The sequence below is a fragment of the Camellia sinensis genome, chromosome 1, assembly GCF_055761805.1.
Source record: "Camellia sinensis isolate YWXY chromosome 1, ASM5576180v1, whole genome shotgun sequence".
Classification (NCBI taxonomy): Eukaryota; Viridiplantae; Streptophyta; class Magnoliopsida; order Ericales; family Theaceae; genus Camellia; species Camellia sinensis.
In genome coordinates, this window is record NC_138961.1 from 145,070,003 (window position 1) to 145,142,091 (window position 72,089).

General features: G+C 34.6%; 3 protein-coding genes across 3 annotated transcripts; 1 reads left to right on the top strand and 2 right to left on the bottom strand.

The window, feature by feature from the left end:
* Positions 1–30,140: 30,140 nt before the first annotated feature.
* On the bottom strand, positions 30,141–32,122 carry LOC114262557 (cytochrome P450 89A2). The gene has a single exon (XM_082886070.1). The coding sequence runs from the start codon at positions 31,941–31,943 to the stop codon at positions 30,258–30,260; it is 1,686 nt and encodes a 561-aa protein (XP_082742196.1). The 5' UTR covers positions 31,944–32,122; the 3' UTR covers positions 30,141–30,257.
* Positions 32,123–35,331: 3,209 nt separating this feature from the next.
* POLD4 (polymerase delta 4) lies at positions 35,332–36,389 on the top strand. The gene is made up of 2 exons (XM_082886082.1): positions 35,332–35,623; positions 35,961–36,389. Exons 1-2 carry the CDS (start codon positions 35,464–35,466, stop codon positions 36,155–36,157), a joined length of 357 nt encoding a protein of 118 aa, XP_082742208.1. The 5' UTR covers positions 35,332–35,463; the 3' UTR covers positions 36,158–36,389.
* Positions 36,390–39,298: 2,909 nt separating this feature from the next.
* Positions 39,299–48,019, bottom strand: LOC114262558 (maltose excess protein 1-like, chloroplastic). The gene is made up of 9 exons (XM_028202922.2): positions 47,210–48,019; positions 46,766–46,933; positions 46,345–46,635; positions 46,130–46,219; positions 43,793–43,894; positions 43,580–43,698; positions 40,037–40,099; positions 39,868–39,929; positions 39,299–39,761 (listed from the first exon to the last, which is right to left on the bottom strand). The coding sequence occupies exons 1-9, from the start codon at positions 47,474–47,476 to the stop codon at positions 39,679–39,681; spliced, it is 1,245 nt and encodes a 414-aa protein (XP_028058723.2). The 5' UTR covers positions 47,477–48,019; the 3' UTR covers positions 39,299–39,678.
* Between the last annotated feature and the right edge of the window lie 24,070 nt (positions 48,020–72,089).

Sequence of the window (72,089 nt, forward strand, 5' to 3'; positions counted from 1 at the left end):
CTATAACTTTCACACACACATCTCTATTCAATTTATTCCAATCAAATTCAATTATTTTCTCATCTATCCATCTTTTATTTCTCAAAATAACTCATCTTCTCTATTGTTACATTTTGCAAGTTTGATGATTTGGAAAAATTATTACAAGGTCAGTGTAATATTATTTCTTATTTTATATGTATTTTTTTAGTGTTTGTTACTTTGTGTGTATATATTTCTATTTCTTAATATTTTTCAATTCATCTACACATCTTTTCATATTCTCCATTTTTATGCTCCTAATATTATTTCTTATTTTATATGCATTTTTTTAGTATTTATTACTTTTGTATGTATGTGTATATATATATATATATATATATATAATATTGCCAATATTTTTCAGTTTATCTACATATCTTTTCATCTTTTCCATTATTACATTCAATCATTCTCTCATCTACCTATTTTTTCTCAAAATAACTAATCTTCTCGATTGTTATATTTGTTGGAAATGGTAGAAAAATTTTGGGTAAAACCAAAATTTTTTCTCAAGTTTGGTCTATTTTTTAGGTGGGCCCCGAGCGTCGATTTACTCGGGTCAAAGTGGTAACGCGTTCTATGCCGCGTTGTGATTCACGTGGTATATTTGGTTGCTCAAAACCATTACTGAGTGAATGGAAAATTGAAGCCAAAGTGTGCTCCATGGAAATGGAGTTTTGGTGAAAATTCCTTAAGGTTGTAAAATGGCTTGTCCCACATTGATTTGGTAGGAGGTTTTGAAAGGGTTTATAAGGCTTGGGTTTGGTACTTGGGGTGTGCCCCAAGGGGTACCTAAGTGTTTTAGAGGGAGAGGTTATGAGCAAAATGGGCTAGACCCATTGGACCTAAAAATCACCACACACGCGCACGCGCCGCCGCCGGTCAAAAACATTTGAATTTTATTTTATTTTTGGTAAAATAAAATCCAAAATTCAAATTAAACTGGTTTGATTTTTCTGTACATCCAAACAGGGCCCTTCCCGTATTAAACCGGAAATAATCTGATCCGGATTTACTGTACGCCCAAACAAGGCCCTTCCCGTTTTTGTTATATGTTTGAATTGTAACCCAACAGATTCAAATATGTTTGAATTCAAAACCAACAGGTATCATACCTGTTCAATTCAAAAACCTAGAGCCACCATTCCATCTATAAATAGGACAGCCCTCATTTGGATTTGTAGAACTCTAATTTTCGTCCTTCATAATTCTGCAAACATCCTCTTCATTTTGCTGCATTATTTTCTTGTCAGAGAGAGTATAAACACTTAGTGTGTTCGTTAGGCAAACAATTTGTAGTGCTGCTATTGTTTGTAGTAGATCATTTTATCCTGGGAGATAGGCGTCCAAATTCTGAAAGCACCGTGGAGAGGACGAATCTGTCTTAAGGACACAGTGTCAAACACTGGACTTGATCAGATAATTATTCAAAGAAATTAATCAAGTAAGTTGTTTAATTTATTATTCTGTTTTATTATTTATTTAAATCAGATTTTAATTTTGTTTTTGTAACAAAATAAAATATGTTATTCATTTATTTATTTTTATTTCGAGTTTAATTTTTGTAATCAAACATATTCTCTCCTTTTCTTTATTTCTTAATATTCTAGTTGTTGTTTTGTACACAATAGAATTTAATCTTTTTAAATACAGTGAAGATTGTCCAACAATCTTAAGACAGACTCCTTTTTGATATCTTCATTGTATTTAATTTTCTGTGTTTTCAAACTAATATTCTGGTTGGAAAAACAAATAGAGATTTATGTTATTTGACAGATAGTAGTAATATACTGTCTCTTTTCTTTGACAACTAGTAGTAATATACTGGTGTCATTAACAATTGCAGAATATTATTTGGTGTTACAGAAAATTATTTTGGTATTTTATTTTTCTAGTTTTAGTAACAAGGAAAATAAAATTGTATTATTTTCTAGTTTTAATAACAAAGAAAATAAAATTATTTTGTGTTTTAATTTATTTTCTGATTTTGGTAACTAGAAAATTATTTTGTGTTTGTTCTGATTTTTGTAATCAGATAGTTTTGTGGTATTTTATTTTCTAGTTTCAATAATAAGGAAAATAAAATTACAGTATTTTCTAGTTTTAGTAACAAGAAAAATATAAAATGATTTTATGTTATAATTTATTTTCTGGTTTAAGTAACTAGAAAATTAATTTGTGGTTTGGTTTTCTGATTTTTGTAATCATATATTATTTCGGTATTTTATTTTACTAGTTTTAGTAACAAGGAAAATAAAATTATTTTGTATTGTAATTTATTTTCTGGTTTTAGTAACTAGAAAATTAATTTTGTTAATCAATCATGTAACTTTGTAACTCGGTCACAATCTGTTAATTTTGTAAGTAACTTATGGTTTCGTTTGGTAAACCACTTATTTTTGAACCCTTTGTGAAAAGATGTTAATTATTTTGACTTTATCATTGTTCATCGTGAGTATACATGGAAGAATTTGTTTCTAGAGTAAAATATTAGTTTTACAAACTAATTTTATTTTTATTACAATGTGGATTCATAGTCTTGAATTATTTCTGCACTTGAATCGGAATATATATATATATATTCACAAGAACATTTTAATGCATATTTAATTTGTTTATTTATGTACAAATCAAACTTATTAAATAAAGGTATGTTTTTTCATTTTGAAGTTTAAAGTTTAAATGCGTTGGATTTTATTTATGAGTTGAAAATCCTTTTATTTCATGATGCAAGTGATGGGATCATGCATGATTAATTTATTTTGTTAATTCATTATTTTTAGTTGATGCGTTTGATATGCATGTATGATATCAACTCAAATTATTTCTTAACAATAATTTCAAGTGATTTGGAATGATAAATTGTTATGTCGACTTTAGACATAAGCAGGTTAATTTGAATATTTCAAATCAATTTTAAATCGGTGTTTAAACACCAGAGAAATTTAAACATGAAGATGTATGTAATTATATCGGTCCGTTTACTTGGGAAGTAATTTAAGAAATCTTTTATGTTGATTATTGAATTATGTGACATGAGATGTCATTAATAATTATTTTACTTGCGTAGTAGAATTTGTTAAACCATGAACCATTTTATTAATATAGGGGTTTATCTCTTGCATTAGTTGAGATAATTTAATTTTCTTCTATCACAAATATTTTTATGACAGTTATTTGTTATTGAGTTGCAAGAATGTATACAATCAAATGGGTTTTTGAATTGTTTGATTCTTAGGCAAAATTTTTTATAAGGATATGATTTTGTCAAAACATTAATTCTGACTTGAGTAGTCATAATTATTTTGATTTTTTCTTGAATTTGTTTTAAAATTCATTGATTTATATTAGAAGTGATAGGGGTGGTGAATATGATGCACCATTAAATGTATTTTGTGCACAACATGGCATTATTCACCAAACTACAGCACCCATGTTACTAAGTTCAGGCTTACCACAGAACTTGTGGGGGGAAGCAATTTTTGTCTGCTAATTATGTTCTTAATAGAATACCCCACAAGAAAACCAACAGCACTCTTTATGAATTGTGGAAAGGTCGACCACCTTCCTACAAATACTTAAGAGTGTAGGGGTGTTTGGCAAAAGTTGAAGTTCCTGTTCTTAAAAAGACTAAGATTGGACCAAAAATAGTAGACTGTGTGTTTATTGGTTATGCTCAGAATAGTAGTGCATATCGGTTTCTGACTTATAAATCAGAAATACCTGATATAAATGTGAACACTATTATAGAGTCAAGGAATGCTGTGGTTTTTGAACATGTCTTTCCTTACAAGAAAAGACAGAAATTAAGTTCACAGAAAAGAACTTATGATTGTACACAAAGTCAAGAGACTAATGACAATCAAACACAAGAGACTAGTAATAGTCTCGACCAACAGGATTTAACTGATGATGAACCAAGACGAAGTAAGAGAGCGAGAACTTCAAAATCATTTGGTCCAGATTTTCTAACATACTTGTTAGAAAATGAACCTCAAAGCTTTAAGGCAGCTAGGAGTGTGCGCGGTGTGGGTCGGTGCGGTTTGAGAGAAAAATAGAAACCGTATGGCGGGTGGCGGATTGATAAAAGTGTCACTAGAATTTGTCATTTTCCTTATCAAAAACCGGCGGTTCGGTTGGCAAATAATGGCGGATTTGCCTTGGCGGTTCGGGCGGATTGGCGGTTTATAAAAAATATAATTCAAATTACAAAACTTAAATCAAAGAGTAAAAAAAAGACGAGAGATACCGTGATTTTAAGCATCTTGCGAAGCTTTCTTCTGATGCAACAAGTGTAGCAACAACATGATAATATTAACGACTATGCCATCAGTTCATTACAAGCATCTGTGGAAGCTACAATGATCAAATACAATGCATAAAATTAATATCATTCAGGGTTACAATATATTGAAAATGTTTACTGTTGAAAAGTATTTAGGTTGAAAAGTGAGCTGATGCAAGTTTGCAACATGGCCAGAAAAAAAAAAGAAGATTGAAAAGTGAATTGGAATCCAACTTTATTTTAGATTACTGACATCTTGAATTCCCCTCTAGTAGTAATGTAATACTATATTCTAAGGTATAGAACAACAAACAAACTTAAGTAAAAAAGAATTTTTAGAATCTTATAAAACATGATTTAATAGCGGTGCGGGTCGGTGCGGTTTGGAAGAAAAATAGAAACCGGCGGATTGATAAAAGTGTCACTAGAATTTGCCATTTTTCTTACTAAAAACCGGCGGTTCGATTGGCAAATAATAACGAATTTGCCTTGGCGGTGCGGCTCGGTGCGGTTTTGGCGGTTTCGGCGGTTTCGACGGTATTATGCACACCCCTAAAGGCAGCAATGACAGGTCCTGAAGCACCTTTGTGGAAAGAGGCTGTTAATAATGAAATTGAATCCATTATGCAAAATCATACATAGGAATTGGTGGATCTTCCACCAGGTTCTAAACCTCTTGGATATAAATGGATATTCAAGAGAAAAATGAAAGCAGATGGTTCAATTGACAAGTATAAAGCACGACTTGTAGTTAAAGGTTACAGACAAAAGAAAGGTCTGGATTTTTTTTTTTTGACACATATTCCCTTGTGACAAGAATAACATCCATTCACATGCTTATTTCTATAGCAGCGTTGTTTAATTTAGAAATACATCAAATGGATGTTAAGACACCTTTCTTAAACGGAGATCTAAATGCAGTGATCTATATGGAGCAACGCGAAGGCTTTGTAGTGTCGGGGCAAGAAAAGAAAGTTTGTCGACTTGTAAAATCCCTTTATGGATTAAAACAAGCACCTAAGCAATGGCATGAAAAATTTGATCATGCAATGCTTACTAATGGGTTTAAGATAAACGAATGTGACAAATGCGTCTATGTTAAAAACACTGACCAAGGATATGTCATAGTTTGTCTTTATGTGGATGACATGCTTATCATTGGAAGCAGTCAAAATATGATCAAATCAACTAAGCAGATGCTTAACAAAAGATTTGATATGAAAGATATGGGGGTCGCAGATGTTATATTAGGAATGAAAATTATTAAAACATCTGACGGATATGCATTATCTCAATCTCATTATATTGAGAAAATTCTTGATAAATTTATCAAGGATAATTTGAATTTAGGTAGAACACCTGTAGGTATCAGTCTTTATTTATCGAAAAATAAAGGTGATGCAGCATCTCAGTTAAAATACTCCCAAATCATTGGAAGCCTAATGTACCTAATGAATATTACTCGTCCTGATATAGCTTATGCTATCAGTAAGTTGAGTAGGTACACTAGTAACCCCGAAGAAAACCATTAGAAAGTGATCATTCGGGTTCTTAAATATCTAAGATTCACCCGTGATCATGGTTTGAACTTTACTCGATATCCAGCAGTACTTGAAGGTTATTGTGATGCAAATTGGTTATCGGATACTAAAGATTCAAAATCCACAAGTGGATATGTCTTTACTCTAGGAGGCGCTGCTGTTTCTTGGAAATCCACGAAACAAACATGCATCGCACGATCCACAATGGAATCCAAGTTCATTGCTTTGGACAAAGCAGGAGAAGAAGCAGAATGGCTTCGTCACTTCTTAGAAGACATACCAATGTGGCTAAAATCTGTGCCAGCTATTTGCATTCATTGTGATAGTCAATCTGCAATAGGCAGGGCACAGAATCATATGTATAACGGTAAGTCACGACATATTCGTCGTCGACATAATACCATAAGGCAATTGTTGTCAAACGGAATAATCTCAATAGATCATATAAAATCTAAAGAGAATATTACGGATCCGTTAACAAAAGGTTTGACAAAAGAGCTAGTGTATAGTTCATCGAAGGGGATGGGATTAAAGCCTATTAGATAAGAGTCGTCATAATGGTAACCCTACTTATATGACTGGAGATCCCAAGAACTAAGTTCAAAGGGACAACTAAGTTATGTATGGCTCGCCAGAAATCACCAAAGGATTAAGCTCCTACACATTCCTATGGTGAGAGTGATATTTGCAACATATGTTGTATGCAGGGGTATAAGGATAAGCTTTGCTTTAATGATTACTTATATCTTGATTGAGGCAAAAATCAAGACAAGTATAAAGAGATACTCACAATAAGAATCACCTATATGAGTGTTGAACTGGGGCCGGTTCTATGAGAATGAAAAGGCTAAATTCTCTAGAAACACTTATGAAAACCAGGCGCGTTCAAGGCCAAAATGAACACAACAGTGAGAACCACGATGTATTAGAAGATATTTTGTGTGAAATCTATTGTCTTGGCTTACACAAACGGCTGAACAATTCAAGACATCACGTCCATTGGTTAGCCAGTAAGTCCGATAGGTTCTCACTAGGGAAGGTTCAAGGCCGAAAACTACCTATCCTGATACAAGATATTTTCGACTTATACTTTTTCGTTAAAGTCTGCATATTGTTGCATTTCCGTTGTCATCAAATTCTATTCATGTGGGGGATTGTTGGAAATGGTAGAAAAATTCTGGATAAAATCAGAATTTTTTCTCAAGTTTGGTCTATTTTTTAGGTGGGCCCCGAGCGTTGATTTACTCGGGTTAAAGTGGTAACGCGTTCTATGCCGCGTTGTGATTCACGTGGTATATTTGGTTGCTCAAAACCATTACCGAGTGAATGGGAAATTGAAGCCAAAGTGTGCTCCATGGAAATAGAGTTTTGGTGGAAATTCCTTAAGGTTGTAAAATGGCTTGTCCCACATTGATTTGGTGGGAGCTTTTGAAAGGGTTTATAAGGCTTGGGTTTGGTACTTGGGGTGTGCCCCAAGGGGTACCCAAGTGTTTTAGAGGGAGAGGTTATGGGCAAAATGGGCTAGACCCATTGGACCAAAAAATCACTACACACGCGCGCGCCGCCACCACCGCCGCAGTCCGTCCGGTCGGGCGGGCTGGGCGAGGCTTGGGCGCGGGTGCGTGGTGTGTGGTTGGGTTAGGCTTGTCCGGCCCAATACTAATCTTTTTGGGTCAAAAATATTTGAATTTAATTTAATTTTGGTAAAATAAAATCCAGAATTCAAATTAAACTGGTTTGGTTTTTCTGTACATCCAAACAGGGCCATTCCCGTATTAAACCGAAAATAATCTGATCCGGATTTACTGTACACCCAAACAAGGCCCTTCCCGTTTTTGTTATCTGTTTGAATTGTAACCCAACAGATTCAAATCTGTTTGAATTCAAAATCAACAGGTATCATACCTGTTCAATTCAAAAACCTAGAGCCACTATTCCATCTATAAATAGGACAACCCTCATTTGGATTTGTAGAACTCTAATTTTCGTCCTTCATAATTCTGCAAACATCCTCTTCATTTTGCTGCATTATTTTCTTGTCAGAGAGAGTATAAACACTTAGTGTGTTCGTTAGGCAAACAATTTGTAGTGCTGCTATTGTTTGTAGTAGATCATTTTATCCTGGGAGATAGACGTCTAAATTCTGAAAGCACCGTGGAGAGAACGAATTTGTCTTAAGGACACAGTGTCAAACACTGGACTTGATCAGATAATTATTCAAAGAAATTAATCAAGTAAGTTGTTTAATTTATTATTCTGTTTTATTATTTATTTAAATTAGATTTTAATTTTGTTTTTATAACAAAATAAAATCTGTTTTTTATTTATTTATTTTTATTTCGAGTTTGATTTTTGTAATCAAACATATTCTCTCATTTTCTTTATTTCTTAATATTCTAGTTGTTGTTTTGTACACAATAAAATTTAATCTTTTTAAATACAGTGAAGATTGTCCAACAATATTTTGCAAGTTTGATGATCTGTGAAAATCATTACAAGGTCAGTGTAATATTATTTTTTACTTTATATGTATTTTTTTAGTGTTTGTTACTTTGTGTGCATATATATTTTTTCTAATATTTTTCAATTCAACTACACATCTTTTCATTTTCTCCATTTTTATGATCCTAATATTATTTCCTACTTTGTATGTATTTTTCCAATGTCTATTACTTTTATGTGTGTATATTTTTTTCCTAATATTTTTCAATTCATTTACGCATTTTTTCATCATCTTCATTGTTACATTTTGCATGATTTGGCCTTGCTTTTTTAAAAAAAAAAAAAAAATTGTGAATTGCGTTTGTTCTTCAATTTAATCAGATTTGACACTCATCAAATCTCGAATTTAACTTATTTTTTTTATTTTATCTCATATCTATCACACCATCACACCCATTAATAGTTTCAGGTAAACTCTCGAAATCAAAAAGATCAGCTATGCTTTAATCTCACATTTGCCCCCTTCAAGCTCTCTCAATCATCTACAACCAATATACATCCAGTTAAATACACACACAAAAAACAACTTCAAAACCTTAAACACAATTTCTCAGTTTTAAAATTTTTAAAAATAAAAAATATATTTGGCTTAAAATGATAGGTACATCTAACAATATTTAATTTTAAAATTTTAAAATGTTTAAATTCTATCTAAACATACCTAATTTAAATTTTTGAATTTTTTTTAATAATATTAAAAAAAATGGTTCAAATCTATTAGTGTATTATCTAAATTTTGAATTAACCCACATGGCATAATCTTACTGGATTTAACATTTAAATTTTAAAATTAACTAAAATGTCTAATTATATGATTAGAGGAATTCTAATACTTTATTTTTCATTTTTCATTTTTTTTTAATTTTTGCAAAATTTAATGCTAAGTGTTGATTTTCATTGACTATCCATGATTTTATCCAAAAAAATTTTTGTAGGCTATAATGATAACAATTGACTACCATCAATTTTAAAATTTTCTATCAATGTTTTTTTTTTTTTTTTTTTTTTGAAAAAATCATCATCAAGCATGCAATTTAAAAATTAAATATATTTTATTCTATTACAACTTTATTAAAAAAGTAAATTTATTTTGCTACTATTCAATAAAATATATATGCCTTTATTTTGATATAACAAACAAAATTAAATTATCTTTTACTCATACATAATCTCTCATAAATATTTTATCTTTTTAAAATTTTGATTATCAACAACCGAATTCCTACATTTCTCTCTTCTTTTTTTTGTAGGATGTTTATTTTACTTTATCTTTACTTTTCAAATTAGATTTGATATCTATCTTTTTACCTATGTATACATCTATACTATATATATAAGCAAATATAGTGTGTTCTCTAAAATTTTTTAAGTCTTTATACTCAATTCTTAAGCAGAGTTAAGATTCTATTTCCTACATATTGCTCTTTCAAAGTTATGTTTTTAATTTTTCATCTTTATTTTTCTCCAATAAGAAATATTTTTTTTCTCTTACTATTGTTTTTATTTTAAATTTTTAACTTTTAAAATCTTTTTATTATCGAAAACTCCTTTTCTCTTTTTATTGATTTTTTATTTATCTTATTCTTCTCCAATATTTTCATTTTTCTTTATTTCTTATTTCTTCCTTTTTAATTTTTTTTTTTGGTATCCCCAATCCTATCATTATCTTCAACTTTATTTTTATTATATTTTTCGTATGATCCTTTTTTTTTAATTTATTTTAATCTCTAATCTAATAATTATCTTCAAATTCATTTCTATCTTATTTTTCAAATGCTTCACACTTTAGCTACATATTTTAACATGCCATCGAGTTTTTTTAGTGTTTGCATATTGGGTATAAAGTTTTGTTCAAACTCTACGTTTAAGATTCGAGTTACATTCAACCATCGACAACGTTATAATTGGTTAGACAATTGTAGGATTTTAGGATTTTGATGAATTTTATTCTCTTTGTATACCTATATGTATATGTAGTGGGGGCATTTTTTTTTTTGTTTTCTTTAAAGGGGCCTTTGAACATTTTTACATTATTTGTAGTAGTATTCATTTTTACATATTTATATTAGTTGTAATGGTATCCACTTTTACATTATTTGTTTTTAAAGCTAGAATAATGTTCAATAGAAATATAGTTCATGCTGCTAAATGACGTACTTGGACTAAGATAATTTTATAATCAATGTTTCAAATGACAAATTGATGAAAAAAATGAATGTATAAACTTAGGTATTAGATAGTTATCATATTCAAAATATTTTAAATTTATAAGAATTTCATATTTTATAATACAAAAATGAGTATAATAAATTATTTAATTTATACATTCTCGATTTTCGTGCATAGCACAGGTTACCGTTAGTATTAATAATATAAATGTAATTTTTCATTTAAAAAAAAAATTAGAAAGATTAGCAATACTTTGTGTTGTTTTGAAAATTGACTACTTTGATTAATTTTTTTAATTTTTTACAAAATGACATAAAAAATAATAATTTATAATAATTTTGTTTTAAAATTTTTTTAACTATTTTAATGAGTTGACAAACCAAGGTTTTCTCTAGCACGAGTCCATAGTAAATTGAATTATGATTAAAGAAAGTTCATAGTTGACGTCTCTTATTTATTAAAATTAGAGAGATACAAGATTCACTTTATTTATTATTTTTTTGGGGAGACTATTTTTGCCCGGAGCAACTTCCTTCAAGATTCCATCATTTTCATACTTTTTAAAACTTCACTTCGTGAGTCCCTCACGATGGTAATTTGAATTGTTATAGGCTTCGAAGGAAAGAATATATCTATCTACTACTATTATATAAATGTGAAAAGATTGTCAAGTTTTTTTTGTTTTTTTTTTTTAATTTTAATTTTACCTTATCAAATCTACTATATTTTTTAAAAGTCATGAAATGTCCTATATAAACTAATTATTTTTTTTTTTAGTTTTATTTTGGAACGATATATCTACTTTTAAGAGTCCTATATAAATATAAACAAACAGTCTCCCTTTTTATTTAAAAAAAAAAAGCCGTCTCCCTATTTTTTGCATTGATGATTGAAGGACAAAAAATAATTACTCTTTCTTATTTCTTGTGTTTGCTTCTATACTGAAATACATAATATTTACAATTGTCTATCATGAATCAAATTACTGTGAATAATTTTGGTTGAATCTTAAAATTATATGCTTTCATTTGAATCTAGACAGAGGAAAGTGCATGTGTTTTTACAACAGAGATTTGTGTTTTATCTCAAAAATTTGGTGGTTATCTTCATGCACTTTCTTTTGCTTTTTTTTTTATATATATATTTTATCAGTTTTCTGATTAAAGATACTAAAATTTCTTTATATTTTATATTTAAATTACTTTTACGTAAAAATCTAATATCTAATAATCTAAATAGAATTAAAAATTAAAATATTGGTAAAACAATTTATAAATTCAAACATGTACTGTTTTTTTATTATTATATATTTTGTTGTTGTTGTTGTTATTATTATTATTGTTTAAGATTAATAATTTTTTCCAAAAATAATACACAACAAATTATTTTAGTGTATTTAAATTAAGTGAATCTAAATCAAAAAATAAAATTTAAAAATTAAAAGTATTAAATTAAGTGAATCTAAAAAGAAAACAAAAGGGTTATTAAAAAAAATAGTGTCAAAAATAAAATATATGAAAACCAAAAAATTCAAAATAAAAGTTTGAATAAACAAACCAAACCAAACTCTATAAACTTCTATTTTAAAAAAAAAAATCTTTCTTTACTAATCTCTAATTTTACACAAATTATTTACAAATTCCTTTTAATTTTTATGTAAATTTAATAATCTAGTTAAAAAATGGTGCATACACACAAAAATATAACACTAAACATCTACACTATGACCAACTATTTAATTATGAATAATTAACTTCTCATTGTTACCTATATTATATTATTACAAAAGATTTCACATATTACTTTTATGATATCTTATATATATCAATATCTACATATACAAATATATGTAAAAAAAAATATAAATGCAAATTTATATATGTTGCCGTATTCATATTGTGTGAGTGATTTTGTAACCACACTACCCGCTTAGTAACCAGCTGGAGAACACTGGCAGAATAGATGACACCTGGCTGACCTGCAACAGAAAGAGAAGATTCCGGCGGTGGTTCGTCCACCCGGGGGCACTCCGACGATCAAGTCAGTATATCTCTCAAAGATAAATCAAGTGTTAAACTCACAAGCTTGGGTATCAAAAGCATACCTTAGACCCATGGGGGTGCCTCTCTTTTATAGCCAACATAAACCTAGTCCCAATAGAAGCCTAACTTATATGGACTCAGGATTACTGCTAATCTTGGACTCCCAGTATGATTAGGATAAACTCTCTAAGAGTCTTATCTTAATACAAACTGAAGTCTTCTCTCATTCTAACTACCAAGAAAATGTTGAATAAACATTTTGACATGAAGGACATGGGCATTGCTGATGTAATTCTTGGTATGAAAATTACCAAAACATCAGAAGGATATGCTTTGTCACAATCTCATTACATTGAGAAAATACTTGACAAATTCAGCAAAAATGATGATCATCTTGCTAGAACTCCTGTAGATGTTAATTTGTATCTTTCTAAAAATGTACAGGAAAGTATTTCTCAATTAGAGTATGTCCAAATTATTGGAAGCTTAATGTACTTGATGAACTGCACCCGCCCAGATATAGTTTATGCAGTAAGTAAATTAAGTAAATATACGAGTAATCCGGGAGTAGAACATTGGAAAGCAATGATAAGGGTTCTAAGATATCTCCGATTTACTCGTAACATTGGGCTTAACTATACTAGATATCCAGCAGTACTTGAAGGATACTGTGATGCAAATTGGATATCGGATACTAGAGACTCGAAGTCCACCAGTGGGTATGTCTTTACTCTTGGTGGGGCGGCTGTATCTTGGAAATCTTCCAAACAGACTTGTATTGCTAGGTCTACTATGGAATCTGAATTCATAGCTTTAGACAAAGCAGGGGAAGAGGCAGAATGGCTTCGCCACTTCCTTGAAGATATTCCAATATGGCCAAAACCGGTGCCTGCTATATGCATACATTGTGATAGTCAATCAGCAATTGGTAGAGCACAGAGTCATATGTATAACGGTAAGTCACGACACATTCGTCGTCGATATAACACCGTACTACAACTACTCTCTAATGGAATTATTTCCATAGAATATGTTAAGTCTAAAGACAACATAGCGGATCCACTAACCAAAGGGTTAGCAAGAGAGTTAGTTGAGAATTCATCGAGGGGAATGAGACTAAAGCCTATTAAATAAGAGTTACCACAACGGCAACCCAACCTAGTTGACTGGAGATCCTAAGATCTAGGTTCAAAGGGACAACCGAGTTGTGATTGACTCAGAAGGATCACTGTGGTGTCCAACTCCTACCCATTTTTATGATAAAATAAGTGATGTCTGTAGCGTTTGAGGTTAAGTAAAATTTTAATGATTCTTATATCTAGGTAAACTTAGTGGAGTATGGCAGGATACTTTTCATAAGAATCACCTATGTGAGTGTGAACTGGGCCGGTTCTATAAGATTTGTGAAGGGCTACAAGTCTTTAGAGCACTCATGAAGACCAGGTTGTTCAGGGCCAAAATGAACACAATAGTGAGAACTAAACTGTGTCTTGGGATAATCTGTGTGAGTTCTATTGTCTTGGTTTACACAAACGGCTGAACAGTTCAAGGCATCATGTTCACTGGTTAGCTAGTAAATCCGATAGTGTCTCACAAGGGAAGGTTTAAAGCCAAAAGCTACCTATCCTTTGCAGAATATTTCCAATTTCTGTACTCTCTGTATTTACATCATGTTGTTGCATTTTCTCTCTATCAATTTCATTCATGTAGGGGATTGTTAGAAAATTTATAAAGAGATAGTTGTGAATTGAAATAGACTCCATTTTGAATGAAAGGGTGTAACCTTTCATGGTGTCTTTTTGTTTTAAATGAATGGTCTCTATTTTGAATGAAATGGTGCAAACCTTTCATGGTGTCTCTTTATTTAAAGGAAGGGGTATGTCCCTTCTTCATACCTTTTCTATTCAATTTGAATAGGTGCCAACAAAACCTATATAAAGGCAGCCCCATTCTAATTTTGAGGATCCCGAAAAATTCATTTTCCTTGCCTTCATTTTGCTCTCTTGCGTCATTTATTCTTCATATTATTTTAGGGTAATCAAAGAGAGTATAGATCGCAGGTTTGGTTCGCTGAACAAATTTATTTGAAGTGCTTCTATAAATTTGTGAAGATCATTGTATCCTGGGAGATAGATGCCATTCAACCGTAAGCACCGTAGCGGGGTGAATCTGTCTTAAGGACAGAGTGTCACACACTCGACTTGGTCTTAATTTTAATTCGGTTCGATAAATAAATCTGGTATGTTATTTATTTATTTTGTTTGAATTTATTTCTAGTTATTTTATTTTACACAGAAGATTGTTCCAACAGGACTCTTGCCCCTCATCCGCTTATCTCGGATTCCGATATCTTCGGAGGTAATCTCGGCCTATCCGAGATGACCTCGGCATAACAACCAGAACACGTGGCACCTCGGTTGACACATCGGCGTCACCTTGGCCACGTGTTGGTACTCAGAAAATATATCCCCACACATATATTGTTAATCTGTAATGCTATATTACTATCGGATACTTTAATTTTCCAACATGTATTGCTTTAGCAATATAGTTCTATCTATTGGGAAAAAATTGAGGAATTGTATATTGTTCTCTTATCAATTTGTGTTCAATACATATATACATACATCTCATACAAACAAGTGTTCACAACAAACACTTTCAATAACAAACCAAGATTTTACAAAACACCTCCATCACGATAATAATTGTATTTTTTTTCTCTCACAGAAAAAATCGCATTATTAACAAAAAATGGATTTTGAAATTTATAACAATATGACATCGCCACAAACTCTTACTCATCAAAATATTTTTATTACAATGTGTTATAATGGTGAGTAATAAGAAAAACAAGAACATGGTGAAACAAAAACTACAGAAGATTTATTGCACCATGCTCTCTAAGCAAAGTTAGATAGGAATTGTTCTATTTGTTGTAAAGTTGAAGAAAAAATCTTATGTACACATTTTAGTGAAATTATAAGAAAAAAATCAAATGATACCCAAATATTATCGTAGCAGCTCAATAATACAGAAAGTAAATACATCAAATAAAAAGTTTGGATCAACTTTTGTTATATGCTAATTACTTACAGATGCAATAATAAATTATGTAACTTGGTAATTTCATGAAAATGACTCTGTAAATACTTATAAGTATGGATCTATAAATATCGTGAAAATAATTATTGAAATTCTTATATCGATCGAAATATTAAGTTACAATATTATTCTATTTTCTTAAAAAAATTATTCCACATTTTATACATAAATAAAAATATACTAATGATTAATGTTATATTTTTTTATCATGCAAGATATTCATTGCATAGGAAACCAGACTCAACAACTCTTGATCTATAGAAATATATTACATATTAATATTAATGCATTCTTATACCAATAGTATAGAAATAATATGCAATAATGTGTTCAATAAATTTGTATTGTGAGATGAACTATTAAACAAAAGTATGTACTTGTGTACTTAATTTCATATTTTCAATTGTATTATAGGTACAAATTATGAAAAACTGAAGTGAAAAGTTGATAGAAAAAAATTGTATAATACTATATATGTCACGACCCGCTCCCCGTATCAAAGGGTTAAGTATCGTGATGGCCAGTAACTGAGGTTACCTACGGCCAATTCATAAACAAATCAAATAATGCAAGCGGAAGTAATATTTAAATAAGGGTACCAAAATAATCATTGGAGCTTCTATTTTTATTACAAAATATATTGACCAAAAAGGCCAAGATTTACATAGAAAAATATCATAAAAGTGTTGTGTGTGTCTATTCCCCAGCCCCGCATCTAAGACTTTCCAAAAGGTATTTCTGAATTACATTATTTTCTAAAAATTGGTAAACAACTATAAGCACATGACAGAGTGAGAAATATTATACCAAGAGTATAAGGGATACGAAATAACCATGGATAATTAGTTAGGCCAAAACATTTACATAACCCAATTTGGTAAGTAAATCATTAGTAAGCAAATCATTTAAGTAGCAGAAACTGAAATACAGATATTATGTAAGTAAATGACAATAACCACGGTACAAAACAAAATAGAATAGAGGTCACTGAAGTGACAGTCAGAACAGAGGTACGAATTCAAGAGGTGGCTCGTACGGATTCTAGAGGTGGCTCTCACAATAATGTAGCACTTAACTTCGCACAGCACTTTGGTCCGCACAGAACAGAGGTACGGATTCAAGAGGTGGCTCCCACGATAGTGTAGCACTTAGCTCCGCACAGCACTTTGGTCCGCACAGAACAGTGTGAGACTTTTGTGGTGGTACTTACAAACCATAATTTTTAAGGTCATAGCCAAATATTCTTTAAAATATAAACAAACATATCCATGAGTTTCCTTTTAAGCAAATATGGCTCAGAAATAAAACCATGTAACTGAAACCTTTGTAAAACATAACTTTTATTAATATACTAATTAAACATAATTTGTGTAAAACAGATTTTGGTAAGTCAAAATATACGTAAAATACATTTTGGTGACTCAAGGTATAATATAACTCACCTTAACTTTTATTAATAAACTAATAAAACATAATTTCTATAAAATAGATTTTGGTAAGTCAAAACATAAGTAAGATACATTTTAATAACACAAGGTATAATATAACCCACCTTAACTTTAATACCTTATTCTTTCTTTTCACTACCAATGACCCTTTTAACTTCTATAATTTTTTTCCTTCTTCCTCTCTTTCTTTATTTCCTTTCTGTTTTTTTCTTTCCTTTCTTCTTTCTTTCTTTCACGCAGGATGATCAAGCCACTGCCGGTCAACACGTGGCAACTCCAAGATTCACTCATTAACTCACTAACATTTATACTTATCGTAATATATATTTAAGATAATTACATTTTGGCTTAATATTTTAATATAATTATATAAATAAATTAATTTCTAATTAAATTATATTTTATCATATATCAACAGTAAATTAATTATTTATTTATATTTTGACCCCTAAAATTATATTATTTTATAAAATTACGCATAATAATATATAATAAATTATATATTTTCCGAACTGAGATTAAATAATATTAGTATAAATTCCACAGAATAATTAAAAATCTCGGTTATTACAATTTTTCCTCCTTTTAAAATTTCATCTTCGAAATTTGTCATATGTAAACTATCCGTTGCGCACTTTGATAAATATATATTAGATGATTAGTCTAATAGAAAATAGTACCTCAAAAAAAACTTTACCAAAAATAACTAACTGTCTAGTTGTCAAAAATTGTTTTGGGCCAAAATGAGAAACAATCAATGGCTTTAAAAACTTTTCATTCTTTTTATCCGTGAACTTTCCACTGAGGAAAAATAGTTTCAAAATTAATATCTTTATAATTTGAACTCACTTTTAAAAAGTCAAAATAATTTTTTTTTTGAACACTGAACTGAAAATTATTTGTATTTAATTATATTATAATTTTTGGTGGGTGCTTGAGCCCGACAACCTTTGTTTATTTTCCTTCTTTTGCTATAACAAATATAAATTATTTCTAATATCTTTTACCAATTATGCACGAAAAAAAAATTAATATATATATATATATATATACTCATATAAAATTATAATATAATTAAATCGACTAACAAAATATAATATTTAGGTACTAATTACCCGCTATCCTCCTTAAATGTGTGTGTGTCCTATGCTCCAATGATGATTTATTTATTTTTTTTATAAACCATTGCTCTGATACCATTTGTCACGACCCGCTCCCCGTACCCAAGGGTTAAGCATCGTAATGGCCAGTAACTGAGGTTACCTACGACCAATTCATAAACAAATCAAATAACGCGAGCGGAAGTAATATTTAAATAAGGGTACCAAAATAATCATTGGAACTTCTATTTTTTTTACAATATATATTGACCAAAAAGGCCGAGATTTACATAGAAAAATATCATAAAAGTGTTGTGTGTGTCTATTCCGCAGCCCCACATCTAAGATTTTTCAAAAGCTATTTCTGAATTGCATTATTTTCTGAACATTAGTAAACAATTATAAGCATATGGCAGAGTGAGAAATATTATACCAAGAGTATAAGGGACACAAAATAACCATGGATAGTTAGTTAGGCCAAAACATTTACATAAACTAATTTGGTAAGTAAATCATTGGTAAGCAAATCATTTAAGTAGCAGAAACTAAAATACAGATATTATGTAAGTAAATGACCATAATCACGGTACAGAACAGAATAGAACAGAGGTCACTAAAGTGACAGTCAGAACAGAGTTACGGATTCAAGAGGTAGCTCGCACAGATTCTAGAGGTGACTCCCACGATAGTATAGCACTTAGCTCCGCACAACACTTTGGTCCGCACAGAACAGAGGTACGGATTTAAGAGGTGGCTCGTACGGATTCTAGAGATGGCTCCCACGATAGTATAGCACTTAGCTCCACACAACACTTTGGTCGGCACAGAACAGAGGTCAATGGATCAGAGGGCCACAAAGTAACCAAACAGAGGTCAATGGTTATTTAAGTCTCCCAAGGTGTGAGACTCCCGTGATGGTACTTACAAAACATAATTGTTTATAAGGTCATAGTCAAATATATACTAAAATCTAAATAAACATATCCATGAGTTTCATTTTAAACAAATAGAGTTCAGAAAATAACCCACGTAATTGAAATATTAATATAATTTATAAAACATAACTTGTATAAAATAAATTATGGTAAATCAAAACATACGTAAAATATATTATGATGACTCAAAGTATAATATAACTCACTTTAACTTTAATATCTTATTCTTTCTTTTCACTACCAAGACCCTTTTAGCTTCTACTATGTTTTTCCTTCTTTCTCTCTTTCTTTCTTTTCTTCTTTCTTTCTTTCACGCAGATTAAGCCACAACCGGTCAACACGTGGCAACTCCAAGATTCACTCATTAACTCACTAAGATTTACACTTATCATAATATATATCTAAGATAATTACGTTTTGACCTAATATTTTAATATAATTATATAAATTAATTAATTTCAAATTAAATTACACTTTAGCATATACCAACAGTAAATTACTTTTTATATATATTTTGACTCTTAAAATTATATTGTTTTACAAAATTACGCATTATAATATATAATAAATTATATATTTTCCGAACTGAGATTAAATAATATTAGTATAAATTCTACAGAATAATTAAAAATATGAGTTGTTACAATATATTTAAAGGACCTACTTATTGTTTATTATTTAAGATAAGATTGTAATCTCAACAATCTAACTATAAATTTATATTTATATTTATAAAATTTCTCATTTATCACTTAATTGTTCAACCGAGTATGTATTCATTTATTGCTTAGTTGTATTTTGGATAAAAATCAATTTACTCATACAAGTCTCCATATTTCGTATACATATCATATACAAATTTAAGAGATGCATAATTACAGTACTAACAGTTGATGAAAAATCATATGCCACGTGCAATGCACATGGCCAACCGCTAGTATGTAAAAATTAGTTTGATCGAATATCAATAAACACATTAACTAATCGTACTTTGTTTTATGAAATCATGGTAAATATGATTTTGAACTAAAATCGTCTATTTTATAAAACAAAATATAGTAAGTTAGTAACTGATCAAACTAATTTTTTTTGCATATATGTTCTTCTCTTTTGATCAAACAGCTTGGATCACTGTCATGGGTCCCATAGAAACCCTACAAAGTGAAATTTTGAGGGGTATGGAGAGGATAAAGTCTTGAGGGAAGTTACTCTCATTTTTTCCACCACCAACCTCTTCTCTGGTGGCTTTTCACTCCAAGTTACAATAGGGTGTTTCTATTTACACACCACTAATACTTTCAATAAACACCAATAATAGATTAAATTTATATTCTAATAATATCCTCCAATGACATGACCATTAAAAATAACACGAGGTGTACTCTATCCATTCAAAAAAATTATATTTATGCGTGGGAAATTTTCCGACCACACTGCCAACTCAGTAATTCAGCTGGAGAGTACTGGCAGAATAGATGACACCTGACTGACCTGCAACAGAAATATAAGAATCCCGCGGTGGTTCGTCCACCCTGGGGCACTCCGACGATCAAGTTAGTATATCTCTCAAAGATAATCAATTATTCAACTCACAAGCTTGAGCCTAAAAAGCATACCTTAGACCCATGGGGGTGCCTCTCTTTTATAGCCAACATAAACCTAGTCCCAATAGAAGCCTAACTTCTATGGACTCAGGATTACTGTTAATCTTGGACTCCTAGTAAGATTAGGATAAACTCTCTAAGAGTCTTATCTTAATACAAACTGAAGTCTTCTCTCATTCTAGGACTTTTGTCCCTTATCCACTTATCTCGGATTCCGATATCTTCGGAGATAACCTCGGCCTTGCCGAGATCACCTTGGCGTCACGACCAGGACACGTAGCATCTCGGCTGACACGTCGGCGTCACCTTGCCACGTGTTGGTATTGAGAAAATATATCCCCACAACTGCCCCCTAGGTTTCTATTACCTCGGCATTCTGAGGTGATGGAACCTACACTGTTCGTTCATTTGTGCCCCTCTGTCCGAGATCAAACTCGCCGACCTCAAAGTTCCCTGGACCTTACTGTCCACTTGTGTCAAGTATCAAGATTCATGCCTTTCAGGCTACTTGAGATCGCACCTTCTAGCCGAGGTTTATGGTTCTATCAATTCGTAAACTCCAGAAGCTTTGCAACTGCGTATGAGCTACCATGCATACGCTCCTCAACCGTTTTGTTCATACATTCATCCCTTACTTGCTTGTACGCGCTTATCAGGTTTGCGTCGTTTCTGCGTACGCTGCCTGACAGGTACGTCACCCAAGGTACAATTCCTTTGTCGCCTTTTTTGAGTTTTCAACAAAGCTTTCTCTCGTTCCCTTTGTCTTCTCATTTTGCATTCATTCATGTGCTTTCTATGCTAAAACTTTCTCTTTTCAAAAAAATATCCCTAATCCTTTATTGATCTCTTTTCAAGCTTTCTGCAACTGCTCCGTTCACACTCTCCGGTGGGTTCTCGATTTCCAGTCATCTATTTGACTCCGGCGATTTTCATATCGGCGTTCATTTCACTTTGTAGGTTCATAAACTCTTTACTTGCTATTAAGCTCAATCTTTCATAACTCTTCTGAATCTGTTTACTTGCCATTTGTTGCCTTCTATTTTCGTCTGTCTTCAAGTTTTGAATTGTTTGAATGCCTGGCACTGTTCTTGTCATATCCGCTTTCTGTTGCTAGCATCGTGTCTGGGTCATTACTTTCTTGTTCTTCACATACTTACTTAGTGCCTGTGTACTTGGCTTTATTCTTGAACTTTGTCGTCTTCTTGACTATTTTTCTCTTATTTCATTCAATCCTCTGGTTTTTTCTCTTTTTAACTCTTTTGCTTAAATCCGTCATTGTTCCAAGCTTTCAAGCTTCTGCAACTGTCTTCGTTCCTCTCCTCCGGTGAAGCTTACGTCATTCTGTCATTGTCGTCAGATTTCGGCAATTCTCATTCCGACTTCCCTCTTTCTGGTAAGCCACTATTCCTACTGATTTTATTTTTTGTTGCTTTCCAAGAAGCTCTGCTTCATTGTTAATTACCATTGCTGTTTCACCCGTTGTTTCCAAATCATCTTCTTGAATACACACTGTTCATACATCTGTTGATTTCTGCCACTGTTCTTGGCTTGACACACTTGTGCAATCTTTTTGTCTTGATTTCCTGATAGCTTCATCACCATTCTTGATTTCGAATTACATTCTTGTTTCTGTTTTCTGTGTCTTTTTCAAGATTCTTGCTTTCAATCCTTGCCTTCAAACTCTGAGGTGCCAATCGCCGAGAAGAGCCTTGATCAAACTCTTCGGGAGATCGATGCTGAGCTCGAGGTCGAGAAGGCTGCTAAGAAGTCTTCCCAACTGTCTTCTATATCTTGCCATTGATGCCGAATAGTTTTGTTTCCTTCTTTTACTCATTGTACCTTGTACTTTGTCCGTCTTTGTATGCTTTTAATCCGGCTGACGTGCCATTTTTGTAGTCTGAATAATTTATTTTTCAATATTCAGGCCGAAGTGCCTTCTTTCTTCTTTAAATGCGTTTCTCTGATTTCTTCTTTGAATGTATGTCTTCTTTTTTCTGCTCTTGTATGATTCTATATTTAGAATAATTTGCATGCCTTCAAAGTACACATTGACTGTGTAATCTCTTCGGGTAAAATACCTCTGTCACAACTTCTAATCTTGCTCATATCGGCCTTGTCCTAACACTTGAAAATATTGTAACAAATATTTTCACAAGTGTTGCTTAGGACATATCACTTTCTCAATGTCTTCTATCAAAACTTCAGTTTTCCATATTTCAAGTTTTGGCAACCTGGTAGTCTCGGCAAGTACGCAGATATTACTTGAACTTGACTTTAATTTGTAAATTTTTCTCAAAAATTTCAACAAGTGTTTAACCATTATCCTTTATCATAACTTCGGCTTAACTTCAGCTTGTAAATTTTTCTCAAAATTTCAACAAGTGTTAAACCATCTTCCTTTATCATAGCCTCGGTTTAATTATAACTTGTAAATTCACACAGAATTTCAACAAGTATTTAAACCAATCTTCTTTCGATACGACCTCGGTTTAACTTCAACTTGTAAATTCACACAGAATTTCAACAATTGTTAAATATCACATCGGTTTAACTTCAACTTGTAAATTCACACAAAATTTCAACAAGTGTTAAGTATCACATCGGTTTAACTTCAACTTGTAAATTTACACAGAATTTCAACAAGTGTTTAAATATCACATCGGTTTAACTTCAACTTGTAAATTCACACAGAATTTCAACAAGCGTTAAATATCACATCGGTTTAACTTCAACTTGTAAATTCACACAGAATTTCAATAAGTGGTAAACATCATCTTGGTTTAACCAACTTGTAAATTGCTACAAATTTCAACAAGTGGTAAACATCATATCGGTTTAACCAACTTATAAATTGCTACAAATTTCAACAAGTGGTAAACATCATATTAGTTTGCTACAAATTTCAACAAGTGGTAAACATCATATCGGTTTAACCAACTTGTAAATTGCTACAAATTTCAACAAGCGGTAAACATTATCTCGGTTTAACCAACCTGTAAATTGCTACAAATTTCAACAAGTGGTAAACATCATATCGGTTTAACCAACTTGTAAATTGCTACAAATTTCAACAAGCGTTAAGCATTACTTCGGTTTAACTTCAACTTGTAAATTGCTACAAATTTCAACAAGTGAAGATAAACAATTATCTCGGCTTAACTTCAACTTGTAAATTGCTACAAATTTCAACAAGTGGTAAACATATTCTTCTTCTCTTTGCCCCCTGCATGGCTTCCACACACTCCTTTGCGAACCTTATAAAAGGTCTTCAACCTGGCTAACTGCAGTCCAACCTTGTGTGCTTTCTTTTTTATCTTCTGGGATTTGACATTTGCTCACTGATCTCTTCTCTTTTCGGACTTAAGTGCCGAGATCTTGTCTGCTAGAATCTTGGATCTGCTCACTCAAGTTGAGCTCTTCTCTTCTCGGACCTACTCATCTAGGTCGAGATCATGTCTTCTAGGATCTGGGATTTGCTCACTTAGGTTGAGCTCTCGTCTTCTCGGGCCTAATTGTCTAGGCTGAGATCATGTCTTCTCGGATCCGGGATCCAGGATCTGGAATCCGGGATCTGCTCACTCAGGATGAGTTCTTCTATACTTGAATGTTATCTCCTTGGGAGCGCTCATGCCCCCTGTCTTTACATCCCTTCTGGAAGGGTTTTCGTTCCTCCGCAGGTATCTATCCTTCCATACCTGGAGGTCATCTTCATTGTAGTATCCGCTTCGATCTGTTGTCTTTGGTGCGTCACTTTCCTGGCCGGCATCTTTCACTCCGTGACTCTGGTCACGAGTTTCTGTGTTGCTATTGTCCCCTTCAACGTCGAGGTTGATAGATCTCTCATTCCCAGCAGGAGCGTTGTTTCCAGTCTGATCTTTCTGTCCGTCATTGGCCATCTATTCTTCTTTCTTTCCCACATACGGCGCCAAATTGTGTGGGAAATTTTCTGACCATACTGCCAACTCAGTAATTCAGCTAGAGAGCACTGGCAGAATACTGGCAGAATAGATGGCACCTGACTGACTTGTAACAGAAATATAAGAATCCCGCGGTGGTTCGTCCACCCGGGGGCACTCCGACGATCAAGTCAGTATATCTCTCAAAGATAATCAATTATTCAACTCACAAGCTTGAGCCTAAAAAGCATACCTTAGACCCATGGGGGTGCCTCTCTTTTATAGCCAACATAAGCCTAGTCCCAATAGAAGCCTAACTTCTATGGACTCAGGATTACTGCTAATCTTGGACTCCCAATAAGATTAGGATAAACTCTCTAAGAGTCTTATCTTAATACAAACTGAAGTCTTCTCTCATTCTAGGACTCTTGTCCCTCATCCAGGTTGAGTTCCCTTTTCATTTTAGTACTCTTGTCCTTTATCCACTTATCTCGAATTCCGATATCTTCGGAGATAACCTCGGCCTTGCCGAGATCACCTCGGTGTCACGACCAGGACACGTGGCACCTCGGCTGACACGTCGTCATCACCTTGCTACGTGTTGGTACTCAGAAAATATATCCCCACAATTTAAAAACACAAAATACTCTTCACACACCGTCATTCCTATAGAGTTTCGGATTTTAACATATAAATATTGTATTTATTCATCATCTTCACCATTAACATATACTTATGATATCATTCATTATCAATTAACTCAATTTATTCTTTTCTCCATTATACTTATTTTTTTAACTCAAAACATTATTACCTTTGAAGATTTAGGGTTTAAGAATATTAAAATCAATTAGTTTTGGAGATTTGTACACCATGGATGACATTGAGATGGTTGGTTCCGATATGAACATTAAAAACATTGATTTTAATATTGAAAAGGTTAGTTTATGACTAGTTTTTTGGTTTTTTATTTATCTCATTCATATGTTAGGAAAATGAGTTTGTTTGTCGTGTTCGAATAACCAAAGTTAAACTTTTACATAATGATCGATTATTTATATTTGAACAAACCAATTTTGTTTAAATTATTAAGATTGACCAAATATTAAATGTTCATACATAAAAAAATGTTAGTTCGGTTAAAATAAATTAAACTTTTATTTAGTAGTTAGATCTAAATCTTTGAACACATTAAATTTGTTCAACTCTGTATTTACGATCATGACTAATTTGATGAATTTGAAATGACGATGAGAGATGAGAGTTCAAGACCGATAATGAAGATCAACATTGACGAAGATGGAGGCTGAATGAAACACTCCGCCAGTGATTTGAAACGATGAGACAACAAGATGAAACACGATGAGAGTTCAACACCAACTATGGAGATCAGCATTGACGAAGATGGAGGCCAAATGAAACCTCCGCGGGCGATGGAGATCAAGACCGACGTACATTATTTCTGTTATGAAGATTGTGGGGTTTTTGTAGTGTATAGTGGTAAAAATGAAGAGTTTTTGGTATGTGTAATGATGTGTATTCAAATAGTTAACGGTTAGTTAATATAGGATTAGTAATGGAAAATTAATGTGTAAATTAAGATATTTTTAAATCCTAAAAATTATTTTATGTGTATACTAAGTAATGATGTGTACTGAGAATATTAATGGTGTGTAAATAGAATCACCCATAACAATATGGGATAAAGGACATTTATAGTCTCTAAAATATGCAATTATTTTATTTTAGCTTCTTAAGTTTTAATTTTATCATTTTGATCCTTAAAATTTTTAATTTGAGTCAAATTAGTTCAATTCAAAATGACTGTTTAAATCTTTGATGGAATAATTATAAATTTCAACTATGGTCCCTAAAGTATATATTTTGTATCATTTTGGTTCCTAAAGTATCAATTTTGTCAATTTCATCCTCAATATTATGACATTATGTTTCATTTGATTGATTAATGTTTCAGGACCAAATTGATAAAATTAAAAATTTTGGGGACCAAAGTGACATGAAACACATACTTTAAGAATCATGCTGTATTTTATTACCATTCCGTTAACTATTTAGACGGTCTATTAAGAATTTGATCAAATTGAATCAAATTATTAAAAAAAAAAAAAAAAAAAGAGAGAGAGAGAAAAAGAAGAAGTTAAAATTGACAAAATTAAAACTTGAAAGACTAAAGTGACAGAAAACAATACTTTAAAGAGAGTTCAGGCGACAAATCTAAATTTAAATTTTCTTTGTCCAAAGATTCACGTACTAAACTATTTAGTCCATAAGATAAGGACATATTTGTGTGAAATGATCAACCTACCCATTCTTTAATTTTTTTGTTCTATCTGTCCAAATTAAATGTAACTAAATGAAGAACAGGCCTAATAACTTTCTCTTTTCCTCTTGTCTTTCTCTCTTTCTCTTTTTCTCTCTCTACAAATCCACTCTTTCTTTTCTCTCTCTATCTGTCTGTCTCTTTCTTCAATCTCTTTTTCTGTCTATATATGCCCTGATTTTTCTCTTTCAAAGCCACCACCACCACATGCCGATCAAAGCCACCCTCACTGACGAAGAAAACAACAATAATAACAACAAAATCTTTGAGCCCCAAATTGATAATACCAAATAGAGCCCCCTCAATAAGCCACAACCACAACCCACCAACACCTCAACTGGTGAGCTGTCGGATTTGGGTTCGAAGATCAAAAGGCTATGAAGGAAAGAGATGACGACGGAGGAGATTTGTTGAACGGAGTGGGGGAGATGAATCCAATTTAAGAAAGGTATAAAGTAATATGTCTAGTAGATATTTTATATTAGTAAGAGGTCCAACCATTGTAAACTAGTTTAGTAAGAAGTCCTTTTATTTGTTTTGAAAGACATTTTGTTTGCAATTTTACCCTTTAATTTATCTATTGACTTTTGTTCACTATCTGTTGACTTTTGAAAGATATTTATCTATTGACTTTTCCTATTTGTTCAAAATTTATCCATATCTGTTCAAAATTTTCCTTATTTGTTCAATTTGTTTCCTATATGTTCAAGTTCTTTACCTTATCTGCTTAATTTTTTAATATTTTTAATTCAAATTTCCCTTATCTGTTTAAATATTTATCCAAATAAAATTCTATCTATGCCAAATTTATGTTCATATGCAACAACAAACAAACAAAATTTATCAATACCAAAAAAATTCAAATTTAATACCTATTTGTTATCTATCCAAATTTAACACGGATATTACAACTTAGATTTTTTTGTTATCTGTCAAAATTAACAACTATATGTTAGATTTTTTATATATATAATCTATCTGTTTAAATATCTGTGTCATTTTTTTTTACAGATCTGGACATAAAAATTGTGTTATGTGTTGAATTTATCCACTGGACATAGTTATTGCAATTTGTTTCTTCGTCATTATCATCAACAACAATAACAACAACAAATACATTTAGAAAACAAGAGTAGTTGTCCCTATTCTGAAAATTGCAAGAGATTTGAGTCTGAGAAAAAAGAGATCTGAGGAGAGAGAGAGAGACAGAGAGAGAGATCTATTTGTGGTGGTAGTACCAACATCTATAACAGCGCAAAATGGGCGACAGAGGAGCACAATCGCCACGGCGACTGGAGTTTTGCCATCAAATCCACTGCCGTTGAAGATGGCAGTAGTTGTGGTAGATCGGGTGTATAGTACGACGGTGGATAAGTTTCATCAAGGATGATGTCAGAAAGGAGTAGAGGAAGCTAGGAATGAGAGAGTGGGGAGATTTGTCTGAGATCACCATTGTTAGAGAAAGGTATCCGTTGAGAGGGTTAGGGATTGAGATTGTTGATCTGTAGTAAAAGACTTAACAGTAGAAGAAGAAGAAGAGGACATGAAACTACTCTCTCTGTCTGTGTTTTCCGGTTGCTCTCATTTCCTCTACTTCGGTGCCGTCACGGTGGCTCGGCCATTGGCGATGCTGTCACTGAGATTGACGGCGACAGCGATCTTGTCGCTGTGAGAGAGAGAGAGAGAGAGAGAGGATTCGTAGGAGTGTAAAAATAGCTCACAGCCCAAAACCCGGCTGCGGCCCAGGATGGGCTCAGACTAATTAGGCCTAGTTAAGCTCGGGCCCGAGCCTAACCCGAGACATTGGGCCTAGGCTTGGGCTATCATTTTGAAGTCCAGCTCAACTTGTGGGCCTAATCCATTGGTTTGCTCAAGGCCCACTTAAAGCCCAGCCCGAGACCTAGTGTCATTTTGGCAGGGAAAAAAAATTTGATGAAAAAAATTAAAAAATATGTTCAAGCGTTGCCCAAGCTTGAGCCCAGACCCCCGCCCAAGGCTCGAATACCTCCTGGGCCTGGGCCTAATTTTTTGGCCCGTGGCCCTACCTAAATTTTGGCGGGAGCCCGTGAGGCCCGATATGGGCTAACCCAGGCCAAATTTACACCCCTATGGATTGGTAATAAGAAGAAGTGTGACTCTACCCAAGGTACTTTAGTCATTTTACAAAAGAATGTCCTTATGGACATCATGAAAAATGACGTAAATCTTTAGACCCAAAAAATTTAAATTTTGGCTTCGTCCGAGCACCCTTTATTTTATCTTTTTTTATTTTCACATCATCATCAGTAATACTTTTTCCTAGTTGTTGGGCCCGTGGGGGCCCACCACGGGTCCCGTTTTAATAATCTGAACTGTTCAATGTGTAGAAATCGTCAAGAACTATATGCCTGTAAAAAATCACGTTGATCGGATATCGATAGCTATGTGATCAAAACAGTTTTTTGTCAACCGTTAATTTGTTCACTGTCCAATTTTTTTAATACGAAATTGATTTGATCATATAGCTATCGATATCCGATCAACGTGATTTTTTACAGGCATATAGTACTCGACGAATTTTACACATTGAATGGTTCAGATTATCAAAACGAGACCCATGGTGTGCCCCCACAGGCCCAACAACACGGTCCAGTCCGATCCCAAACAGGATAGAAGCCATACCCTATGTTTCTTTTCTTATTGAGCAACAAAAAAAAGTTTTTTGGCAATAGTTTTTGGCAACTAAATTTATGTTGGTGGCTAATAATCTTCCCGTTGGTTACTAAAATTAACTTAGTCTCTAATTGACACATTTGACGACTAAAATTGTAATCATGAAAGTTTTCAAATAAAAATAAAGTTCTCTTTTATGGTTACAGTAAAATTGTTCAAACTACAAATTTATTTTAAAAACAAAAGATAATTTTTATAGTTTTACAATCAAATAAATTTAGTTATTTTCATGACAACTAGGCTTAATTTTTTTTAATTGTCATATTATTAATGGTGCACCCTAAATATTAAATAATAAAAACATATGTTATAACATAATTGATAAATATAACAATATACTCACAAGTATTTAATAATTTTTCCCACCCATATTTCATGATTGCTCTTCTTTTCACAACTTTATACAGCAAAATCATTCCCAAATTAAAAATCAAGGCAATTGAAGAAAAAAGGGCACATACCATAGCATCTTCAATCTTATTGTAAGGAAATGGTTCAAGATCATAATTGAGTAACAGAATATGGGAGAGTGAGTACATTGCATATCATCACAAAATCAGAGCATAACAGAGCATCTAGTGGAGATGTGGGCTCGCAGTGGATTCTTCATGACAATGGTGAATTCTTGTTTCTCTGATAGATCAACATCATCTTGATTTCCACCGGGAGCCGTCCATTCAAAATACCAGACCAAATTGGCAACGAAGTACTCCAAGTGAAGCAGTGCCAAACCACTTCCCGGACATATCCTCCTCCCTGCACCGAACGGCATCATCTTTATCTCCCTGCTCCCTGTTATATCGAACAAACCCCCCGATGCCTCCCCTCCTCCTCCACTACCATCATGTCGCTCAACTTCACTCTCCTCGCCACTATTATTTGTCAAGAACCTCTCTGGCTTGAATTCCATGGGTTCATCCCAAACATTTGGGTCCCAACCCATCTCTGCCACCATGAAGTTCACCATAGCATTCTTGGGCACCAGGTACCCCTCCAACTCCACATCCTCCTTCACCGAGTGGGGCAGCACGAAGTGCCCTGGCGGGTGCCGCCGAAGCCCTTCCAACACCACGGCTTTTAGGTACGGCATCCTCTGCAGATCCTCCTCCTTTATCACCGCAGTGGTTTCCTTTGCTTTGCTTTTTACTTGTGGGGGTGGACCCACAACACCAGTGATCTCTTCATACAATTTGGACTGGACCCGAGGGTACTTTACCAAGTTGGCCATGATCCACTGCAAAGCCGTGGAGGTGGTATCGGTGCCTGCGTTGAGAAACTCCCCGCATAGTGTCACTATCTCCTTGTTGTTCAGCTTCCTCTTCTCCTCCGGCAGCTCTAGGTCCAACAAAGTGTCCACATATCCCACCACGCTCTCTTCTTCTTCTTCTTCTTGATGGTTCCCCTGTTGTCTTTGTTTCACAAATTCCACTCGGGCGTTGATGAGAGGGATCAACACGTCCTCCTGATTCTGGCGCAGCCGTATGAGCTCCTTCCAGCGCTTGCGGAACACAATCTTCCCTAACCTAGGCCAAAAATTGAGTATATTGAATCGATTCAAATTGAGTAGAAACTCGCGCTGCACGGTCTCGATTTGTTTGATTTGGGTCTCGTCAAGCCTGTCCCCAAAACACATCAGGACCAAAAGGCAGAACATAGCGTATTGAAAATGATCAACCACCTTGACGGCTTCTTGGGTTTCAGAGGATTCGAGAAGGCGGTGGATGAGAATTTGGAGGACCCAATGGCGAGCACGGGAGTAAGATTTGACGCGGGAGGGGTGGAGGATCTCGGAGGTGAGGTTGCGGCGAAGGAGGCGCCAGGTGGGGCCGTAGGCGGCGGAGCTGATGTTGTGCTGGTTGCTGGTGACTAACTTGCTGGTGGCGACGGGCTTGGGACGGTCGGAGAAGACGGCGCCGTTCTGAACGAGGGCACGGTGGGCGACGGAGTGGCTGCCGACGAAGATGGCGGGACGAGACCCAATCTGGAGGGTGACGATGGGGCCGTACTTAGCCCGGAGGTCTCGGAGGATGGGTTCGAGCTCCGAGAATGACTTCCGCATCCATAGGAAGTTTCCGATCACTGGAACAGTGGTGGGTCCAGGGGGAAGAGGGAGATTCTTGTTGGATGAAGAAGAAGAAGAAGAAGAAGAAGAAGGAAAGAGGGGGATTATTATTAGGTCGAATAGGGATTTGAGAAGAGCGCAGATGCAGAGGGAGATGAGGATGATGAACCAGGCCTCCATCTTTTTTTCTTTTCTCTCTCAATCAATGATGAGATGAGGATGAGTGAATTGGATAATAAGCATACAAAAATGAAGAATTGAGAAGACAGTGACGAAGGCGGTCAGGTTTCGTGTGGTGCCAAATGAATAATGGAGGATTGTGTTTCGTATGATTTTTGCATGTAGACCGGGTATTTATGTTGTATGAAATATGGATTATATTATTGGGTATTTAAAGAATATTAAAAATATATATATATTTTTGGTAAAAAGATATTACCATTTAATATCACATTAATGTACAAAACTTTCTTCGATTGTGGGGTATTTTAAAAAGTTAGTAAAAAATTAATTTTTTTGATTTTTTTAGTTTATTTTGTCTTTTTGTAGGTAAGTAAGATGTGACGTGACAAAAAATAAGTAAAAAATTAGAAACTGACTTTTTATCAACTTTCTAAAAGACTCCTGTATATCTATACACAGGCCAAATTATATGGATTTATAATTGACAATAAAATATTATATGCAAAAAAGATAATAAGGTCTCGTTTGAGAATATATTTTTTTAGTAATTTTTTGGCTGTGTAACTAAAATACGATGTAAAAAAATTAATATGTTTGGGATAATTTTTTGATTTTTTACGAAAAGATATACAAAAAGTAAAAAGAAAAGGAAATCTTTGATTTTTTTATATAAGTTGTTGACTTTTTAGTTTTTTTAATAACTTTTTTGACTTTTTAATTAAAAAAGTCACTTGCCAAATGAGGCCTAAGTAAATTTTTTTTTAGAGGATGATCTCTTTCAATTTAGATTTTAAATTAATGGTGTTGTTTTAGTCTTGTCTTATTAATTTGAAACGTTTATTTTATCAAATATTTCGTATATTTCATTCACACAAAAAACTAAATCCTCTGATAGGTATAACATATTCAATTTTTGATTAAAAAGTAAACAACGATTGTGTTTTTAAAAATAAATTATAAATTTTTTTTAGTGATAAATATAATAAATTGAACAAGTAACAGTTATTAGATCGACTTAATTTTTTTTATGGATAAAATATACAAAGTACCTGACAAAATAGACGTTTAGATTTTACTTTACATATCATATACCCTTAGTTACGCCAAATTAAAATAAGATTTAAAGTGTAGAGATCAAATTGTTTCAATAAAAACAATAGAAACTAAAGTAAAATTTGACTCAAACTAGGTAAAAAATGTAATTTACCCAACGTATATATTTTTATTGAAGAATTCTATTATATACACTCCATACCATATACCTTTAATTATGTCACTTTTTTCTTTAGTTATGACTAATTTTTTTCTTTAATTATGACATTATTTTAATATTTTGATTATGATTTTTTTATGACTTGTTATAACTTTTTTATTTTTTAGGTAAATTACACTTACACCCCCAAGGTTTGAATATAATACATATTACTCCTGACGCTTGGGAAATTACGCTGATTCCTTGTCATTGTAATTATTTAGACGGAATTAACATTGGTATCAAAAAGATATTAAATTCATACACTCTCTCTTTTATTGTTTTGCATTACTTTTATTTTTTTTCTTTCCTTTGTTTTGCTTTGCTTTACTTTTTTTTAATATAATTTCCTCTGTTTTTTATCAGGCATTGTTGCCTTTTATATAAATAGGAGATTTGTGAGATGAGATTATTAATCACATGGGTAAAAATATATTTTCTATAACGTCAGAAGGATAAGATTGAATCGAATTAAATCTCAAAGGATGTTAGTATAATTTATCCTATTTTTAAAAATTATGGCTTAGTCAATGTAAAATTATTTTATTTTTTTCTATAATTACAATGTGTACAAATCATTTTTGGGATATTTATCAATAAATTTCATATCACAAACAAGTACTCTAATTAGTCTCAAGTTTTTTTTTAATGATCTGTTAAGTCCTATTAGTGGAGAGTTTCTTTCTGTGTGGTCCTATTTTTTATTTTGGTAGTATTTTGGTAGACATCTATGCCATTTTATTAATGTGACAGTTATGATGTGATACTCTAATGTGGCATGTATTAATGTGGCATTCTAAAGATGTGACATTCCAAAAAAACTAAGGGTATGTTTGGTTTGGTTTTGAGAGAGTAGTTTTAAAAAATTATTTTGGGAGAGAGTTTAGAATTTTTTTTGGTTTATTTGGTTATGTATTTTGAAAGTAGTTTTGGAGTTTGAAATGATTTGATATTTTGTTATAATTGAGTAGATGTTTGCGAGAGAAAAAGTGATTGAGAAGAAAAAAGGAGAGAGAAAAAGTGATTGATTGATGTGTAAGAGAGAGAAAATGATTTTGAAAATGATTTTGAAAAAATTACAAACCAAACAAGGGTTTTTAGAAAAATTTTCCCAAAATCACTCTACAAAACCAAACCAAACATACCCTAAAAATTTTTAGTATACTTTTATCAAATGTGACAATATGATAGATATGATATGACACTTCAAAACTTTTACTCTAAAAAAACTAAAAATTCCTTAATGTACTTTTCTCAAATGTGACAGTATGGTGGGTATGATGTGACACTCCAAAATTTTTACTATAAAAAAAAACAAAAAATTCCATAGTGTACTTTTATCAAATGTGACAATATGACGGGTATGATGTGACACGAAAAAAAAGAAAAAACTCCTTAGTGATGTGAAATTCTAAAAAATATAAAATCTCCTTAGTATACTTTTTTCAAATATGACAACGTGGCGGGTATGATATGACAATAAAAAAAATAAAAACTTATTAGTATACTTTTTTCAAAAGTGACAACGTGATGCGTATGATGTGACACTAAAAAAAAAAAAAACTTCTTAACATACTTTTTCCAAACGCAATAACGTAACGGGTATAATATGATACTCTAAAAAAATTAAAAACTCTTTAGTGTACTTTTCTCAAATATAACACTCCAATGTGGCAGGTATGATGTGACACTAAATTTTTTTTAGTATCCGATGTGTATTTTTTTCAAACGTGACAATGTGACGGATATGATATGACACTCTAAAAAAAAATAAAAACTCCTTACTGTATTTTTTCCAAACGTGACAACGTGACGGGATATAATGTGACACTCTAAAAAAATTAAAAACTCTTTAATGTACTTTTCTCAAATGTTACATTCTAATATAGAGAGTATAATATGACACAAAAAAAACTTTTTACTATATTTTTTTTCAAATATGATGGATAAATAAATCATTATACATAAAAAAAAAAAAAAAAAAAACTAAATAAATTACAAAAAAAATATATATATATTAAATTACAAATCTAAAATATAAAATTTTTTAGTCAATCTCCGTCATTATAAAATTTATTGGTCAATCCCATCATTTTATGGGGCGTGTACATGGGGTTTCCCATCTTTATTCCAAACGCTTAAAATTTATTTTTTGGTTCACCGGATAATTGCGCTAGTAGACAGACTGCTAAAGCGATCGTTCAAAATTTGAAAAGCAAATAGAGATTCAAAATTTGAAGAGAGTGAGAGAGCGAGGAGTGAGTAATGGCATCATCAACAAGAGGAGGAGGAGACATGAAAGGTTTCTTCAGGCAAAGGAAGAAGAGCGGCCCCATCGCCAAGCCAAAGGGAAAGAAATCGTCCCCAAAACACTCCTCTTCTGCTTCTTTCGAAATTGCCCAACTTGCTTCTCTCCATATCAATGGTTCCCCCCTCCCTCTCTCTCTCTCCCTCTCTCTCTCTCTCCATCTTTCTGTCTTGACTTTCAAAGTTTAGGGTTTTTTTTTTTTTTTTTTTTCGAATCTCATATCTTGTTCCTAATTTCTACAAGATCAGGGTTTTGGTTCATGGATATAAAAATTAAGATCTGGATTAGTGGTATCATTGTATTGATTGTTTTTGTCATACTGCTCAACATGTCCAGTAATTTTAATGAATTTTGTGATATATTGTTTTCAGTGATTTGTACATTTTAAATCATTATTATTATGATGATTATGCTAACACACATTATGCATATGTCTGTCTGTTTGTGTGTACAGATGATTACGATGAAAATAAGGAGGTTTTGTTGAGGCAATTCGATATGAATATGGCGTACGGGCCTTGCCTTGGGATGACCAGACTGGCTCGTTGGGAGCGTGCCCATAGTTTAGGTTTGAACCCTCCCGAAGACGTTGAGAGATTTTTGAGAGAGGCTAAGGTCCGCCCTGATTGCTTGTGGGATGGCCGTGTTTAGCTTAGCTTATGTTACTACTGCTATATACATTGCATACAATGTCGTAGCTATCATTATGCTTCCGCTTTTGTTTTTGTTTGTTTCATGTCTTTCGGTGAAAGCATGTGCTGTGCTGTGCAGCCTTTCTCTGGCTGTCATCTATTGACTATTATGATGTCTTATTTTGTGTTGAAACCTCCCTCAACTCGAGTTGTGAATGTGAATGTGAATGTGCGTGTAGTAGCTTGTTCAATTTTCATGCCCTTTTATGGTGAATTTACTCTCACAATTAATTAGCTTATAAAGAAAGCAAAAAAATTAGAAACCTACAGCATAAACTATTGTGCTTCAAGTCCTTTCTCTTGCCTGCACTTGTATAAGCAATGGAAATTCCTTACTCCGTGTTTGGTTGAGGGATTTGGAAAGGAATTTGGAAAGGGAAAAGGAAAAGGTGCGTGAAACTAGGTGTCACCGACGTTTTTCTTTTCCATTTCTAAATCCCTTTTCAAATCCCCAACCAAACACAGTGTTAAAAAATGCTGTGTCAAAAACAATGGCTTCAATGTGTGGATGTGGTGTTGATTCATAAACTTGCATATGTTGCATTCTTTTGCCAGTAATGTGTGATTGAGTGTTTAATGCAAAGTTGTTTTCTCATGGAAAGTAGTTAATCAGATCAGACAAACTGAAATTTGATCAACCTCTGTAATCTCTTTCCATTCAGTTGCAGTTATACTAATTTTATTTTCCACTGTTATTTTGTTTTCTGTTGGCAATCAAACACTAAGATAAGGTTGTTGATTATGCTATATTGTTATATTTGATTTTCAGCTTTTATCTTTATCGCATTAAACTTATGTGAACACTAAGATACGGATTGACACGTGAAAAAACACTAGGGTTGGTTTGGGATAATCTAAATAAGTGTATTTTTTGACTTTTTATGAAATATGGGTTGGGTTTGAAATGATGTGGTAGAGAGGTGATGTGACTTAAATAGGATATACCTTTTTGATTTTTTTAAGTTATGACAAACAAGGCCTAATTTTTTTATTTTTTTATTTTTATTTTTATTTTTATCTTTAATCATGAGTTATTTAAGAAGATAGATGATTTAGGTGCTGTTTATGGAGCCGCCTATCATAGCGCTGCCACTTTCATCATTTTAATAACTGGGGCATATTAGATGCCATGTTATTGCCAAGATGATGACGACGACGACGACGACTTCACTACTGGTAGTCAACTTTACAGTTTTTGCCCCTGAATCAATAAGAGGATGCTGACTGATGAAGCATCTAATTATGCACACAAATACATAGCTTCCCCCTGAATAAAAAAAGCTTTGTTTTCTTGTTTTGAGTATTAGGACTCAACTGGTTATGTTTTTGACTTCCTTTGCTTCCATCCTATCAACAAACAGCTTGCTTTGATGCATGATTTGATCAATCAATTGGCTATTATGAGATTTATTACTTCTTATTTGACAGCTTTCATATGGTGCCCTGTTGCTCTCAATGTTAAATAATCAGAGATTATGATATAATATGTCCACCATAAAGCAGTGATTGGAACCTTAATCCAGGTCTTAAATAATTGTTCTGGCAGTTGAGATGTAGTAGTACTTCAACCATATTCTGCGAATTGAAGGTATGAAAGAAAGCCAGAGAGTCCCATTGGGGTTTCTTCTCATCAATAATATGAACGTGGGGCCAATCATAGAAAAAGAGCCAGCACAATTTGAATAAAAGTATGTCTCGAGTAGTAAGTCCCATTTTCTTTTTATGTATGGTTGGGATATTTTATCTATGATTGATTTGTGACCGTAGGATAGGATTATATTTTTCTTCTTCTGGTTTCCTTTCATCTAATTGGAGAATACAATATGTTACGTGGTTAACTTGTTACCTTGACATCCTTTCCTGTGCTTTTAATGATGATTGGTAATCACACTCAATAGGACAGGAAAGAAGTTTTAATAATGATGGGTGTTGGCACAATTCTGTTTCGAGTGTTAACTAGTGCATTCATTCATTCATTCATCTAGTGATAAAGATGGGTGCTGTTCCATGCGTGGCCATCTTAATATGATGATTGGATCCACCTTTGACAACAATATATGCAAATTTTATTCTATTTTTTTCCCTCTCTTCCATAATTAACTCAAATCTGCACAACAGTACTTAAAAACAACCCTCTGAATTTTCTTCCAGAATTGGGGGAGATTTGATGATACTGAATGACCTTAATCATCAATCAAATAATGCAGAAGCTACTAAAAATCTTTGTTTTATCTGATCGTAGAGTTCTGTAGAAACTACTAATAAATAGTAGTATATTTCTTTTTAGCAGTTGATGCGTGACACGAAATGATTAAACACCATAAAGAACATAAATATAATTTTCAGAAACAAAATCTACGTCCAACTCCATTCCACTCTTCAAAACACTAGTACTGTTGCTGCTGTTGTCACTTCACCTGTGCTCACTCTCTCTCTCACCACCTAATAATCAAGTGGCAAGAGCGTGTAAGGCTGCGTGGTAGGCCTAAAAATCATCGTCCGCTGGCACCACCCCCAGCATGCAACCCACTCACTCACTATGAATGCAAAGAGCAAGAGCAATGGCCGATGTTAGTAGTGCCATCTGAGACCCCAAGTCAGCCTTGTGGGCAAAGCTGTGCCATTAGAACATTGAATGGTAGAATTGAAAAGAACTACAATACTTCCAAGGAAGCCTCAGAAGACCACAACATACAGTGAGTTTAGCATCCCCATCATTCGATATATATTCCTTTCACCAAAAATTAATAAATAAAATCTGAAAAACCCTGAAAACTGCCATAATTGACTGAATGGCTGAGATGAGTCTCTTTAGTGGAATGGACCTGAAGTGTCGATTATATGTGACACACCCATAGGATGATAGCTGCCTGTCCAAAAACCTTGGGAGATCCTCCATAGCAAACTTGATGCACCAAACAACTTTCACATTCAAAAACAATTACAAATTAGAAGAAAGAAATTGCTAAATCCACATCCATTATTGTTATTTAAAGAGTTGGCTTTATTCTCTCCCCTGAAATGTGAAAAGAAAGGGCTGTAGATATATACTAGCAATTAAGGTTGTACATTTGGCTTTATTCATAAAAGAAAACCATTCTAAATCAACAATAGTTGCTTGTAGACATTAGTAAAAATAATGATGCTCCGTTACATATAATTGTGTCAGGAATCCTCTTCAACTTTCAATGTATATATGAATTTAGTCAGTTTCCACCAGTGGATTGTGCTACAATCCTTGCACCATCAACAGTTAAAAACATATGCTTGCAATGTTTCATAAATGACAAACAGTGGTAGCATTTCGAATTCAAACTGTGATCTGACACCAATTCCCTGGTTGAAACAAGAACTGGCAGCTGAATGAAAGATGAGAAGCAATGCATTACATAACACCCAAACTTGTTCCTTGTGTATCATCAATTAACCACCAACACGTAGCCATGCCAACAACATTAGTACAAGCAACTGTGGGTAAAATTAACGTCCAAAAACCAACTCCTTTATAGATGTCAATGGTGAACTGTATCCATACGCTTTGGTGTCTCTCCAAAAAGCAGTACCTGTTGCAATACCACCCAAAAAAAGAAATGAAATTCATCCCCACAGTTCCCAGAAAGATTAGGTTGTAGCAGTATTGGGAAGTTAAAACATGGATTGAGGGACAACCTATCCAAATGTACAAGCCAGCTGTTGCTGCCAAGAAGAATTCCTTGCTGATACTGTTAAAACTGAATTCACAATAAAATGTTACGGTTAACAACATATAAGATTGCTGCTCATGAACCTGTGACAATGCAGTTGCAGGTGGAGATTTCTCAAATCTTGAATATCTTACCAATACAAGCATATGAGGTTCCCCCATCCATAAAAAACAGATGCCCAAGTTGAGCCGGTGAACCTGCAATTATTTGTTAAACCAACCATCCTCATTTCAATTCATCATCAATAATCATCAGCACTAAAACTGTCAACGGCACAAAACAGAAGGATCACCATTTAAGATACCCCTCCCAAACCATAAGATCATTTATAAAATCAGTAAAGGAGACTCACAATCTCACAAATAGGAATACGAGAATTTTTATGGTTGGGGAAGTTGGCTACATCCACCAGGGGAGAGAGATCAAACCAACTAACAATGATGAACTAGGGTTTGCAACAGATTCTACCCCCAACTCTCACCAGAAAATAAATACATAAATAATTATTATAAGAGCTTGATACAGTATCTGACCGAAAAGTATCAAGTGTCCGCAGTCCTCTTGAAAATTCATTACTTAGGTAGGTGATTTCTTACTTTGGTCCTTTGCTTCATGTCACAGACTGAAATACAATTTCTCAGGAGTTTTGGTATAATTTCAAATATAATCTCAGATACATGCATTTCTTTCACATTTCAAGCAGTTAACGCATTTCCTTTATCCACCTTGGCTGCAAAAAGCACCACTTAGAATAGGACAGAAATATTCCCCCTTACTGGCGAGCCATATAGGTTATTTCCAAGGTTTCTTTCCTTCCTCAGTGGTTTACTTCTTCAATAGATTATGCTTTAATGAAACTTTACACCATCTTTAAATAGATTTAAAAGGATTTTTGGGTTTGGACCTTTATTTAACTTCTTAAGAACATTAAAAAATGGATTAATTTTTAAAATCCAAAATGAAATTAAATCCAAATAGTAAAGCTTGGGTATGCAAGGCTTTGAATATTACCTTCAAATAGTCTGAAAACAAGATTAATCTAAGACTATTTAATGTAGGTCAAAACCATAGGTTCTCTCTCTAGCTCATAAAGAGCAGGATTAAGTAAGTTCAATTATACACTTCAGCAGTGACAAGAGACCATTATAAGAGGGGAAATTATATTCGCACACCAACACCATTTGTATTGTTCGGATATAAACTTCTGTTCAGAAATTTGACTTTTGTTCAAAAGTTTATATTCGAACGATATAAATGGTGTGTATCTGAGATTTTTTGTGGTGTACAAATAGAATTACCCTCATAAGAGGCTAGTTACATCACTTCCCTAGCAAGGTTTTTAAATACAATACATCCCAAAATCAAGAATTCTTGTGCAGTTTTGAAGCTTGGGAATAAGACTAAATACAAAAGGGTTGCCTCAGACAACTTTAGCCATGAATTTCCTGCTATATAATAGTAAGGGAAGTGCTACTGTACACCTCCCAAAAGGGTGCATATGGTATGCACCCAAAATTTCAGCTACAATAGTTCATGACTTCCACCAATTTAGGTCACAACCAAAACCAAATTGGTTCATAACAAAAATACCACAAAGTCTCATAACCAACAAAACACCATAAAGCTAATTAACCAACGCCAATTCAGTTCATATCCAAACACCGCAAAGCCTCATAACCAAAACCAATTTGGGCCATAACCAAAAACACCATAAAAGTCTTATAATAACCAACCATCACAAAGCCTCGTAACTAAGTTCACCACAAATTTGACAACCTCAAAACCCCAGAACTAAGCACCACATGATTCATAACTACAATTACAAATCTTCATAGCTATGTCGTATGATATACATCTTTTAAGGAGGTGTACCATAGAATTTTCCTAATAGTAATTGTGTACAATGTTATCATAGGTATGCACAAAATGCTTCAAAAAGCCTATGTAAGTAGAACTAGCATTCAAATATCAAGTTAATCCTCTCTCTCCCTCTTTAGCCGTGATTTTCTGACTAGATGGCAGCAAGTTGTACAAAACATACAAGGAAATATATATGGACTGGTATTGAATTTTTCGCAACAATTTTGTGCAAGTAGAACCAACATTCAAAGGAAAAACTTGTCCACACTAGGGACTAATGCTTATGTGTCAAAATAAAGAATTTTTTATGCAAGGGTCGAATATATTGTGCCAAAGTTGTTGGTCTGCTACCATGCTTTAGTGTTCCATAAACAATTAAGTTGTATTATATCATGTGATTTCTTAACAACCTGATTCATTAATTTGGCGCACATTAATATTAGGGCAAAATTCATTTTACCATGTGCTTTAGTCCTTGGGTGCACGTGCGCGCGCGCACACACACACACACAAAACCCTCCCTCTCTTTTAAAAATAGCCACATACCAGCTGTGGTTTTCACCATTTTACAATTTACCTCCCTCCTGTTACAAATTCCATCCAAATTGACGGTATGTGTGTTACAACTTATGAATTCCATCCACTTCATCTCCCTTCACCTAGCCGTGCTGCCCCCTCCCACCTTCCACCAGCCTCGCTGCCATCCCCTCTCCCCTTATCTAGCCATGCCGCCCACACCAAATCCCCTCACCAAGCCCTGCCACAACTTCCTCTCCCCTCACCCACAACCCCAAGACCCCCTTTCACTACCCCAATCATGCTGCCATTCCTCTTGTCACCGACCACCCCCTACGACCCTTCTCCTCTGACCCAGCATTGTCGCCACTGTGTATATATATATATAAGAACCATTGAGTTAATGGTTTAATGTTTAACGAGTTAACTTGTCAAATATAAATTTAATTTTGAAACTTAATTTTTAAAAAGAAGGGTAAAGTGTAAATTCATATCTCCATTAACGGAGTTAGGAGTTGCATTTTAGTCCTAAACCACAAGGCAGTATGTGGCAATTTTTAAAAGATAGGGTGGTAAAGTGCTCTAGCCTCCAAGGCTACCATCGGGGGTAAAATGAATTTTGCCCTTAATATTATTTGTAAAAAGGGCCACTCAGCTTTTATCATATATAACTAGTTGGTGATGATATTGAACATTGGCACGCAGATGGAAAAGAATCCATCAAGGACAAGATAATGATTTTCCCGCGGCCACACGTGGGCCCACAGGCACAAGAGGAAATAGTGGGTGCAAGTAGGGAAGCTTACCTGTTGCTTCTTCCGCATTAGGTTTCATTTTTCCTATAGGCTTTAGTATTTCATGATAAGAGGTGAGAAACTTGTAATGGTTCAATCGAAGGTAGACACAGTTAATGTCCCTCCGCCATAAAGAGTGAAATGAATGTAAAACACAATCATTAAATACCTACCAAGTAACTCTATGAAGCCCAAAAACTGGAAGAATCATAAACAAAGCAGAGAGTTCGATGAAGCTGAAAACTATGCTCAAAGACCACGAATGCAGACACTTTTTTTACTATAAGAAATAGATTTAGGTTATAGAAAAGACCATCCACATACAAGGGTGTAAAAGAGTAACATGCAACTTCAATCTGAAGGTAGGAAAATAAATGTTTAAAAGATCTAACATAATTGGTAAACATATTAACATAATCCTTATAATGGCAAGACAAACTTGACTAACAATGATCTTGCATAGGTGAGGAAGGATAAATAGGGTTTGAGTGGGGAGAACAAGCATACCACATGAAATCACGGATAAAGAGAGCACGTGGGATCATTAGTCCATTCCCAATCATAGCAAGCAACATTGATACAGCTGATAAACCTTTGATATTATCAGGATTCAGGAAATTAGTCCACTGAAAAGGAATCACAAATTTCAGTCAGAACACTCAATTTTCAAAATTTCAGCTTTGATAAACAAATAGAGGGGGAGGGGAGGGGGAATATTACCATTTGTGCAACCGGCATCCACATGAAGAGAAGTGTGGCAGTCCATCCAGATACAGATCCAACAAATTTGATACCTTTCTCTGGAAGTTTACCCATTCGTGCCTGCAAACATTAGCAGCTTCAAATTTAGATGGCTTCAAGGTCCAAATCCCTACTCTTAAGGCTAGTGTAAGGAATTACCAGTAAAACTATTCAACCCCAAACAGATCTTTCTTCCAATTTCTGAGACATTTGGAGGTTGATATATCTCCACCAAAGACAATGTGGAAATAATCGGTCCCTCCTAGTTGTATTTAAATTGCAGTCAACTATGTAAAAAATTTAGACCCTTGCTCAATTTAAAGCCAGAGCTTGATCTTACCAAACTGCTTTGCCTAGAGAAAAGACAACCAAAAATCAAGCATTTGCATACACTATACACTATATGGCCTTTTGGAAACTACATCTGGGGACTTTCATCAAGTTAAGAAACATCTATATCCTTGGCACTCCAACGAATGACAAAACAGGAGGTAAAAACTTGAGAGAATGTTTGCTTGCATGCTACTTAAGGTCATTTGGAAGGAAACTAGCTAAAGACGATTCAAAAACACCAATTGAAGGCTGTTTTCCACCAGTTGTTTCACTAGTAGCACACTGGTCTACCATGTTCATCCATTGTGAAGGATATCATGGCAGTTTCAATATCACATTTCACAGAGGCCTGTTCCTAATTTCATGATGAAAAATAACATCTAGCAGCATGGGGGTAACAAGTATGAAAATGGGGGCCATTTCAACAATTTGTTATTTACTGTATGCAAACTAAATATGAGATGATTGAAACTCAAATGAAACTTCATAGGTCAGATATTATTCTTTTCCTCTCTTCTAGCCTATTTTTCCCACCAATTATGGCACTGTATTATGTGGGGAATCAGAAAAATTGATTAAATGAGAAGCCATGTAGAATTGATGAGAACTTGTTAGACACAAACAAATAATTCAATGAGGTAACAGTCCATAATGAGCAGTGAGTGAGCCCTAAAGGTCAGTCCAAGATATATACATACATGTATAGCTATATATACACATGCATATATATATACACACACACATACATGTTATTAACATAATGCTTGTGTTTGAATTTTTAAGTGTGTTTGGAGTGAATTTAGTTGCCTTCTACAATGGATAAATTAACATGGTTTCAACATGTAATTGAATCATATGACATTTTACAACTTTTGTTACAAATTACAAGTAATTCATGCTCACTCACTTTATGGAGAACAAATGGCTCTCCCCAATATGGACCATACTTGTTACAGTTAACTAAGAAAGCTACACAACGCAGAGCCCTAATTCACTTGGTTCCATGAAATCATACCTGCAATTTGCTACCCCAAACCATAACATATTTATGGTTTAGTATTATAGACGAATTGTGGCTCCAATCCATTATTTCTGGATTTAGAAAAATGCATATAGATAATATTCAGAGGACCTATACAGGGTAATCAACGGTAAATGCTTTTCAGGTAAAAATTTTCATCAAGATAAAGAGTGGATAAAATCCCAACCTAGTATTTGTATAGCAATGTTTCTGATTTTTCTATTATGAAAGGATTCACGTGGATATTCTCATCTGCCTGTTGTATGCCTTCCAGATTTTATATACATTTATATACCAAAATATTTTACTCATCCACTGGCAAATAAATAAATAAAGGGGAAGTTGGTAATTAAGTGAGAAGTTGTTTTGCAGCGTAAACTTTACCAGAAAGTTAAATACAATTACATAACAAATCAATCAATACACGAAAATTAATGATGCTAGCAATATTTACGTGGAAAAACAAGTATATGAACACACAACATTGAGGCTAGATGCGAGGAATGTTGGAAGCATCTTGGCATCATAAATGGCCATATAATATAGACTTTTACTGCAAACAATTACGTACGAAATCGATGTCATAAGTATAACACAAACTTCAATACAGATTTTGTGGTACATTATCAGAGAATTTGTGGAAAGATAGTAAACAAATTTGATACAATTTTACAGCCATGGTCCATAAAAAAATTCCCATATGGACGGTCTTGATCGTCACTCACAATTCACAGAAAGATATTATTGTAATTGTTAATTTTAAATACAACTTCTTCCCCTCATGGTAGTTATTTACCACTCCCTTTGTGTAGTCTTACAACATTGATTTAATTTAACTAAAACACAAACTCAGTCAAGATAGGCATCATACAAACATAAAGCACCATATCCATGCCTGGATTATTTTCTTGTACTATTCTGGATTCAATCTAGCTGCATAAATTAACACCAATCAAGCTTACCATGACAACAGCCACCACAGCTAAGAAAAATGCAGTTATCCCTGGCAAAATACTGTTGGGAATATATGGGACAAATGTTGACCACATAACCTGTACCATTATGAAAAAATGTAAATGAATAAATAAATAAATAAATAAATACTAAAAAAGCAACAGAATTCATGGCTGGGGGTGGTGTTGTGTTAAAGATACGGAAATAAATAAGGAAGGGTTACTTGGGGAAGCACGGAGAGGCCCGCCACGGTAATGAAATCTTCCCAAAAGCGCCAGATTCCAGCACTGAGCAAATCAAAGTAATTCAAGAAGTTCAAAACGAGACCGGAGGCAACAACAATAGAAGTGACGATGAAATGAGGGAGAGGCATAGCTTCGGCCATGGCGAGCTGAGCAATGACCACATATATGGATATGACTCCCAATGTCTGCACCATCACCGCCTCTTTCTCCTTCTTCTTGGCAAAGTAGGACAGCAACGACAGATTCCCCAACAATCCAGTGAGCATCCCCTGCATTGCATTGTTTGTTTAGCACAAAGACATCATCATCATCATCATTAGTTAGGGTAGGGTAGGGTAGGGTAGGGTAGGGTAGGGGTTCCCAAATTCATTCAATTCCGTTATATATTTTGAATTTTACCAGCCATGGAACAGCCAAGAGTGCAGTCTTATTCCCGGCCAAGAGGTTACGAGCATTGAGTACGATCTGAGGAATTTGCAGCAATAAAAATGGTAAATTTGCAGCTCCCGCGAACTTGGCCGTCAACGCATCCCATTGCTCCAATCCGCTATTCCTAGTCACCGATCTCTTTATTTGAAAGCCAAAAAAAAAAAAAAAAAAAAAAAAATACAACACACACTCAGTATGTATATATAGAAGAAGATGATACTGATAGATCTCCTCATTTTAAAAAAATAATATTAACACGTTACACTGGGCGCTTATTTCATGGGATTGAGACGTGTGATTGTACTCCATACCCAATAAATTTGGTTACACATCATTTTTAGTCAAATAATGGAGCCATTATTTATTTAAGATTGTATTAGAGTCCGCCCTTATCTAGTTCGTCGAAAACCTTACCTGGTGGTCGTGGGCAAAGGCCTCGGAGTCGAGAGCAGGGATGGGTTTGAGTCGCTGATGGAGCGATGAGGAGGAGGGGCCGCTGCCGAAGAACAACTTGTGGTGTTGAGGAAGAGAGGCATGGGGTGGTAAGAGAAAGGAGGGGGGAGAATGATTGGAAATGATGAACTCAGAGGAAGGTCGAAATGGTCGCAGTAGTGGTGCCCTCCTCCTCCTCCCGAAGCCTAATTGCAGTAGAGAATGAGAACCCACCACCACCACCGCCATGATTTTGATTTTGACTTTGACACTCACTTACTCTACTCTCTACTCCACTCCACTATTCTCTACTCAGACTCGGACAGAGACAGAAAGAGAGAGTTTGAGTTTGGTAATAATTGGTACTACTCTCAGTAATCAATGAAGACACTCTCTACTACTCCACTCCCAATTGGATATTTTTGAACCAGAAATGGAAAGTTAATAATAATAATAATCATAATAGAGGAGGGAGGGGGGATGGAGATGACTGACTGACTGACTGACTGACTGCCTCTGCCAACCAAGAAGCAGTTAAGTTACTCCTCCCGCCGCTTGCTGCTGTAGATTGGGCGGTTCCGAAGAGCCAATCTCGGCGTAACACGTGTCCACCTACTTTGATTTTTCCTATTGCCTTTCCCTTCCCCAACGCTCCCGCGATCGCCTCCTGTTTTAGATATTTTAATGCCTTCTTCAACCGTCGGTGTCCCTTTCCCCCGTATCAGATCGATCAAATAACGTGAAGGAGCTGTATTACTATCAGGCTTTTATTTTTAAGGTGTGTTTGGGAAATGGTTTATAAATTAGTTTATTCACTTTTTAATTTGTTTGTGTTATATTATGTTTTTTATTTTATTATACGTCTTTTTATAATAAATAAAAATATTAATTTATTTGATACTTTTTGAAATAATGTTAAATTTGAATTTAATTGTTTTATTTAGATTTAGGAGATTTATTATGAATTTTATTTTGATAATTTTTTTTTTTTTTGTTAGACCCTTTATATATTATTTATGTAAAACATTAAATTAATTTGATAATCGCAGCATTTTCATCTTATCTTATTTGTTTCTAAAAAAAACACATAGTCTATTTAAAAAAAATATATTTATCGTTCATTCATTTGAAAAAACAAACGCGAAAGAATTAAAATGTTACGATTATTGAATTGACGTTAATTTTTTATAAATGATATACATATAAAATCTTATAAAACTAACTATTTGAATCATTTAAAGGCAACTCGTGATGAGGTTTACAAGTTCGAATAAGATAGTTAAATTCATATTTGAACTTAAAATAAATTCAATTTCCTTTTTATATGTTAAAAATAAGAAATATATATTAAATTTATGTTGTATTTAGTTAGGAGATTTGTCAAGGGATTTAGAAAGGAAAATGAAAAAAATGTGTAAAATTAGGTAAAATATAAATATATTTTATTCACATTTTACATTTTTTTTAAAATTTTTTTCTAAATTTCTCTTCAAATCCTCTAACCAAACATAACATTAAGGGAAAAAATTCCTTACTTCTCAATTCTTTTATTGTTTTTTTAAGAAATTGGTGTGGCTACTGTGCGGGGGTGCACAGCAGCCACTGCTGTGCAGCCAATTGAGCCATTTTTTGGACCCATTTTGATAATCCGAATTGTTCACATTTTAGAATACATCAAGTAGAATATAAATGTAAAAAATCAAGTTAATCGGATATCGTTTACTCATTCATCCACTCACATTTGTATTCATTTTAATACTTTAAATTACAATTGTTATTTATTTTTGTAGATACAGGTGTGAGTGGATGAATAAGTAAACCATATTCAATTAACTTGATTTTTTTACAGGTATATTTTACTTGATGTATTCTAAAATATGAACAATTCGAATTATCAAAATAAATCTCAAAAAGAACCCAAATAACTACACAACAATAACTGTTGTGCATCCCGCACAGCAGCCCACCCCATTCCTTTTTTTAAACCCTGAAAGGCCCTTGTCACGGAAACCCATCTATAAAAACAACTACACCTTCTCAATAATTTTGAAATCAAACTGTCGCCCCTCAATTTTTTTTTTTTAAAAGTAATGAAATATAAGCCTATTTTGAAAAGGTGGTAAAAAGTAATTTTTTGACTTTTAATTAAGTTTTTAATTTTTTTAGACAAATGATTTGAGAAGTTAGTAAAAAATAACTTTTGACTTTCTTGATTAATATTTATTTATGATGTCAAATCATAATAAAATGACCAAACTACTTCCATTTAGTTTAAAATATTTACAATTTCACTTATATAACATATTTGGACCATGAGGGGTAGAATTGTAATTTCACCATTAACTAAAAACCAACTTCCCAAATGAAAAAAAATTCAAAAAAAGTCAATTTTTAACTTTTGCTACAAATTCAAAAAAGTGACTAAAAGCCAACTTCTCAAAACAAGCCATAGCTCTAAATGGAGCTTTAATGAGGTGAAAGAGAGAGAGAGAGTAGAGAGAGGAATGTAAACCCCATTTTCACATGAATACTCTCAAATTAAAACTGTCAAACATTATTATTTTTAAAATCACACTGCACTCTCCTATTATAGAAAATTTTATAACACTCTCGTCCAATTGTTAGTCTACCGTTTATAAATTGGATGGGAAGGCATAACATCAGCAAAAATAATGTTGAAAATGCTAATCAACTTATTTAGTTTGGATTTTTCGGATTCACTTTTTAAAAAATAACTTTTTTTTAATTTTTAGATACACTTAAGATAAATATATTTAAAAAGTATAATATTTGTGAAAAAAATATTTAAAAAATTCACTAAATACCAAAAATATTTAAAAAAAATATATGAGAATTCAGTATATTTTTTACATTCTTGTATATTTATTAATTTTTTAAATATCTTTTTACAAATATTTTATTTTTTAGACACATCTAAGTAAGTTGCATATAAAAAAATAAAAAAAATAAAAAAATTGCTTAAAAATTTAAAAATATTCACAAAAAATAAAAAAAATACAAAAAATAAATAATTCAATTTTCAAAAAATTAAAACCAAATATATTGAATAATGCCCGCGCGTTTTCTTTCTCCATCTCTCTTTGTGGTTCTAACTTTGTTCTTTTCTACCATAGTGAATATTGATTCTATATATAATATATTTTTTATTATTTTTTTTGAACCAAATGAAAGGAGAAATTAGGAATGGCCATTTTAGTCCAATTCCTGAAGGCCCCTTCATACTTGTTCAAATGGAGCAGATTTTATCCGACCTGATACTTGTGTGGGGCAGGGTGGATTATATTTTGGTCATCTACAACAGGGATAGAGGGGAGGGGTATCGTCTCTCCCGATCCAAACCCGACCGATATAATTAATAATATATAAATAAATAATATATGTATATATATAATATAATTAGATATAAGAAATGAATACTAAAAGTCTGTGGTTCTGTTTAAATATAAATAAATAATAATCCTAAAAGTCTCACTGTTCATATATATGAAAATAAGAGAAATTATTTAATGTGTTAAGGATTTAAATAATTCTCAAAATTTTTTGATTGTTTGAAATGTGGTCGGGTATCCGTGGGAGCGGGGATGAGATTGAAAAATTTCACCTGTAACGGGGTTGGGGCGGAGGAGGAGTGGGGTTTGAAAGCGAGGTTGGGACCGGGGCGGAGGATGACAACCCTGTCCCGTGGCCATCCCTAGGAGGAACATTATAATGAATTGATTATTCCATTTCATTTTAGTGAATCAAACAAAATAAATAAAATAAGTTGAATGACTGATTATTCCATTGCATATCCAAGTTATACATGCAACTATGTTAGGAATTAGAATTACAAATGAGACGAACCGAGCCGACTTTTAGTATGTTTGAACATGTTTATTAAGATTTTAACGAGTTCGAACTTGAGCTCGAACTCAATAAAAATTTAATGAACGAGCTCGAGCCGAGTTGGCTCAGGCTTGACTCGAGTTCGAACTTGTTCACAAGCCTTAATGAGCAAAAAAAATTATAAATTTATACTTGCGTATGAGACTAAAATTACAACTAAATTTTGATTATACAATTATATATATAAACATACTAAAAAAAAGTCAATATTTCACTAAAATAATATGTACTACTATTATTATATAAATGTATTATTTATAGTTAGCTATTATTTACATTTATATTTTTTAAATATATAAATAACATAATTATCTTATTTTTTATACATATTTTTATATTATTTAATATATAAATAATAAATGTTAAATGACCCAGCTAATGAGCTGAACTTTAATATGTTTGGATTTGTTTATTAAAATTTTAACGGGCTCGAGATTGAACTTGAATGCAAAAAGAATTTAATTAACCGAGTTCGAACGAGCTCTTAAATAAATCCAAATTTAAATAAATTCGATTCTGTTTATTTTATTTAAACACACATTTTACACAACAATCTTAAAAAAGATTCTATGGGTGTTTCAAAAGAAATTAGAAAGAAACAGATTCCCTTTTGCAAATTAGTCAGATTAATTTTCTTAAAGAGAATTGTAGATTTTACATACTTGTTCTTTGTTTTTAATAAATTAAAAATTTAGAACAAGTTATGTTTTACGTTTTTAGTCTTGTTGCATGCCTATTGCTTCCTAGTATTTTTTTGGTATAACTCTTGGGAATTTAAATTATTTTAATTACTTGGAATTATTAGTTTATGTTCATTAGTTACTTGTTTAGTAACTGCTCTAACATTTTATCTTTTAGTTAATTTATATTTTGTTATTGCATAAGGTTGCTAGAAGTTGGTTGGCAAAAAAAGGAATTTGATTGCATAAGCCTTTACAGTTTTACATATTATTTGTTTTATGACTTCTTGTGTTTTTTTTTTGGGTAACTTTTTGCACAGGTATACTTATGCGAATGGAAATGAAAAAATAAGAACAAAACAAAACAAATATAAATTGGGACTTTAAAACAACTTGGTATACTAATCTTTTTGGTTGAATATAAATACCTAAGTGTTGAGAGAAAGTTTTTGGGCTTTAGAATCCTTGATTGTATTGGTTTTATCTACTTATTAATTAAAGCAATTTTATTGCTTGTGTTTTGGTAGCAATTTTATTGCTTATATTTTTTGGTAACAAAATTTTATTTGCTTGTAAGTTTTGGGAGCATTTGATTGCTTGTAAGTTTTGGTAGCAATTTTTAATTGCTTAGAAGCTTGATTTTGGGATTTGAGGTTTTATTAACCTAGTTTATCCCCTGGAAGTTAATTTTTGAATTTGTTTCCCATTGACAATGAGTCAACAAACTCTTGAAAGTTTTGTCTAAAGTTAATTGGGTTTTAATTGGGACCATTGTGTCCCTTTCAATCTTTCTGGAAACTTTTCTGACCTTTTTAAAGTTCTAAAGTTAGTGGTGAGATTAGTTTTGAATTAAATTTCAGTCTTTAAGATTTTCTAGTGTTAATTTGTTTCTTAAAAAAAAATAATAATTGAAATTCTGTTATGTTTTTCAAAAATGGCAATTATTACTGATACTGATACAACTAATACTAGAGTAGTTAATGTAGATAGGAATCTGAATCCCATATCAATTGGATTGTCAACCCATGTTGTTAACCGTACTGTGACTCCTGTTTCAGGGGGATCACTCAATCATCATGAGCGCCCGGAGAAGTTTATCGGTGTAAATTTCAAGAGATGACAGCAGAAGATGTTGTTTTACCTAACAACTCTTAACCTTGCGAGGTTTTTGAACGAGGATCCAGTAGCCATGGAGGAGAATGAGCAAGATAAATAGAAGCTCATAGCTCTGAATGCTTGGAAGCAATTAGACTTCATTTGCCAGAATTATGTGTTGAATGACTTAGCAGATATACTTTTCAATGTGTTTTATGCTAAGAAGTCGGCAAAGGATTTGTGGGATTCCTTGGACAAGAAATGCAAAACCGAGGATGCCAAGGACGAAGATATTTTTCGTTGGCCAATTTTTGGATTTCAAAATGGTAGACTCTAAAACCGTCATGTGCCAGGTCCAAGATTTCCAAGTAATTTTGCATGAGATTCATGGAGAAGGAATGTTGTTAAGTCATTCCAGGTAGCTACTTTGATATAGATTACGATTGGTATAGCGATCCCGAGTTTACCCTTGTTGTATAGTGACCCGGACATGTGTCCGTGGATGTTGGTAGTTGTCTATCATCTTGTTTGCATCCTTTTTACTTAGTATTTGAGTTATAGGATGTGTTGGGCAGGTTTGTTTCAGGTTGGTTGAGTTTAGAAACCAAAACTAGTTGCCTAGATTTTTGGCCTGTCCGCTCGAGCGGAGGTGTTGGCGCTCGAGCGGGGAATACATCCATCCAGTATCTTGTTGTGCAGTGTTGTGAGCTCGAGCGTAGGGATTGGGAGCTCGAGCGGAGGCCTGGTTCTGCAAAAGTGCTGGGCGAGTGCATTCTGCGCTCGAGCGGGAGGTTGGCCGCTCGAACGGAAGTCTGTGAGTGGCCGCTCGAGCGGGGTGTTTTACGCTCGAGCGGAAGACTGGGTTTAAGTCCCGAAATTGTGACTTTTCAAATCACTTTTTCGCTTTCTCTTCTCTCTCTTACTTTTCCAAAAACACCATTGTTGAGTCTTTCTCTCTAGATACTACCTTCTCTCTAGGTTTTGATCTAGTAGGAGTGATTTACTCACCTTTGGCCTTTACAAAAAAGTTGTTGATCGTCGAGGGCTTCATTTTAATCTGAAAATCACGGGTTTTGGAGCACGTTGAGTTTTGTCTTCTTCTCCTTTGGGACTCCGAATTTGAGGTAGGGATAACCTACTCCTCTCTATGGGTTTTGTCTTTAAATTTTGGTCTTTTGAGATGTTGGGCTTGGTTTGGTAAATTTGTGAAAGTTTGGGGCTTTTGTGTAATTTTACAAAAGTTGGGGGTTTTATTCATAATAAACCTAGATGCATGTTTGGCATAGAAAAATGGAATGATTGTTGAATTATTGATGAAAATGGGACCTAAGGGTTGAAATGGTAATTATGGAAAATGGCCTAATTACATTGATTAATTAATTGGGATAATTAATTGGTGAGAAATGAGGAAATGAAATGTTGATTGAATATCCATTTGCGCATTTATTTTCTGTTTTAGAAATAACTGCTTGGGGCTATCGGTGGAGGATAGTCGTGATTGTTGTAGACAATGTATGTTGATTAGGCAAACTGAAACTAATCAATGGAATGTGTTATGGAACTTGACAGTTGCTAGAATACATTAATTGTTTGTATTGTGTGATTGTATATAGAACCAATGTGTTTATATATGTTATGTGTAGAGGAGGAGATAGGGGATGTACTCCGCGGTTTAGGGGAAGATAGGGGATGGACCTCTAAACCGGATAGGTATTTGGAGGAGATAGGGGATGTACTCCGTAGACAGAGCTCATATGCTTGTCTAGAGAAGTGAAGATAGAGCTCATATGCTTATCTTTGTGAAGTGAAGTGTGGATACAGCTTGTATGCTTATCTGTGGATATTGTTGATATACATATCTGTTGTAGAGTGTGGATACAGCTTGTATGCTTATCTGTGGATATTGTTGATATACATATCTGTTGAGAATGTGGATATAGCTTTTATGCTTATCTGAATGTGAGATATAGTTTTTATACATATCTGTGGAAATGATGATAGAGCTAGCATGCTTATCTGTTGAAAAAGGGAAAATGAAAAGTAATTGGGACTTGTAAGTCGTTGACATAAATATGTAATTTATGTGATTGTATCAGTGTTGACCAACTATCAATTGCTAATGTTTTGGTCATTGTCCATGGTTGGTTTAGTGTATTTCTACTGGGCTGTGGCTCACCCTATATGGGAATATCATTTTCAGGTGCAGGAAGCATGCCACCTCCAAGGACATAGCTGGGAGGCTTGTGGCGGGCATAGTTTTGTTGTTTTACTTTGATTTATTACATGTAATTTCAAGCCAAGGGCTTAATGTGTAAACGAGTTAGAACTCTTTGTTGTAACCAAGTGTTAACTTGGAAAGCTGTAAGCCCGTAGGGCATTTTGTTATAAGGTTAACATGTAATACTTATGTAACAGAATTCTAATGAATGAAAGGAATGTGGTTAGTTTAAATGTAAATGCTTGTCTTATTTTGAGGGCGTTACAACTTGGTATCAGAGCGTACCGGGTTCGAATACTTTGGGTACGTGGGAAGTGATTAGGATCACAATGGGTTTGTCTCGCTTGATAGAGACTTAGATGTAGTATCATATGCTATGTGCTCAATTGATAACATGCTTATGTGACTATGTGGGTATGGGATTTAATTTCTAGGATGTTGATTGGATCCTTGAGTTTCTGGAAGTCTTGTTGGAAAAGCACTTGATCAATGCTGTTTCTAACCGGAACTCTAGTAACGTCTTGGGACTATCATTATCCGGAAATGAAATTCGTAAGTGCTTATGTGTTTATGTGCTTATGTGGAGTGAATTACAGTTGTCCATGCATTAGGACGTGAGTGTTTAGTTTCGGCACACTTATGAATGTGCTAACGTTCTGTGTTGCCTTTATTAGGATGTCAGGACGAGGAAGAGGTGCTAGGCGTGGTAGACCTGCGAGGCAGGAAGTACCGTTACAGGGTGAGATTCCGGCAGTGCAGGAGGGAGTTGGGCAGGCCAATGTGGCCGAGCCAGTAGGTCAGCAGGCTATGGGTGCCTTGGCCAGAGAGATAGCAGGAGCTTTGGGTATTCTTAGAGCTGGGAATCAGGCAGCTGAGACAGGGCCTTCCTTCTTGAAGAGGGAGTTCTTTCGGTGTAATCCGGACGAGTTTATCGGGGATCCTAAAGAGCCGCTTAAGGCAGATGAATGGCTCGAACAGACAACGAAGACGTTTGAGATGCTTGGCATCGAGGACGGAGCACTGAAAGTGACCTTGGCATCCTTCCAGCTGAAGGGAGATGCGGGTCAATGGTGGAAGTACGAGAAGGCTCGTGTTGGTGGTACTTGGGAGGCATTTGTGAATGCTTTTCAGGAGAGGTTTTTGTCAGCAGTAGCTAGGGAGAAGCTGAGGGATCAGTTTAGCCGGCTTAATCAGCAGGGCTTGTCAGTGGCCGAGTTTGAGGCTACTTTTACCAGTCTGTCTAGGTTTGCACCTGAACTGGTGGCGTCTGAGGAACGCCGTTGCTATGAGTTTGAGCGGAAGTTGAGGCGGGGCCTCAAGTTGAGAGTTGGTGGGTCTTATATTCGAGAGTATAGACACCTAGTGGACGCTGCAGCTCATATGGAGCTTATGATGCAGGAGGAGGATGAGGGTCAGAGAGGCTCCAAGAGGAGCCAGGATAGTCAGAGTGATGGCAGGAGACAGAAGGGTAATAACCCTCAGCAGTCTCAGGGTGCAGTCTCTAGATCGACCTTTCCAGTGCCGAGTGTAGGCTCGGGGAGAGGCAGTCAGGGGGAATTCACTTGTTACAAGTGTGGCCAGATGGGTCACAAGGTTTCTGTTTGCCCGCAGAAGGGTGGGGGTCAGAAAGCTGCTTCTTCTTCAGCTAGACCGCCGAGTCAGAGTTTGGGCAGGGGGCAGCTCTTGATTTGTTATCAGTGTGGACAACCTGGGCACATGAAGAGGTTTTGCCCACAGTTGAGTGCCACTTCGGGAGCGTCTGGTTCTAGGCAGACGCAGGGTTTTCAGCCAGCTCAGTCTGTGCAGGCCTCGAGGGCCAATCCGGGAGCTTCGTCATCCCAGTCTGTGCAGCAGTCTTTTGCTCCGAGAGGTGAGCAGGTAGACCAGGGGCCTACGAGGCGCGTGTATGCTGTTACCGCGCAGGATTTAGTACCGGCTCCATCAGTAGTGAGAGGTACTTTTCTGTTTTGCAACTCAGTTGCTAGTGTGTTGATAGACACGGGTGCATCTCATTCTTTTGTATCTGCTGCATTTGCATCTGTTTTGGAATTGGAGTTAGCACAGTTAGCATCTCCTATTTGTGTGGTATCGCCTTTGGGCGGTGAGTTGATTCTGAAACAGGGTGTTAGAGGATGTGATATAGAGGTCGCCGACTATAGGCTTCCTTTTCCGTTTGTTGTCATGCCCATGAAGGGTTTTGATGTTATTTTGGGTATGGACTGGTTATCGTCATACCGGGCTGTTATTGATTGCTACCGCCAGAGGGTTACATTATGTACCTTGAGCGGGGAGTGGTTCCATTTCTTGGGAGACCGGGTTGGTAGTGTTTTGCCACCGGGGTATGATTCGCGAGGGCGAAGTGAGCTTAGTAGCCTATTTGCTAGCTTTGAGAGTGGTGAGAGTGGTGAGACCCAGCATGTATTGCCGAGGGTGGTTTGTGAGTATTCGGATGTCTTTCCCGAAGATCTTGTTAGTTTGCCACCTCACCGAGAGATAGAGTTCTCTATTGATTTAGTGCCTGGTACGGCGCCGATTTCTGTGGCACCTTACCGTTTTGCTCCAGCAGAGTTGGTTGAGTTGAAAGTTCAGCTCCAGGAATTGCTCGATAAGGGCTTTGTTCGCCCTAGTGTTTCACCGTGGGGAGCACCAGCACTCTTTGTTAAAAAGAAAGATGGTGCCTTGAGATTGTGTATAGACTACCGGAAGTTGAATCGGGCTACGGTTAAGAATAAGTATCCTATGCCCCGTATAGATGATTTGTTTGACCAGTTGAAGGGTTCCCGTTGTTTCTCTAAGATAGACTTGAGATCGGGTTACCATCAGTTGAGGGTCAGGGAGGAAGATATTCCGAAAACGGCATTCCGTACGCGGTATGGCCATTATGAGTTTCTGGTGATGCCATTTGGGCTTACCAATGCACCGGCAGTCTTTATGGACTTGATGAACCGGATTTTCCGGGAGTTCTTAGACCGCTTTGTGGTTGTTTTTGTGGACGATATCCTTATCTATTCGTCTTCTGAGGAGGAGCACGAGGCACACTTGAGAGTAGTGCTTGAGTTACTTAGAGCCCATAGGCTGTATGCCAAATTTGGGAAGTGTGAGTTCTGGCTGGGGGAAGTCAAATTTTTAGGTCACGTGGTATCCGGGGAAGGGGTGTCTGTTGATACGTCCAAGGTTGAGGCAGTGCAAGGTTGGGCACAGCCTAAGAGTGTATTTGAGATCCGCAGTTTTCTGGGATTAGCTGGGTATTACCGTCGGTTTGTGAAAGATTTCTCCAGGTTAGCGTCACCGTTGACTAGGCTGACTCGGAAGGGAGTCAAGTTTGTGTGGAGTGAGACTTGTGAAAAGTCGTTCCAAGAGTTGAAAGTTAGATTGACCACCGCTCCGGTGTTGATTATTTCGGAGAGAGGGTTGGGTTATGCGGTTTATTGTGATGCCTCACGAGAGGGTTTGGGTTGTGTGTTGATGCAAGAGGGGAAAGTGGTAGCTTATGGCTCACGTCAGTTGAAAATACACGAGAAGAATTACCCCACACACGACCTAGAGTTAGCAGCTGTAATCTTTGCCTTGAAAATCTGGAGGCACTACCTTTATGGTGAGAGGTTCGAGGTATTCTCGGATCACAAGAGTTTGAAGTATCTGTTTACACAGAGAGACTTGAATCTGAGGCAGAGGAGATGGATGGAGTTCATCGAGGATTATGATTTTGAGTTACATTATCATCCGGGAAAGGCCAATGTTGTGGCCGATGCCCTTAGTAGGAAGACCATTAGTGATGTTGCTAGTATAGCCATCCGGGAATGGGAGATGTTGGGAGCACTTAGCGAGTTTGATTTGCTACTGGGCGAATCTGTTGAGGCTGCGGCCTTGTTTTCCGTTGTTGCGCAACCTACACTTGTGATTAGAGTGTTAGAGGCACAGAGAGGTGACCTTGAGGTAGAATCCCTCCGAGAGAAGATCTCCAGTGGGAAAGTTGAGAAGGGTTTGACGGTGTATCCCGACCTGAGTGTGAGATACCGAAACCGTTTGTTTGTACCGGAGTCTTGCCGAGAGGAAATACTCCGAGAGTTTCATCATTCGCGCCTTGCGGTGCATCCGGGAGGTACTAAGATGTATCAGGATTTGGGTCGCCAGTTTTGGTGGCGGGGTATGAAAAGAGATGTGGCTATCTTCGTATCGAAATGCCTTACTTGCCAGCAAGTGAAGGCCGAGCATCAGAGGCCAGCGGGTTTGTTGCAACCCTTGCCTATTGCCGAGTGGAAGTGGGAGCATGTCACTATGGACTTCGTTGTAGGTCTTCCGAGGACTCAGCGGGGTAGTGATGCTATTTGGGTGGTTGTAGACCGGTTGACTAAGTCGGCGCACTTTATTCCTATGCGCGTGAGAGATTCGGTAGATCATCTTGCCGACTTGTATATTCGGGACGTAGTGAGATTGCACAGGGTCCCAGTGACGATTGTCTCAGATAGAGATCCTCATTTTACTGCTAGGTTGTGGCAGAGTTTGCAGAGTGCACTGGGCACTAAGTTGACCTTTAGTACGGCTTATCATCCTCAGACTGACGGGCAGTCCGAGCGTACTATTCAGATCCTCGAGGATATGCTTCGGGGTTGTGTCCTGGACTTCAGTGGGACGTGGGAGAGGCACTTGCCATTGGTAGAGTTTGCCTACAACAACAGTTTTCAGTCTAGCATCGGTATGGCACCGTTTGAGGCCTTGTATGGCCGACCGTGTAGGTCTCCAGTTTGTTGGGCCGAGGTGGGTGATGCACCTTTGTTGGGTCCGGAGTTGGTTAGGGAGACGACGGAGAAAGTTGAGCTTATCCGTAAGAGGCTTGTTACAGCCCAGAGTCGACAAAAGAGTTATGCCGATCGTAGGAGGAGGCCTTTGGCGTTTGAGGTAGGTGATCATGTCTTTCTGAAGATATCACCTAGGCGAGGTCTGATGAGGTTTGGGAAGAGTGGGAAGTTGTCCCCTCGGTTTATTGGTCCTTTTGAGATCCTTGAGAGGATAGGTGAGGTTGCTTATCGGTTAGCCTTACCGCCGCAGTTGTCCGGAGTGCATGATGTGTTTCATGTGAGTATGCTTCGGAAGTATGAGCCAGATCCATCACATGTGCTGGATTGGACTGATTTAGAGGTAGATGAGGATGCCTCGTATGAGGAGAGACCGGTTCGGGTCTTGGATAGGCGGGATCAGGTCCTGCGTGGCAAGACCATTCCTTTGGTGAAAGTCTTGTGGAAACATCACGGAGTGGAGGAAGCCACTTGGGAACGTGAGTTGGAAGTCCGAGAGAAATATCCGGACTTGTTTATTGATATGTAATCTTGTATTTAAATTTTACATTTTGTTGAACTTAAGAGCTTTTATATATGTCTTAAGTTGTGAAACATTGAAAATGTTTTGGTTATTGGAAGTATGTTTTGGAACTTGCCTCATACGGAAGTTGAATGTGATACTATATGTGTTGAATATATTGTTGAAATTGGAAAGATAGTGCATAATGTTGATGCATGTTGATAATACATATGTGGTTTACATATTGTGATATGTCTCTTGTTAAAGGGATGGGATGACCGGTAATGGGTCGAATTGTTGAATGTTCAAGTGTAACATTGATTAAAAGGGAGAAAAACTTGTTTTGAAAACTTGTGCTTAATTTCGGGGACGAAATTCTTTAAGGGGGGGAGGTTATAGCGATCCCGAGTTTACCCTTGTTGTATAGTGACCCGGACATGTGTCCGTGGATGTTGGTAGTTGTCTATCATCTTGTTTGCATCCTTTTTACTTAGTATTTGAGTTATAGGATGTGTTGGGCAGGTTTGTTTCAGGTTGGTTGAGTTTAGAAACCAAAACTAGTTGCCTAGATTTTTGGCCTGTCCGCTCGAGCGGAGGTGTTGGCGCTCGAGCGGGGAATACATCCATCCAGTATCTTGTTGTGCAGTGTTGTGAGCTCGAGCGTAGGGATTGGGAGCTCGAGCGGAGGCCTGGTTCTGCAAAAGTGCTGGGCGAGTGCATTCTGCGCTCGAGCGGGAGGTTGGCCGCTCGAGCGGAAGTCTGTGAGTGGCCGCTCGAGCGGGGTGTTTTACGCTCGAGCGGAAGACTGGGTTTAAGTCCCGAAATTGTGACTTTTCAAATCACTTTTTCGCTTTCTCTTCTCTCTCTTACTTTTCCAAAAACACCATTGTTGAGTCTTTCTCTCTAGATACTACCTTCTCTCTAGGTTTTGATCTAGTAGGAGTGATTTACTCACCTTTGGCCTTTACAAAAAAGTTGTTGATCGTCGAGGGCTTCATTTTAATCTGAAAATCACGGGTTTTGGAGCACGTTGAGTTTTGTCTTCTTCTCCTTTGGGACTCCGAATTTGAGGTAGGGATAACCTACTCCTCTCTATGGGTTTTGTCTTTAAATTTTGGTCTTTTGAGATGTTGGGCTTGGTTTGGTAAATTTGTGAAAGTTTGGGGCTTTTGTGTAATTTTACAAAAGTTGGGGGTTTTATTCATAATAAACCTAGATGCATGTTTGGCATAGAAAAATGGAATGATTGTTGAATCATTGATGAAAATGGGACCTAAGGGTTGAAATGGTAATTATGGAAAATGGCCTAATTACATTGATTAATTAATTGGGATAATTAATTGGTGAGAAATGAGGAAATGAAATGTTGATTGAATATCCATTTGCGCATTTATTTTCTGTTTTAGAAATAACTGCTTGGGGCTATCGGTGGAGGATAGTCGTGATTGTTGTAGACAATGTATGTTGATTAGGCAAACTGAAACTAATCAATGGAATGTGTTATGGAACTTGACAGTTGCTAGAATACATTAATTGTTTGTATTGTGTGATTGTATATAGAACCAATGTGTTTATATATGTTATGTGTAGAGGAGGAGATAGGGGATGTACTCCGCGGTTTAGGGGAAGATAGGGGATGGACCTCTAAACCGGATAGGTATTTGGAGGAGATAGGGGATGTACTCCGTAGACAGAGCTCATATGCTTGTCTAGAGAAGTGAAGATAGAGCTCATATGCTTATCTTTGTGAAGTGAAGTGTGGATACAGCTTGTATGCTTATCTGTGGATATTGTTGATATACATATCTGTTGTAGAGTGTGGATACAGCTTGTATGCTTATCTGTGGATATTGTTGATATACATATCTGTTGAGAATGTGGATATAGCTTTTATGCTTATCTGAATGTGAGATATAGTTTTTATACATATCTGTGGAAATGATGATAGAGCTAGCATGCTTATCTGTTGAAAAAGGGAAAATGAAAAGTAATTGGGACTTGTAAGTCGTTGACATAAATATGTAATTTATGTGATTGTATCAGTGTTGACCAACTATCAATTGCTAATGTTTTGGTCATTGTCCATGGTTGGTTTAGTGTATTTCTACTGGGCTGTGGCTCACCCTATATGGGAATATCATTTTCAGGTGCAGGAAGCATGCCACCTCCAAGGACATAGCTGGGAGGCTTGTGGCGGGCATAGTTTTGTCGTTTTACTTTGATTTATTACATGTAATTTCAAGCCAAGGGCTTAATGTGTAAACGAGTTAGAACTCTTTGTTGTAACCAAGTGTTAACTTGGAAAGCTGTAAGCCCGTAGGGCATTTTGTTATAAGGTTAACATGTAATACTTATGTAACGGAATTCTAATGAATGAAAGGAATGTGGTTAGTTTAAATGTAAATGCTTGTCTTATTTTGAGGGCGTTACAATTGGAAAGATTTCAAGAATTACTTGAAATACAAGCAAAATGAGGTAACAGTTGAAGAGGTCATTGTCAGTCAAAATTTAAGGACATCATAATAAGGTTTAAAACTTAAAATCAATTTTCTTAATTAAGAACTCATCATCAATGTTGCCACCAAGTTTACCATCATCCATTAATTAACAACACAGAAATTAAAAGTTCTTATATTACAACTCCAATCAAACTTAAAGCTTAGTCTTAGTACATGAAAGAAATGCACAACTACACACACACACACACACACACCAAAAAAAAAAAAAAAAAAAACTAGAAACTTAGAAAAAATGTTCATGGAACTTGGGCACACTTCAAGCTAACCAAGGCTGAATGTCGCTTTCCAAGACCTCTGTGTTTCCTTCAGTTTCTTCGGTACTTGGCATAAAACACCGGGCAGCGAGAATACCAATGAGCGATGAGCTCAATAAGATACTACAACCTAAAAATACTCACCTCGAATAATACTCACAATTAATGAATACTTGATAGTAATAGAGTAACAATCAGTGTGTAACACCCTTAAAATAAGACGTAATCATCCATTCATAAAATCCATAAAACATAATAGAAATGTTACATATTACTTTCATCAAAGTATTCTTTACAGAAGATATTAAACAAATAAATGTCCTACGGGCTTACAGCTTTCCAAGTCATCACTTAGTTACAACAAAAGAAGAGTCCTAACTCTATACATAGAAAGCCCTCGACTTGGATTTACATTTCACACAAAATATAAATAACAAAACGGAGTCTTCAACTCCTAAACCTCACAAACTAAGATCCTGGAGGCAGCATATTACCTGTACCTGAAAAATGATGTCCCAAGTAGGGTGAGTCAAAGCCCAGTAGAGATATGCTAAACAACATATGAGAATTAACTAAAACATTAGCATCCGATAAATGTTTAACACTTGAAAACCAACTTATACTCCTTCCATAACCAATCAACATTGACATCCATATTTCAATCCACTTTCATTTATTTATCCAAATCAATTCATTAACATGATTCATTTTTATCCAAACAATTCAAAATGAGACTACAACTCATATTATCAACACTTCAATCATCAACATCCTTCAAACGCATATAAGATTTCGGGACTTTCACCCTGGATACTCCGGCCAATTTAATTATCAATGGAGTCCATCCCCTATCTCCTCTCAAACAATGGAGTACATCCCATTTCTCCTCAAAAACAAAGATACATATGCAATGTATTTAAACACGTTGCCATATACAATGACCAATTCAATCACATATACAATGTTTACATCCAACCGTCATATTCAATGACATATTCCAATTGATTAGTTTCAATTCACCTAATCGTCATGTAATTTCTACAACAATCATGGCTATCCTCTACCGATAGCCCAAAACAGATATTTCTAAACAAATAAATAAATCTATCAAACAGATAATTTATCAACTTCTCCATAGGTGAGTGATTTATCAATCTAACTACACCATTTAATCACATTTTCTCCCAATTTCATAATTCCCAAACCAATTTCATATTTCCACAATTGATTTCATTATTTACACAAATAATGTATATAATTCAAATTTGGGCATTCTCCCCATTTTCTCAAATACTGCCCCCAAGGCCAAATTTCACCCATTATACACAAACAACCCCATTTTCAAGACCCCACATACATATGGAACCCAACATTAGGAAACCCTTCTTTTATAATTTCAAACTCAACCCTAACTTTACCCAAAAATTCCTAAATCCCACCATTTATACAAAATGACCAATATTTATGTCAAAACTCATATTAAGGAGTAGATTATCCCTACCTCAAGAAGAGAAGATTAGCCGAGCAAGAGAGAAACTCCAAAGATGCCGAAACCCAACTCTATTCAGTTCAAAAGGTAGATCTTGAGATGCTCTAACTTTTTAATGAAGACACAAGGGTGTAGAGATCACTTGATCTAGGCCAAAAAGTAGAGAGATGGAGTATTTTAGAGAGAGAGGGTGTGGATTTAGGTTTTTGGAAAGTTTGAGAGAGAAAGGGAGCCGAAAAAGTGATTTAAAATGTCATTTTCGCGATTTGATATACGCGCAGTCCGCTCGAGCGGAGAGTTTGACGCTCGAGTGTCAGAAACAAAAAACAGTCTCCCTCGAGCGCAGGAAAGGCCGCTCGAGCGTTAAGACACAATTAACAAGGCACTACCCGCTCGAGGGTAGAATACACTCGCCTAGTATTTTACAGACTTCAAACAGTCACTTGAGTGCCAAAGGGGCTGCTAGAGCTCAGACCCGTTCGAGCATAAGAAACTCCGCTCGAGAATGAAAAACACTTCTGCAGTATTTTTGCAGACGCACAAAGTATTGAATGATTGCAAACCCCGCTCGAGCGCAAGAAGGCCCGCTCAAGCAGAAGACTAAAATTCTAGGCAACAAGGTTCCAGACCAACTAGCAACCCACATGTTCTGAACACACACAAGACATTCCAAAACTCAAATTCAAAGAGTAAGAGGAGGAAAAAGGCATAATCAACAACATTAAACCACAAGACCCCAATTCAGAATGCCATAAGAGTCGGGTTAAAATCTGGGATCACTATACAGCGTTTAATAAGTATAACAGGAATGCTATCAGTTGAAATAATAACAATAGATAACAAGAACAATGGCAAGCAGAACCAGTAATTCATCATAAGGAAAATGTCAACTTTTCTTTTAAATTCACATAGGTTTAGTTTATCAGGTAAGTCTAAGTAACTCTCCGCGGAGCACTATTTCCACTCAACCGCTAAGTAATGGCCACAGGCAATTCTGACTCCCCTTTGGTCAAATATTCAAATATTACTTGCTGTAACTACCAATGATGCCCACACATCAAGGTTACGTACCCAAGTTGTGGCATCACGGTCTGCTCCAAGGGAACGGTCTATGTTGTGACACCCGCACCACCAACCTTATATTGCCTGTACCGATAAGAGCTGAAATACCTTCCTGTGCCATGTTAGGGTTCCCAACTCACTTGCGCAAGACTCTAAACCAGGCTCACTTCATCACTTTTAAACTTTAATGCATCGGTTCAATTTTGTGTTTCTTTATTTTGTCGAATTCACATTTTGATGCATGTGCGAGTTTTAGTTTGAAAACCATAGTGACATAAGGTTTATATAGCACAACACAACTGTCACAACCCAAACCCGCCCCTACAGGTTTAGCATCGTAACCGGCCAGTAATCTTGGGATTACCAAAGGCCTCTAAGACAGATTAACATAATATTAGGGGTTAGCGGAAGCAAATAGCAAATATATAATGTCCATTGAACTGTGCAGACTTTTATGAGACAGAAAAATTTTAAACTTTACATTCATACTTATATACACCTCATCCTTACGTCATTATACATATACAAATTAGACAAAAAGGGACTTAGTCCTATTTACAAAATACACAAGACTTGTTTAACCAAACAAGAAAACAAAACTTAAACTTTAAATCACATGGCCATAGTCACTTGACATATTCGGAACCTCTAAGGGAGGCACGTAGGTTGGCTGACAAAAACAGATTCCAGGCAGACGCCTCTAAGCCTGGTCACATGCCTGATCACCTACATACATAAATAATACAGTGAGGTAGAGTCCAGTGAATAATAACAGAGTAAAGGGTTTTAACGAATGATGTCTACCACAGATTTAGAAATTAGAGTTTATATTAGTGACATATTCTTATCGGAAACAGAGTCTTATGCATATTCAGATTTCTAATCAGAAATAGATTCAGATACATGTTCATATTCATATTCATATTTACACTTAGATTTGCATAAGATTATACGTGGTACACCCATTAGCTATCATATCAACTTGGTCCTGAGACCCACATGTATAGTCGGAACCGACGACCATAAAGGTCCATATCTTGCACGCAAGTAGCCATGGTATTGTTACCCCCAAGCAAGGGCCACGTGAATATAAGCTACAGTATTGTTACCCCTGAGCAAGGGCCACGTGCATATTGGCTACGGTATTGTTACCCCTAGGCGAGGGCCACGTGAACTAAGGGTGCCACAAATACATTTCAGAAAATTAGACATTCATTCATAATTCATAATATGGCATTTCAAAAAACAGATCATATCATATCAGTCAGAAAATACTTAAAGTCAAACATAACTTGTCACGACCCGCTCCCCGTACCCAATGATTAAGCATCGTGATGGCCAGTAACTGAGGTTATCTCTGGCCAATTCTTAAACAAATAAATAAACGTGAGTGGAAATAATATTTAAATGAGGGTACCAAAATAATCATTGGAGCTTCTATTTAATTAAATTGTCAGAACTGGACTATCTCTACAAAGTGCTTCGTGCCTACCCCACGCGCTGGCCCTAACATATCACCTGAAAGTGGTAAACAATTATAAGCATATGACAAAATGAAAAATATTATACTAAGAGTATAAGGGCATAAAATTCACTATGGATAATTATTGACTAAACAAAGCTTGATATTAAAATACAGAATATATAGTACAGAGATTATTTAACATATAATACGGAAATCATATACATAATTATACATAATTATAACCAAGGTACAGAACGAACAGAATAGATGTATCGACTCAAGAGGTGGCTCGTACGAATTCTAGAGGTGGCTTCCACCATAGTGTAGCACTTAGTTCCGTACAGCACTTTGCTCCACACTAGAAGTCATACGGTACAGAACAGAACAAATGTATGGACTCAAGAGGTGGCTCGTACGAACTCTAGAGGTGACTCCCATCATAGTGTAGCATTTAGTTCCGTACAACACTTTGCTCCACACCAGAAATTTAGAGGGTCAATGGATCCATGACAGACAAAGGGTCACAAGACAAAGGGTCACAAAGTGATTAATCAGAGGGCCAATGGTTATTTAAGTCTCCCAAGACGTGGGACTCCCGTGGTGGTACTTACAAAACATAGTTGTATATAAGGTTATAGTTAAATATTCTTTAAAATATAAACAAACGTATCCATGGGTTTCCTTGTAAGGAAATAGGGTTCAGAAAATAATCCACGTAACTGAAATATTTAATAAAACATAACTTTTATTAATATAACTAATAAAATACAACTTATATAAAATAAATTATGATAAATCAAAACATAAGTAAAATATATTATGATAACTTAAGATATAATATAACTCACCTTAAACTCAAAGGATTATTTATATAAACTAAACAACTGGGAGAGAGAGCCACAGAGAGTTTTGGAATTGATGATGCTCTTGGATAATGGATGGCTATATATAATCGGTTCCGATTCGTAGCTCGAATTTTTCGTGGCTCGAGTGGCTCGAAATCCCAAAACGACGTCGTTTTAAGATGTTTTTTAATTCTCTTACCGGTAAGATAATATTTTCCGTACCATTTGCGCCATTCGAGCCTCACTTTCTCGAGCTACGGAGCATTTTCCATATATAATAGAGGAGACGTGGGCAGCAAGAGGCGTAATCCGGAAGCCACTTGGGGGGCACGCCTCTTAGTTGCACAGAAAATTATTCACCTAGCTTATTTTCACTTTTGAAAAAATACTTTTAAGATGATTTTACTTTTTTATTTTTCATTTTTTTTTATTTATACTGAATTTTTTAAATATTTTAAGTAATTTTTTTACTTTTTAGACATACTTACCATAAATATACCTAAAAAATAAAAAAATTATAAAAAAAATCTTTTAAAAATTCACTAAATACTAAAAATACAAAAAAAATACAAGAATTCAGTAATTTTTTTTTGTATTTTTATGTATTTATTAATTTTTAAAAATATTTTTTCACAATTTTTTTTTTATTTTTTAGATACATCTAAGTAAGGTGCATCTAAAAAAGTAAAAAAAATGTTTAAAATTTAAAAAATATTCACTAAAAACAAAAAAACACGAAAACCAAAAAAGTCAGTTTTCAAAAAACTTAATCTAGAAAACTCAAACCAAAACACACTGATTATGTTTAAGTGTATTTTGATTTACAAAGATATTGAGAAAAATATAATAAAAATATCATAATACTCATAAAATAATTTTGAATAATAATATTAAATTTAATGGATAATTTGAATTTTCGGGTTGTTACATAACTTTACAGAGTTATTACTCACAGTGGGTTAAGTCGATATAAGGCCTCGGATGCCCACCTATATAAATCACATAACAAAAACACTATAGAGGCACCATTCAATATTCATTTCATTTTAATTCAACTCTCTTTATGTGTTTCTAGTTTATTCCATGACTTTGAGAGTCCAGTTGGTGCCTAAGAATACTTAGAATGTCATGAGGATGCAATTATGCATTTAAAAGAGCTAGTAAAAAATTGCTGAAAATAGGGTCCTCGCTTGAGCACCACTTTGGTCAGTTGAGCGGACTGTAAAATCTTGAAACACTTCTAGAAGCTCGATTTTCACGCTCAAGCGAGGCTTTCCTCGCTCGAGCGGACAGTATGAATTCTGGAATTTCTAGAATTGCAATTGAAGTTCAAATTTGATATTCAAAGCATCAAAACTAGTATTTTTGGTACAAAAATATAGAGAATCATTGTATAATTTAGTAAACACTCTCAATTAGAAATCATTTATTCAAAATCATGCTCCAATTGTCTAAATTTAGATTTAATTTATTTTCTCCATATCAAACCCAATTTCAAACTCGCCAATTTTAAAACATAAATTGATCTTCCAAAACTCTTACAAATTCATGATGCATATACAATTGAAACTTAATTTCATGTTAAGATAACTAAATTCAAACCCAAAGTAATTAATTTCCATAGATTTGAACCTAATTCCTTTGCATGGATTAAATCTTCAATAAATCATTGTTTGCATGTAATTTATGGAGTTTAATTTAACAATAACTTTCCAAATTAAACCCAAAATAATTAATTTCTAATATAACTCCATAAACTTGATCTTAACTCCAATTCTTCATTTTCTGGCCAATTTCTTAGCAAACATTAAATATATGCAATTCAAATAAAACTAATTAATTTAATATATATACCCAAATTTGTTTAGATTAAATAAAATCTTAAATTTCATTACATGCATGGATTAAAGAAAAGATCTAATTATCAACCAAAGCTTTATCTAACTTTAGGATTAATTCTAAATTTCCATAATCTTGATTTTCATAAAACATTTCATTCTCTCTTCAAAATATGAATTTGAATGGCTTAATTTCTTCAAAATCCAAGATGCATGTAAATATGGACTCAAATACTCATAGAATTCTCTCATGCATGTAACAATGGAATTTAATTTCATGCAAGATCATAAAAATCAAACTCAAAATAACTAATCCCATAAACATGAACTTACCTTAATTTTGTTGGTAATTTCTTTCTAATTATATGAAGTTGAAGTATCAAACCTTTGGAAAATAATGATGCATGCAAAATTAGAGCTCAAATTCATCAAAGATGACTAAACTCATACTCAAAAGATGAGCTTCTAAATCAATTCCTTAATTCTTGAACTTAACTTAAATTTCTTCATTCTTTTTCTTGATTCCCTCATATCATATGTATTTAAAATCAATTACCTCATAAATTTAGGTGTTGAAGAGATTGTCTATAAATATTGGGTTAGAATTTCTTACCTTAGTCTTCAAAATCTTCCTTTACCTTTAATTCTTAGCTTTCCATCAAATTCCTCTCAGCAAAGAAGATTGAATAGGCTTCATCTCTCTTTCTCTCTCTCTCCCTCTCTCACGGTTTCTCTCTCTCTTTTTTTTTCTTCTAACTCTCTGTTTTCCTATACAGGAACTCATATTTTAATACATTTATATATATCATTTGTTGCCTTCCTCCTTACACGTACACATACACTTACAAATCATAACCAGATTTCCCAGTATACCCTCCTAAATTCTCAATGCACCCACACCCACAATTCTAGTTTGCTCTCTAAGGCAATTTATGCTTTGGATTAATTTCAATTAAGTAACACTTCGGCCTTGTTTGGGAACAAGCTAATTTAGTAACTTTTTTGCTATTTGACTAAAATATGAGATAAAAAAAATAGTATGTTTGGGATGACTTTTTGGCTTTTTACGAAAAGATATACAAAAAATAGAGAGAAAAGAAAATCTTTGACTTTTTAGTATGGATTGTTGGCTTTTGACTTTTTTAGTAACTATTTGGCCTTTTAGCTAAATGGGTTGGTTCCCAAACGAGGGCTTAGTCTTAATAAATCTTGGTTAACACGTAAATAATTAATCATAACAAATCACAAATCCCTCACAATTTAATTAGTCTAATTGACTTCCATTAAGGCCCAATTAATTTTATTTAATTTTAGCAATTTGAATCAGATTTTTAGTCAAACTTCTAAAAGGCTCCAAATGTTAAATTAAACTTATTTTCACCTTCAATTCTGGTTCCTTAAATCATTTAAGCCTTCAATTTCTGATCATATTCAAAATTTCGTTAATAAATTACATATTCAAATTAGGCACTTCATAAATGAATTTAATTTGTAATCATCTTAATTCCCAATCTTCATAACTTATTCACTCCAATTCGGACCCAATTAATAAAATCTCAATTTTACTAAACCAAATCGAATATTTAATTAAACTCCCATATGGTCTAATATTCAAAATTAAAATAATTTAATTCACCATCTGTACTCTCTTGAGCCATTTAGGTTTTCAATTTCTAATTCCAACATAAATTCTCAACAGAATCATATACGAATCAGTCTCCATAATTTTCATAAATTCCGGATTAAATCAGAGTAATGGGCAATTAAATTCAAATCTCTTTGATTAATTAAATGCTAATTATTATACATGGTGGGGTCGTTACAACAACCATGTATGGAAACCAAAATAAATATTATTGAATGTCTTAAGAGTCATCACAAAATTTCTTAGAATTCTACACGCTTATTCTTTTCAGCACTGTATGATCGGACTAAAAATAATGAAACCCATACCAAACGAAGTTCAATTATTACAATAATTTAACTGGTGCTAGTTCATTGAGTTAGGAAAATATTTCGAGAGAATACCACGGCTAAAAACGATTTTTAAAATGGAGAAATAAAATTTAGAAAAAAACTGGTTTCTGGGACAGTGAGTTACAGCAACTTCTAGCACAGGTGTTCTGTGTTTGAAAAATAAAAAAGGGCCTCAGACGATGTCAAAAAGAGGTATGGTCCGAATGGCTTGCTAGA

What these genes read in the sequence shown, in the direction of transcription:
- LOC114262557 (XM_082886070.1), bottom strand. Translation starts at nt 31,943, where the DNA reads ATGGAGGCCTGGTTCATCATCCTCATCTCCCTCTGCATCTGCGCTCTT.
- POLD4 (XM_082886082.1), top strand. Translation starts at nt 35,464, where the DNA reads ATGGCATCATCAACAAGAGGAGGAGGAGACATGAAAGGTTTCTTCAGG. An exon ending in TGCTTCTCTCCATATCAATG is followed by an intron (nt 35,624 to 35,960) that starts GTTCCCCCCTCC and finishes TTGTGTGTACAG; the next exon opens with ATGATTACGATGAAAATAAG.
- LOC114262558 (XM_028202922.2), bottom strand. Translation starts at nt 47,476, where the DNA reads ATGGCGGTGGTGGTGGTGGGTTCTCATTCTCTACTGCAATTAGGCTTC. An exon ending in CTGTGGTGGCTGTTGTCATG is followed by an intron (nt 43,895 to 46,129) that starts GTAAGCTTGATT and finishes TAATGTTTGCAG; the next exon opens with GCACGAATGGGTAAACTTCC. An exon ending in GGATGCCGGTTGCACAAATG is followed by an intron (nt 43,699 to 43,792) that starts GTAATATTCCCC and finishes ATTCCTTTTCAG; the next exon opens with TGGACTAATTTCCTGAATCC.